This window comes from Aristolochia californica, unplaced genomic scaffold, assembly GCF_029961685.1.
Source record: "Aristolochia californica isolate CCGP_79_NKW_82.1479 unplaced genomic scaffold, dmAriCali1.0.hap1 SCAF_5, whole genome shotgun sequence".
Taxonomy (NCBI): domain Eukaryota; kingdom Viridiplantae; phylum Streptophyta; class Magnoliopsida; order Piperales; family Aristolochiaceae; genus Aristolochia; species Aristolochia californica.
Window position 1 is genome coordinate 8,613,157 of NW_027182214.1, and position 72,089 is coordinate 8,685,245.

General features: G+C 39.3%; 1 protein-coding gene across 4 annotated transcripts; it reads right to left on the bottom strand.

Annotated features, from left to right (window-relative positions):
• Window positions 1–32,262: 32,262 nt before the first annotated feature.
• LOC137966081 (U-box domain-containing protein 62-like) lies at window positions 32,263–59,546 on the bottom strand. Of its 4 annotated transcripts, XM_068812555.1 has the most exons (9): window positions 58,908–59,546; window positions 58,242–58,539; window positions 50,069–50,150; window positions 45,299–45,353; window positions 44,196–44,284; window positions 43,618–43,713; window positions 43,463–43,533; window positions 32,646–32,787; window positions 32,263–32,566 (listed from the first exon to the last, which is right to left on the bottom strand). In XM_068812555.1, exons 1-8 carry the CDS (start codon window positions 59,341–59,343, stop codon window positions 32,661–32,663), a joined length of 1,254 nt encoding a protein of 417 aa, XP_068668656.1. In that variant the 5' UTR covers window positions 59,344–59,546; the 3' UTR covers window positions 32,263–32,566; window positions 32,646–32,660. The 4 variants fall into 4 exon arrangements, with proteins under 4 accessions (XP_068668656.1, XP_068668654.1, XP_068668658.1 ...); XM_068812553.1 differs by having other exon boundaries at window positions 32,266–32,787; XM_068812557.1 differs by lacking the exon at window positions 32,263–32,566 and having other exon boundaries at window positions 32,700–32,787; window positions 43,668–43,713.
• Between the last annotated feature and the right edge of the window lie 12,543 nt (window positions 59,547–72,089).

Here is a 72,089-nt window from a genome sequence, read left to right on the forward strand (position 1 = left end):
ATTTCCTGAGCTTTCGACTGATGACTGAAGGCATTTTCCAATGCGAGCCATACCTCTTGTGCAGTGGAAAGGCCAACGGCATCAGCCATGGCCTCCTCAGTGAGAGAGCAAAGGAGGAGGCTGAGAAGGAGTTGATCCATTGTTCTCCATTTCAAATATTCAGCAGTAGGGGTGGTAGAATTTGTGGCAGCAAACTAAGGAGGTGGCATGAGGGTTCCGTCCACATAGTTGAGAAGATTATTACTTTCCAAAAGTGGAAGAAGTTGGCTTTTCCACAAGGGATATGTTGTGGAAGAGAGTTTAATGGTAATCATATGGATGAGGGTATGAAAAGGGAGAGTGAAAAAAGGATTCAGCGGCCATTTTTTTTAAAGATTTGTGAACCGAGTTGGGTTCAGCTTGGAACAATGAACCGACTAGGGTTCACGTGGGTTGGCTAACTCTCGTCTCCATTTGGAGTTTACAAAACCCAACAAAAAAATGTTGAATTTAAGGAAAAGAGAAATACTTCAATGACTTCCTTAACTTTTCATAATCAGAGTACATGAACCTCTATTTATAATAGAGGAAGGTAGTAGAGTCCAATTACAATAAAATTATATTTGTCCCAATTACACCCAAACTCTAACACTTAAATATAAGTCCTAGAATAATTAAATAACTCAATATAGATAAAAGACAAACATAACTCAAACTAGAACTCTTCTAGGATGTGACCATAAGATGAAGATGTCTTTGTGAGTCCTTCTTGATCATCCAACTTATGTGATAAGGATGCCATCTCGTGGTAATCATGGCGGGTCCTACTTCTTATGTGCTTGGGCCCATCTTGTGGTTCGTGTGGCCCATTTTATAGATATGTGGGCCTTCCTTGATCGAGTGGGTTTGAGCCCTATCTTCCAACACTCCCCCTCAAGTTGGGGGTGAGAGAACATCAAGAACTCCCAGCTTGCTGCAAATGATGTATAAAATATTTTTGTATAAAATGGCACATCTTCCAACACTTTCCCTCACGTTGTTGTGTCCTTCCATGAGGCCCTGCTGGCATAATATAAGTGAGAGTAAAAATCACTCCTAGCTGGTAAGACATTGCTCCATACTCCATTCCTAATGTTGGATTTAGGGCACACTTCGTCTTTTGTAGGTAGTGTGTTCATCAGCATTGCTCTGAAGTGTCCACCACTGTGTCCCTCCACAGGACAACAACTCTCAAGTGGTAGGAGTAATAAAAGCCATTACAAGGGAGGTGTCCACCACTGTGTCCCTCCACAGGACAACAACTCTTAAGTAGTAGGAGTAATAAAAGCCATTACAGGGGTGTGTGTGTGTGTGTGTGTGTGTGTGTGGGGGGGGGGGGGGGGGGGGGGGGGGGGGGGGGGGGGTGGATGTTTGTTGGTTTATTTATAATGGTGTCCCAATCCAGACACTGACTCTCATGGTATCCCAACCGTGATGTTTTTTAGAATTAAATTTATCATGGTGTCCCAATCTGGGCACTGACTCTCATGGTGTTCCAATCGTGATATTTTTTAGAGTCAAATAAATTATGGTATGAGAAAAAGGTACTGAGGCCACCTCTTCTTCAATAATAATGTTCCCAAAGAGACATAATAACTACAGCTAAATATAACACGATCATCTTCCAACTCATATAACACGAACCAAAATAATAAACCTTGTAGAAGGACCCATGAAATAATCATAATCCGATATAAATATTTCTTGAATATTTTGGTCACATAAATTTAGCCACAACATATGGAATAAAATACCTCTTTCTTGTACTTCTTTTACTTGTCCCCCTCAAGCTAGGATGTAACGATAGTGATCCCTGCTTAAACCAAATATCATAGATGTAGCAATAAGCCCAAAGAACAGAGATGTAGTAATAAGCCCTTAAACCAGGGAGAACTGAGATATTTTCCTGATATAGTAACTCAAACAGTGACGCAAAAAAATCGACTTAAATTCAGATTTTTTCAATACAATAGGATACCAGCATGACCTTTGATTCTTCCAATGCCAATATATCTTTAAATATAGATCAAATTGACATAAAATTTTCTTTTTCTAAAACTATAATTAAATAAATTTAATCTAAGTATAACTTCTCTTCATAAAATATAATTATCATAAGATAAATAATCTGACATATTTCGGTCTCTGTCATCAGGCCGAACTAAGTCTTGTTTCTTTTTTTTTTCCAGTATGACCATTGACTCTTCCAAGATCAATATTTCCTTATAAAAAAATCATACCGAGAATTGGTTGAATATTTAAGAACATATACTTACATATATTTCTTTTTATATATAATTTTCCATATAAATTCTCTTTCTTGATAGCATAAAATACCTTAGAGGTTAAAGCTTTTTGCTGCTGCTCGAACCTCTTTTGAAATCTAACCTTCCTGCTTCAAATATCAATTTCTCTTTGTAGATAACTCAGATAAAAAATTGGTTGAATAGGTAAAATAATAGACTTACAGACCTTTCTTTTGATATATATTTCTCCATATAAAGCCTAGTTCTTGAGAGCATAAAATACCTCAAAAACTAAAGCTTTCTGCTGTTGCTCGAACCTCTTTTGTAATATGACCTTTTCTCATTTAAATATCAATATCTCTCTGTAGATAACTCCGATTGGAAAAAATAATTTTTCCTTGGAAATTATACTCAAATAGCTTTCCGCCAGCATATAATTTACAATATTAAAATCTCAGTGTAGAGGTCAAAATGCAAAGGAAACTAGGGGTATTGAAGCTATATAACTCACAGAACCTGCTTTGATACCATGTTGAATTTATGGAAAAAAGAAATACTTCAATGACTTTCTTAACTTTTCATAATCAGAGTACATGAACCTCTATTTATAATAGAGGATGGTAGTAGAGTCCAATTATAATAAAACTACATTTGTCCCAATTACACCCAAACTCTAACACTTAAAGATAAGTCCTAGAATAATTAAATAACTTAATATAGATAAAAGACAAACATAACTCAAACTAGAACTCTTCTAGGAAGTGACCATAAGATAAAGATGTTTTTGCGAGTCTTTCTTGATCTTCCAACTTATGTGAAAAGGATGCCAGCTCGTGGTAATCATGGTGGGTCCTACTTCTTATGTGATTGGGCCCATCTTGTGGGCCTTCCTTGGTCGTGTGGCCCATCTTATAGTACTCTTAAATATGTAGGCCTTCCTTGATCGTGTGGGCTTGGGCCCTATCTTCCAAAAAAAAAAAATTAATCAAGAGACACCGATTCGGTTGGTCCCTCAAGAGAAAATACCAGGCAGCATCAGGTGAACCTTCGTGACGGGACAAAGAACTATTTGTTCGTGGCGTTTGGAAAATTCTTGGCACTGTTGATGCCAGGAGATAGTTAGAGTGGCGTTGTTCCCATTGGTGATCGAGGGGTTGGTGGTGCAAAGCTGCACCGGCCTGTCCCTAGAGGAGGAAGGTTTGTTGAGGCAGAAAGGATGTGCCAATGATAGGAAGCAGTGCTGCGGGGAAACGACAGAGTGCCAGGGGTCGTCGCGTTGGGATAGAATCAGAGTGGTGGCGACTATGCCAGTGTGTAGAGGTAGGTAGAAGCGAAACAGAGTTGTGATGAGCACAGAGGAGATCGACGAGAAGCTTCTTGCCGAAAAAAATGGCAATCAGAGATACAAGAGATCGACCTACTCTAATACCATGTAAAGTTTTAAGAAAAACTCTTTATTCACCATGACTATAACTAAGATTATATTGAGTATATATACATAAAATTGAAAACAGAAAATGGCTATTTCTGGTTCGGTGATCTATTGGTTCCGGATAGGTGATCTGTCTCCGACGGATGGAAGCCTAGTCTGCAAGCTTCCGTTGCACAGCTGTTCACACCCTTCTCTCATCTATCTTCTTTTTCTCTTTTATCTCTTCTTCCTTCTTCTTCCTTCTTCTTCCTTCATATTCTTCCTTCTACCCTTCATCAAGATCATAATGTTTGGAATCCTAAAAGCCAACATGGTATCAGAACAATGACTTTCAAGATTCTAGAAAACTATTCTTTTTTATTGCTCGGTTGATCAAAGGAGACCTTATGTGATGTAGAAGCTTGCATTGATGTTTGTTTCATATATGAACGATTAAACTGCAATACAATCTCTCATACGTATTGTTGAGTCTTTCCTCTTCCCGAATTGATTGATTGATATGCTGCATCAAGAAATTTGAAGGCGTTGTTTGTTTTGGTTAATATCTCCTATTTTCATTTCAGAAACATATTAAAGTTCTAGAAATCAGAATTAAGTCCAGTCGTCCATGCAAGCTTCAAAAGAAAGCTGACGGAGGAAGTAGTAATAGATCATTGCTCCTTTTTTTAATTCAGAATTATTGATTTAGACGCTACAGTAAGAGAAACTGTAAGAGAAGTTTTCTTTTCCTTTCGAATCTTTGAGTTCTGGTATGCAGAAATGTATTACATTTTGAGTTTGAATCGCTGAATCACTTTACTACTACTGCTCCGAATTTTTGAGACTCTGGTTGTCTCTCAGAGATCTTGTTGTTGAAAATATTACTGTTGCGTATGAGACTTCAACAGTAAAAATACGTATTAGATTGCTGCTACTGCGCTGTTAATTGTTATGCACGCAAAAATATTATTATTTTAGTTTTTTTATTTAATTTACTTTATTTTATTTCAGTTTTAGGTCATAGGGGTATTTTTGGAATTATTTATTAATAGGGATATTTTTGGAATATTTTATTCATAGGGATATTTTTGTAATATTTTATTAAACCCTATTTAAGGGATAAGAGTAATGAGAAAAGCAAGCATTGAAGTATTAAGAATTAGGTTAAATTTAGCGTAAAGAAGCTTAGAGTTCTCCTCAACGAGCTCTAGGGTTTTCAAGCTTCCCTTAGGCTTGATCTTTCATTTTCGTCTACCCCTACAGTAATGCTTCTCGAGTTATTACGGTCCCGGGTCATGGATCGAGTAACACGGCGTGGGAGTTATGAATCCAGCACTGGTACTGAGTTGCTGGATTCGGTAGGTCCCTTCTTTGGGTACTCTTCCACCAGTGATCAGACTCCCTTTTTATGATCTCATTCTAGTGCTAAAGTTATAGCTAGAATGGAAGTAATTCAGGTGGAGAAAGAATGGAGAAATACCTGTTTTATCACGTTAATCAGGGTTTCAACCCTGATTTGATGCAGCTCGTTCTAGGACTTGAAGACTTAGCTTGATGGGGCAGCCTTGGCTCACGTTGATGGCTGTCCTTGCTCTATTTTCGAGATGAATTCCCAGCAAGAAGAGTTGTTCTAACCCTTCACGTGAAAGAACCAGAATTACTCCTCCTTTGTTGCTCTTCAAGAGGGGATTGAACCCAACTTCTTGTTGACGCTGGTGATGAGAGAAGATCCTCTCTTTGGGCTCGGAAAAGGGGCAGGAAGCTCCTTTTCTTAGTATGGATGGTGAGGGATAAATTTGGGTGTAGATGGATGGCAATGGAGGGTGAAGGACAGGTTGGATTTTTGGAGTAAACCCTAAACTCGAGATCAAGAGGTGATCTCAACCTATTTAGACTAGGTTCTTCTAAAATCTCCAACTATTACGGTCCCGGGTCATGGATCGAGTAACACGGCGTGGGAGTTGTGAATCCAGCACTGGTACTGAGTTGCTGGATTCGGTAAGGAGGGTTAAAGGTCCCTTCTTTGGGTACTCTTCCACCAGTGATCAGTCTCCCTTTTTATGATCTCATTCTAGTGCTAAAGTTATAGCTAGAATGGAAGTAATTCAGGAGGAGAAAGAATGGAGAAATACCTATTTTGCTCACATTAATCAGGGTTTCAACCCTGATTTGATGCAGCTCATTCTAGGACTTGAAGACCTAGCTTGATGGGGCAGCCTTGGCTCACGTTGATGGCTGTCCTTGCTCTATTTTCGAGATGAATTCCCAGCAAGAAGAGTTGTTCTAACCCTTCAAGTGAAAGAACCAGAATTACTCCTCCTTTGTTGCTCGTCAAGAGGGGATTGAACCCAACTTCTTGTTGACACTGGTGATGAGAGAAGATCCTCTCTTTGGGCTCAGAAAAGGGGCAGGAAGCTCCTTTTCTTAGTATGGATGATGAGGGATGAATTTTGGTGAAGATGGATGGTAATGGAGGGTGAAGGATAGGTTGGATTTTTGGAGTAAACCCTAAACTCGAGATCAAGAGGTGATCTCAACCTATTTAGACTAGGTTATTCTAAAATCTCAAAGCTTACCTATTTCCTTCATACCTTTCCCTTAAATAGGTCACGTCAAGGAGTTTTAGGGTTTGGGTTACAATAATTCCCCATAATGCCCTTACATATAAAGTAATTAGAAATAACTCCTACTTAAAACAATATAAGAAATAACTCCTACTTAAAACAATATAAGAAATAAATCCTACTCAAAGAAATATAAGAATTAAATCCTATTGAGTGAGTTGTTGTTGTCTTCTTCGATGTGTGACTCGGTGTGCTATTGAGTCCACAACATCTGCCTCCCCATGGAGAAAGAACTTGTCCTCAAGCTCAAAAGCTGGGTAGACTTGTTTGAAGATGTCCACACGTTCCCATGTTGCAGCATCCGGGTCAGTGTTCGTCCTTTGGACAAGAATCTCCCAATGGTCATTGGTCAGCTGTGCGCGTAACACCGCAGCTGGGTTAAGAATAACTTCACCATGATCAACCGGTGGTAGGAATGGAGTGGATGTAGGCTGTGCTCCGGAATGCGGCTTCAAAAGAGAGACATGAAACACATCGTGAATTCTGGCTGTGTCCGGTAATTTGAGTTGACAAGCGACTTGTCACAAACGTCGAAGAATGGGAAATAGCCCAAAAAATCTGGGTGAGAGCTTATGACGTGGAGGTCCTGCAGGAGACTGCTGAGGGTAGGGCTGGAGCCGTAGCCAGACATACTTCCCAACCTCAAAAGAGACCTCACGGTGGCCTCTATCGTATACATCCTTCATCCAAGCTTGGGCGCGTCGTAGCCGTTCTGTGATATTCTATAGCAGTATATCCCTGTCTATGAGTGCCTGATCAATCATGTGCACACGGGTGGACCCTGGGTTGTACGAGAGGAGGCGAGGTGGATCCCTGCCATATATAACCCGAAAAGGAGTGGATTGCAATGCAGAGTGGAACGAAGTGTTGTAACAGTATTCGGCCCACGGAAGCCATTGAACCCATTGCCGCGGACGATCCCCCACCAAGCACCGTAGATACATCTCGATGGTGCAGTTCACCACCTCAGTATGCCCGTCTGTCTGTGGATGATAGGCAGAGGAGAACTTCAATTTCGTCCCACTCAAGCGAAAGAGTTCCCACCAAAAGGTGCTCGTGAAAACTGCATCTCTGTCACTCACAATGGATTCTGGAATGCCATGTAAGCGGACTATCTGCTCCAGGAAAGTCTGAGCAACCTGTGTTGCTGTATACGGATGAGCCATCGGTATAAAATGCCCGTACTTTTAGAATCTATCAACCACTACGAAAAGTACGGATTTGCCAGCTGACAGGGGTAGGCCTTCTACAAAATCCAATGAAATGTCGGCCCAAACTTGCGTAGGAAGGGCCAGAGGCTGGAGAAGACCGGCTGGACTCAAGTGCTCGGCATTGTTGCGCTGACATACCTGACAATCGCCCACATAAGTCGCAATAGAGGGTTTCATGGCTTGCCAGTAAAAAACAGCTCCAATTCTGTGCAAGGTCTTCTGGATCCCCTCGTTTGTACTGTCATGGTAGGCCGAGAGAATAGCTGGAATCAACTCGGACTCAGGTGGAAGGAAAATCCGCTGCTTGTAATAAATAAGTGAATCCTGGATGGACCACTTCACATTCATTGTCCCTTCTGAGATCTGCTGATGCAGTTCCTGCAGTGCAGAGTTAGTGGCATGTACTTCTCGCACCAAGTTCATAATGAAAAATCTCGACAAGCTGATAGAATAGACCGACTGCTGATCTTCAAAACATCGTGATAAGGCATCTATCGCCTTATTTAATCTCCCCGCACGATACTTCACCGAGAAGTCAAACCCCAACAACTTACTGATCCAGTACTGCTGTGGCGATGTCGTCAAACGCTATTCTAGTAGGAATTTAAGGCTGTAGTGATCCGTGCATATGAGAAAAACCCAGCCCCAGAGATAAGGCCTCCAATGTTGGACCGCTTTGGCCAACCCAATCAATTTGCGCTCATAGGCTGCCAGCTTGTGATGGCGGACTGCTAACTTTATGCTAAAATACGCTATAGGATGGCCCAGCTGCTGTAAAACGGCCCCCATGCCCACGCCCGAAGCGTCGCACTCTACCACGAACAATTCGTCGAAGTTGGGAAGTTGTAATACTGGCGCGGATGCGAGGGCAGCTTTGAGTGCCACAAATGACATGGTGACCCCCTCATTCCAAATAAAGGAATTTTTCTTGAGTAAACTCGTCAATGGTGCTGCCACTGGCCCATAGTTCTAAATAAATTTGTGGTAGTAGCCCGCAAGACCCAGAAAACCCCGTAATGCAGAACACGACTGTGGTTGCGGACACGACTGTGGTTGCGGCCACTCGTGAATAGCTCGGATCTTCTCAGGATCCACCGTAACCCCCTCATGTGAGATAATGTGTCCCAGATACCCCACATGTGAAGCCGCAAAAGAACACTTGGAATGTTTCAAATAAAGCTGATGTGCTCTTAACAAGTCGAAAACAATCCTCAAGTGTGCCAAGTGCTCCTCAACCGACTTGCTATATATCAAAATATCATAGAAAAATACAAGAACAAATTTTCGAAGATAGGGCCTAAATACCTCATTCATCAAAGCTTGAAAAGTGGAGGGTGCATTGGATAACCCGAACGACATGACGACGAACTCAAAGTGGCCATGGTGCGTGCGGAATGCGGTCTTCTCGATATCGGAGGGGTGCATCCGGACCTGATGGTATCCCGAACGGAGGTCGAGTTTACTAAATAACCACGACCCATGTAACTCATCCAGAAGCTCATCCACTACCGGAATCGGGAACTTGTCTTTTACTGTCTGCACATTCAACTCCCGATAATCCACGCAGAACCTCCATGTCCCATCATGTTTCTTCACAAGTAAGATGGGTGAAGAGAATGTGGAGCGGCTGGGACGAATAAGACCCTGTTTCAACATCTCATGGCATTGACGCTCTATCTCGTCCTTCTAAAGGTGTGGGTAACGGTATGGTCGCACGACCACTACCTCAGAACCTGGTTTCAGACAGATCCTGTGGTCACAGTGCCTCATGGGAGGAAACCCTGAAGGCTCCTGGAAGAGGTCAGAGAACTCCTCAACCAAACCATCACTAGTACTGTCAGGTTGATCCTGTGTCTGCAAAGTGTGTATGCGGTGGGCCCTATCCACCTGACAGCCCTGTAAGAGCACCCGACTTCCGGCCAAATTAAAGCTCATGGTTAAAGCCGAAAAGTCCCACAGAATGGGCCCCAACTTTTGTAACCATTTAATGCCTAAAACCATATCAAATCCCGCCAGGGGAATAACAAAAAATTCTGCATTAAATGAAGTAAATCCAATGGAAAAAGTTACCGCCTTACTAATCCCATAGCTAGGGACCATCTCGCCATTGGCCACTGAGATGGTGGCTGTCGGATGAGTGTGTATCTGGAGCTAGAGATGTTGTACGACTGTCAAACTCAGAAAATTGTGTGTACTCCCCGAGTCGACTAGTCCCACCAGTTCGCGGTCGATGACATGAGCTCGGACTTGCATTGTAGTAGGCGATTTCTGCACAATAATAGCATGCAAGGATATCTCTGGTGGTTCCTCCTCGATAGTATCCTCTGGTTCCTCTGGATCCTTTGAATCCTCCACCTCAAGCCAAAACAATCGTTTACATTGGTGACCGACCCGATACTGCTCATCGCAGTTATAACAGAGATTTTTGGACCGCCTTTCTGCCATCTCCGCACTCGTCAATTTTTTTATAAAGCTCGGTAGGGAATTACCAGGGCGGGGATCGGCTACCCAAGTCGTAGTCGGAGTGTGTCTGGATGGTGCTGCAGTAGATGCCCCCTGAGATGAATTATAGTGGCGCCCTTGCCACGTGGAGGAAGTGTTCCTCTCACTCGACCAACCCGGCTTACATTGCTGCAGCTGTTGTCGTTGTTCCATTGCTCGGGCCATATTCATGGCATGAGCTAGATCCGTGGGCATAAGGAGTTCTACCTCTAGCCGTAAATACTCATTGAGACCTGTTGTGAATAAGGAGACCTGCTGGTCAACCAATACCCTCTCCCCAGCATGAGCCAACTTTTCCTGGAATAGTTTTTGATATTGTTCCACCGAACCCGTTTGTCTCAATAGGACTAACTCTCCCAGGGGGTTGCTGTTGGCAGGAGGCCCAAATCTAACTATGCATAGATTTTTAAATTCTCCCCAAGGCCCAAACCCATAAGATATGGACCCACAAAAGAGATTCAGTTTAGAGGTGTTTTAGTCATGAAAATATTCTATTATATTGGGTTATTTTATTATTCTAGGATTTATCTTTAAGTTTTAGAGTTTGGGTGTAATTGGGACAAGGGTAGTTTAATTGCCTAAGTCAAGGTTCGTATTTTTTTCAGTCCACACACCCGTAGTTTGCTTTGCGTTTTTCACATCAATGTTGAGCTTTTGATATTGAAAATTATATATTTACGGAAAGATATTTGAGTATAATTTTGAAGGAAAATTGATTTTTTCCAATCGGAGTTATCTACAAAGAGAAATCGATATTTGAATGAGTAAAGGTCAGATTGCAAAAAAGGTTCCAAATGCAGCAGAAAGGTTTACCTTCCGAAGTATTTTATGCTATCAAGAATGAGACTATATGGATAAATATATATATATCAAAATAAATATATGTAAGTCTATTCTTTTACCTATTCAACCAATTTTCAATCGGAGTTATCTACAAATAGAAATCAATATTTGAACCAACGAAGATCAGATTGAAAAAAAGGTTCGAGCAACAGCAGAAAGCTTCAATTTCTGAGGTATTTTATGCTATCAAGAACGAGACTTTATATGGAGAATTATATATCAAAAGAAATATATATAAGTCTATTTTCTTACTTATTCAACTAATATCTGAGTTTTTTATAAGAATATATTGATCTTGAAAGAGTTAATAGTTATTCTGAAAAAAAAGGAGAAACAGTACGTAGTTCAGCCACATGACAGAGACCGAAATCTATCAAATTATTTATCTTCTGATAATTATATTTTATGAAGAGATGTTATACTTGGATGAAATTTATTTAAGTCTAGTTTTAGAAGGAGAAAACGTCATGTCAATTTGATCTACATTTAAAGATATATTTGCATTGGAAGAATCAAAGGTCATATTGGTATTCTGTTGCATTGAAAAATCCGAATTTAAGCCCATTGTTTTGTGTCACTTTTTGAGTTGATATATCAAGAAAATATCTCACCTCTCCCTGGTTTGAGGGCTTATTTATAAAACTCTATTATTTGGGCTTATTGCTACATCTATGATATTTCGTTGAAGCTAGGATCACTACCATTACCTCCCATCTTGAGGGGGAGAAGTACAAGAAGTACAAGAAAGAGGTATTTTATTCCATATGTTGTGAATATGTTTTATGTGACCAAAATATTCAAGAAAGGGGGAACACAATTGAAATTTGTGCATCTAAAATAAATTTTTATATCGTATTATTTCATGGGTTCTTTTAGAAAGTTTATTATATGCGTTGGAAGATTGTTGTGTTATATTCAGCTGCAGCTATTATGCCTCTTTGGTTGAGATATTATTATTGAAGAAGAGTTGACCTCAGTATTTATGGACCCACTACCTCCTGAATTGGCATTTATTACTCCTACCACTTGAGAGTCGTTGTCCTATGGAGGGACACAGCGATGGAGGAGGTTTTTATTACACTTCGAAGCATTGCATCTAGACTCACTGCTTATAGAAGATAGGAGTGGCACAACCTAAGAATGATAGAAGTGTGCCCTACATCCAGCATGGATTAAGACTGGAGTATGGTGCAATATCATACGGCTTGGAGTGATTGTACTTTTACTTATCTTATGCCAGTTGGAAGTGACCACAAGGATGAGAGAGACTGTTTGAAAATGGGAGGATTGCTATTTTATACAAAAAAGATTTTATAGACAATTTGCAGCAAGATGGGAGTTCATGATGTTCTCTCACCCCTTGCTTGAGGGGGAGTGTTGGAAGATGAGCCCAAACCCACATGACCAAGGAAAGCCCACATATCTAAGAGTGTTGAAAGATGGGCCTAAACCCATAAGATATGGATCCACTGAAGATGGGCTCAAGCCCACACAACCAAGGAAGGTCCACATACCTAAGAATGTTGGAAGATGCACCCAAGCCCATAAGATATGGACCAATAGAAGAGTTTTAGTTTAGAGGTGTTTTAGTTATGAAAGTTTCCTATTATATTGGCTTATTTTATTATTCTAGGACTTATCTTTAAGTGTTAGAGTTTGGGTGTAATTGGGACAAGGGTAGTTTAGTTGTAGTTGGACTCCTCTACTACTTTCCTCTATTATAAATAAAGGTTCATGTACTCTGATTATAATAAGTCAATGAAGTATTTATCTTTTCCATAAATTCAACAAGCTTGCATTCAGAACTTTATTAAGATGTCTGGAAATTTTCCTTTACTGTTGATCGATATGAGGAAAGTATCTAACGGGCTTCCCTTGCCTTTTGCATCATGCCTTAATATTGGTTTATTACTACTTTATTTACTCTCCTCTATTTTTAAGAAGTCCTTGCAACTACTCTTGGATCCTGCAACACTCCGTTCAAGTTATTACTAGCAGCTTATACTTGATTCAAGCTTCCTTAATTTTAGTTGGATTTACTGTAAACTATTTTATGTGTACTTTTCATTATCTACATGTTATCTGCTGTTATACAACAGCATATATGTTATGTGCTATTTGGCCATTGGCTTACTACCACACCTGCTATTGTATCTCTCTTATTGAGATATTATTATTGAAGAAGAAATCCTCATTTGATTACCCCAGGTTCATTATTTTCTGAGTATTGTCGGATTGAATTAACTTAAAGGATTTGGTTGGTTCAAAGAGTTCAATTCTACGATAGCTCTTAAGAACACCAAAGGCAAGAGGATCATCTTTGTAGAGGATTTTGAATTACTCTAGAAGATAAAGCATAACAAGACGTCTACCATCATGAAGAATCTAAATTATTTCAATAAATAAAACACATGATGGATCCAGCTTCTTCACCTGATCTTCCTTTAATTCCCCATTTATCTTTACGTGGCAACATTTCTCCTATGATCCTTTATTTGACTCCCTTTTATCTCCTTTGGCATATTTTTTTTTGGTTGGTCCTTTTTAAATATATGGGTGTTTCTAAGTCCAGTGTGACTTTTTTATTAGTAACCTTGGATTTTTATTGCCATCTTTTTAGTGATATGCATTACCCACTCTAGTGATTATTATCACTATTTTTTTTCGAAATCCTTTGAAGTTGCTTTCAACTTGTGTTTAATCACCCATTTTTTACATGTTGAGAGTTTGTGTCTGGTTTCTTACTTATCCTTGGGACACCATGATGGAGGAGATCATTACTCCATCTATTTTATTTATTTCTTGTTGGTACCACTACCATTACTTCCCGGCTTGAGGGGAGTATTGGAAAATATCAATAAGTTGGGGTGTCATTGGTGTAATTATCGTATGATTTTTGTCTCTTATTCACTCTTTCTAGAGTGTAGGGTATACTTGTAATATTTATACTTTTGGCATCTATAAATAAAGCTTAAGGAGGAGGGTAAGGACAAGTCCATAACCCTATTTTTCCTTTTTTTCTTCCTCACATGTTCTCTCATCTTTCTCTCTCTTGAACGTCCTCTTCTCTCCTCTCTTTTCTTCTTCTCTTTTCTCTCTTCTTCCTTCTTCTTCCTTCCCTCCTTCATTAAGATTGTAACGTAGGGAATCCTGAAAGCCAACATCATAAATAGAAGATTAAAATAACTAAAATACCTCTTAACTAAGACACTTTTTGAACTTCCTTCCATGAGACTCCTATAAGACTCCGCCATATGAATTTTTTCTCTATGAGACTTCTTGCTATGAGAATCTTGCTCCTTTAAGACTTCTTCCATACATGTTCTTCAACACTCTCCCTTAAGCTAAAGTTTATTACATCAGCTTGCAAGGAAATTGATTCTTGGTCTTCAAGAAAAATCTTCATATTATACTTCCCCTAACGTAGATATTTCGGTTACACAAAGTTCGATTACCGAAACACATAGAATTCTTCATGGTAGATTTTATCACCTACCTCATCCTTCATACTTCTCCATCTATTCTCCCCCTCAAGTTGGAAGGTAATGGCAGTGATCTCAACTTGAAACAAAAAATAATTGTAGTAATTTTCTTCTCCATCAAGGTGTCCCAAGGATAAATACTCAAGTAGATACAGACTCTCAAAAAATAAAAAATGTGGGTGATAAAAAGAAGTCAAAACCAACATCGAATGATTTTGAATATAGGGTCATTTTTGTCACTCAAGGACGACGATAAAGAATTCATGTAAGAGAACTACTAAAAATGTCTTGAAGGACTTCTATAATAAAAAATAACCAACATGAGCAATATAAGGGGTTGGCTTAAAAGGGTAAATGAGAGTCCAAAAAATATGGTAAGAGAAAGGTAGATAGGGTAAAAAGTTGATGAGGATTGAAAGAAGAGAAAGTAAATAGTCAAGGTGAGAAAATTAGAAGGAAAATGTTGAATTTTTGGAAAAGAGATACTTCACTAGCTTGTTGTAATTTGAGTACAATGAGTCTCTATTTATAATAGAGGAAACAAGTAGAATTCAATTACAATTAAATAGCCCTTGTCCCAGTTACACCCATAGCGACTCATCTATGATACCACCATATTAATTCCAGCTATAGAGACTTCTTGCTTTGAGGGTCATATAAGACTTTTCTATACTTGCTATTCAACACTCCCCCACAAGTTGGAGTTTATAACTTTAACTTGCAAGGAAAACAAAATTGGTCTTCAATTATCTTTTTCTTCAAAAAAAATCATGGAGGAAAAATCCTCATCTAACCTTTCTTGAATATTTTGGTCACATAAAATTTACCGCAACACGTGGAATAAAATGCCTCTTTCTTGTACTTCTTTTTCAATCTCCCCCTCAAGTTGGGGATAAAAAAGGACATAGAGAACTAGCTTGGATAAAAAAATATGGGAGAATAAAATCACTCCTAGTCGTATGACAAAGCTCCATACACCAATCAAAATGGCCATAGTCTTAAATACACTCCATTTAATTTCAAAGATGAAAAAATTGGGCCCAACTTTAGGATGTAACAAAGAGATTACTCACTTTTTTAGGGTAGCATAAACATAAATCACCTCTTGGGTGAAGAACAAAAAGATTTCACTCAACTTGGATGTTATGCAAACTCCTGTACATTTAGGTAATAGGTTTTGGCATTGCTCTGAATTGATGAAAATACAAAACTGCAAAAATGTTGATTTTTAGGACTCCTTTGATTTAGCTCATGGAGAAAAAGAGAGAGAAAATCATTGGGAGAAATAGGAGGAAGAATGAGGTTATGGACTTGTGTCCTAACCCTTTCCCTAAGGCTCAATTTATAGAGTAATACAATTATAATATTACAATAATACCCCTACAATTTTACAATAATACCCCTAAAACTTAAACTAATTACATCAATTTCATCTTTACGAGATGACTTTATTTACTATCATGCCATCACTTGTGGACTTGTGGGCCTTCTCCTTGGACTATGGGCTTGAATCCATCTTCCACCTCTCTTGGATGTATGGGTCATTCTCGGTCTTATGGGATTGAGCCCATCTTCTAAAACACTTGGATGTGTGGACCTTCCTTGGTTGTGTGGGCTTGGGCCCATGTTCCAACACTCCCCCTCAAGTTGGGGGTGAGAAAACTTCATGAATGCCCAGTTTGTTGCAAATAGTGTATAGGATTTTCTCGTATAAAATGGTAGTCAACTGATCTTCCAACACTCCCCCTCAAGTTGGTGGTCTCTTTATTGTTTTCCAAAAAAACCCAACTAGCATAATATAAGAGAGAGTAAAATCACTCGTAGTCGTAAGATATCACTCTATACTCCAGTCAAAGGGTCATAGTCAAAAATACTTTCTGCTCAATTTCTCATGGTGAAAAGTAGCCCTATTGTGCACCAAAAAATATGTTGGAACCAAGTAATAAGCTACCAATACTTAAATATAATAATCCACCTAGAGACAAGGACTGAGTCAAGCCGAGTCAAGTATCTGACCAATATAGTTGAGTCACGAAAGAAATAGGTATAGAACTTGGGACCCATATGCATACGACAGAGGCAATAAGCAAGTGGGCCAAGTCGGATTGACCCGAACCGAGTTGACCTAACTCGTTGGGTTAACTCGTTGAATCAATCAGCCACCTAACTTGGTGGGATTTTAATTCAGAACCAGCGTCTTCTCATGGCGCTGGCCTCCAAACAGCGTGGGACAAGAGAAAAGTAGGGAGACTATTGGAAGATAGGCACAAGCCCACACAACCAAAGAAGGCCCACAAGATGGGCCCAAGCACATAAGAAGTAGGACCCACCATGATTACCACGAGCTGGCATCCTTATCACATAAGTTGGAAGATCAAGAAGGACTCACAAAGGCATCTTTATCTTATGGTCACATCCTAGAAGAGTTCTAGTTTGAGTTATGTTTGTCTTTTATCTATATTGAGTTATTTAATTATGGACTTATCTTTAAGTGTTAGAGTTTGGTTGTAATTAGGACAAAGGTAGTTTTATTGTAATTGGATTCTACTACCTTCCTCCATTATATATAGAGGTTTATGTACTTTGATTATAAGAAGTCAATGAAGTATTTCTCTTTTCCATAAATTCAACATAGTATCAAAATAGGTTTTGTGAGCTGACTTGGTCAACCCATAGAGATAATGACATCCTTTTCTCTAAAAACTAAACCCTAAGTCTAAGTTTGTAGTTATTTTTTTTCAGTCTCTACACGTAGTTTTCTTTGCATTTTTCACCCTATACTGAGATTTTCATATTGTAAATTATATATTTAATAAAATATATTTGAGTCTAATTTCCTAGGGAAAACGATTTTTTCCAATCGAAGTTATTTAAAAAGAGATATCGATATTTGAATGAGCAAAGGTCAGATTGCAAAACAGGTTTGAACAATAGCTGAAAGCTTCAAATTCTGAGGTATTTTATGCTATCAAGAACGATCCTTTATATGGAAAAATATATATCAAAAGAAATATCTATAAGTCTATTCTCTTACATATTCAACCAATTTTTGATCTGAGTTATCTACAAAGAGAAATCGATATTTGAAGTAGCGAATATCAGATTTTAAAAAACGTTCTAGCAACAGCGGAAAGCTTCAATTTCTGAGGTATTTTATGCTATCAAGAATGAGACTTTATATAGAGAATTATATATAAAAAAATATATTTAAGTCTATTTTCTTACCTATTCAACCAATTCTATATCTGAGTTTTTTTTATGAAGATATTGATCTTGGAAGAGTCAATGGTCATGATAAAAAAAAGGAGAAACAGTACTTAGTTTGGCCAGATGAAAGAGACTGAAATCTATCAGATTATTTATCATCTGATAATTATATTTTATGAAGGGAAGCTATGCTTGGATAAAATTTATTTAATTTTAGTTTCATAAGGAGAAAATTTCATGTCAATTTGATCTATATTTAAAGATATATATGCATTGGAAGAATCAAAGGTCATATTGGTATTCTGTTACATTGAAAAATCTGAATTTATGCCGATTGTTTTGCATCACTTTTTGAGTTGCCGATTGTTTTGCATCACTTTTTGAGTTGCCGATTGTTTTGCATCACTTTTTGAGTTGCCGATTGTTTTGCATCACTTTTTGAGTTGATATATCAGAAAAATATCTCACTTTTCCCTGGTTTGAGGGCTTATTCATTTCGGTTATTTAGGCTTATTGCAACATCTATGATATTTGGTTCAAGCTGGGATCACTGCCATTACCTCCCAGCTTGAGGGGGAGAAATAGAAGAAGTGCAAGATAGAGGTATTTTAATCCATATGTTGTAGATAAGTTTATGTGACCAAAATATTCAAGAAAGGGGGAGCACAAAAGATGAAGCTTATGCATCTAACAAAAAATATTTATATCGGATTATGATTATTTCATGGGTCCTTCTACAAGGTATATTATTTTGGTTCGTGTTATATGTGTTGGAAGATGGTCGTGTTACATTATAGTTGTTGCTATTATGTCTCTTTGGATGAGACACTATTATTGAAGAAGAGGTGGCCTCAATACCTTTTCTCATACCATAATTTATTTGACTTTCAAAAATATCACGGTTGGGACACCATGAGAGTCTGTGCCCAGATTGGGACACCATGACAAATTTAACTCTCAAAATATCACGGTTGGGATACCACCCCCCGCCCCCTCTTGTAATAGCTTTATTACTCCTACCTTGAGAGTAGTGGTCCAGTGGAGGGACACAGTGGTGGATACTTTAGAGCAATGCCAATAGACACAATACCTACAGAAGACGGAGTGTGCACTACATCCAACATTAGGACTAGAGTATGGAGCAATGTCTTCACGGCTAGGAGTGATTTTTACTCTCACCTATATTATGCCAGCAGGGCCTCATGGAAGGACGCAATAGCATGAGGGGGAGTGTTGGAAGATGAAGGCATATTTGAAGATGTGCCATTTTATACAAAAAGATTCTACACATCATTTACAGTAAGCTAGGAGTTCATGTTGTTCTCTCACCCCTAGCTTGAGGGGGAATATTGGAAGATAGGCTCACATATCTAAGAGTATTATAAGATGGGCCACACGACCAACAAAGGCCCACAAGATGGGCCCAAGTATATAAGAAGTAGGACCCACCATGATTACCATGAGCTAGCATCCTTATCACATAAGATGGAATATCAAGAAGAACTCAAAAAGGCATCTTTATCTTATGGTCACGTCCTAGAAGAGTTCTAGTTTAAGTTATGTTTGTTTTTTATCTATATTGAGTTATTTAATTATGTTAGCACTTATCTTTAAGTGTTAGAGTTTGGGTGTAATTGGGGCAAAGGTAGTTTTATTGTAATTGGACTCTATTACCTTCCTCTACTATAAATAGAGGTTCATGTACTCTGATTATAATAAGTCAATAAAGTATTTCTCTTTTCCATAAATTCAATAGAGACAACATCTTTAGATAGCAATCACGGCAAGATCAATCAGCTGATGTCTTTAACCTCCCAAAGCGGCAACCAAGCTGACGGACTGAGCTCTCGGAATCAATCAAAGTAGAAATAGGAACAAAGCATCCAAAGCTCACAAAAAAACTCAGAGAAGCAAAAAATCTTGGAGAAGAATAGCATCTCTATCTTCCTCGTGATGATAGTGCCACACCAATTAAGATGATAATTGAAACAAAATCATTGAATAGGATAACAGCAATCGAGATGATAATTTCGGCGAACGCAGTTGCGAATATCGCATGCTAGCGAAGGAGACGGCCACCATGGTCTTGACATCCTCCATTGCTCAAGCTCAGAAGATAGCTGCTCGGAGTGACAATCAATCAGGTAATGTTAGCTCTATAAGGAATTAGTTGCCCTAATTCCAAACTAATGAGGGCAATAATAATTATCTCGGAAGAAGGAAAAAAGTAAGTACAAGAACAAAACACAAGATTTATAAAGGTTTGCCTCAAGGTGAGACAACGTCCTGTCTTTCACTGTTGTAGCAATCCATTATAAAGTTGAAATAGTTTACAAGAGAAATCACATACACTAACAGGTGTTTTCTCTTACCTCTCTCGAGCTGCAACTCCAACTCCTTCTCGATGATGATTAAAATCGTAATAACGGTGCCCTCAATTATAAAGAGAAAATTAGGGCAACCGCGATTCAAGAGTTAAATTCCTAACCTGCCCTTAATGACAATCATACATGGTCACTAGTTCTTCTTCCAACAGATAAAAAACCCGTTGGTTGCAAGTGGGTTTATTCTATCAAACATAATCTGGATGGGTCAATTTCACGACTGAAGGCTCGAACGGTTGCCAAAGGTTATACTCAGTGTTATGGAATTGATTATGAAGAAACCTTCTCTCTAGTGGTAAAAATGAACTCAGTATGTATATTATTATCTCTGGCGGCCAATTCAACATGGCCGATATATCAACTTGATGTGAAAAGCAAGAAGCAAAATGCAGTAGCACGGTCTAGTGCAGAAGCAGAATACAGAGCCATGGCACATACTGTTAGTGAACTCATATGGATAAGATCTCTTCTCACTAAATTGAGATTCTTCAAAGAAGCTCTAATAGATCTATATTGTGATAATCAAGCAACAATACACATTACATCGAATCCAATCTTCCATGAAAGAACAAAACATATTGAAGTGGACTACCATTTTATACGAGAAAAGTTTCAAGCAAGTTTCTTATCTCTGAAGCATATATCATCACAAAGACAAGTTGTAGATATTCTCACCAAGCCAGTCACTCACAAGATTATGTCTACCATATGCAGCAAGTTGGGCATTTATGATGTCTTCTCACCCCCAGCTTGAGGGGGGAGTACTACAATGTGGGAGCCACCATGATGCTCGAGCTGGTGGGACCCACCATGAGGACATGGGATACCAAGAAGAGTCCTCACCCAAGCAAGCACAAGTTAAGGAATTAAGAAGCACAAACTGAAATGAGTTAGAAGACTTGAAGACCAAGTGGGACCCACAAATATCTCATGAGCTGGCAACCTTATCAAGATGTGCTGGAAGATCATGAGGGACCCACAAGGATTAGGCCACGAGTTGGCCTCCCTTGTATTCACGTGAATGGAGAAAGAGTTCTAGTTCAACTCATATTAGTCTTCTAGTAAATTGGTTTGAATAGATTTATCTTAGAGAGTTAGAGTTGGAATGTAATTAGGATTAAAAGGTTAATTGTATAAGGACTCTACCTTTTCCTCTACTATAAATAGAGGTGTTATAATTCAACATTAATCAAGTTACACATCTCCTTCTTGAGTTAATCTCTCTCTCTCTCTCTCTGCTTGGTGCCACCTCTCTTTTCTCTTTTATTTTTTCTTCTCTCTACCCGAGAGTTCTTCTTCCCTTTTCTTCTATTTTCTTTCTTCTTTCTCTTGCTCAGAATTATAGAAAAGGGATCCTAAATTCAACAATCTTTATTTAGATTTTCTAAACATTTGTTTTAGTTCTGTTAATTCTTTAAAGAAAACAGGACTATTCCCATGGTCAATTTTTCTAGAATGTTTTCTAGGATAGTTTGACATTTTATTATTTCTCTATGTTTATGTTCATCATAGAGAAAATTTAATTTTTGTTGTAGACTATCAACAACATTTTCTAACCAAGGGTCTTTCCATAAGACTCTAAGGTTTGGTTGGAATAGGTGATTATGTCACTATTTCCTATTGATGGGACTAAGGCTTTGTAGGGGCTATGTGTCATCAACGATGTGAAGTGGTACATAGGCATTGGACCTTGGGTTTCCTATTCCTTCAAAATGGGAACTGGTTGAGGCTCTAGTGGAAGAGGTAGAAGGTCTATCATGTTCGAGGGAAAAGCTTGATCTAGCACTGGTGATTACTAGTTTTCCTTCTATCTCCTTTATGATTTTTTGGGAGAGGGGAAGGTGTCTAGGTGCCATAGGTTGGACTACCCATTCTATTGTCCATGTTAACTATATCAAAAATAGTTCCAAGAAAATTTGGCATGAGACAGTTAGATGGTTCACGTAGACCAACGGGTCAATTTATTTACGCAGGCCTTAATGAGTCATTAAGGTTAGAGGTGGAGCTCCACGCACCTGCTGACTTAGCTAGAGCAATGAATCTAGCCCGTGCACTGGAAACTTAACAAAAAGTTCAAAACAAGAGGACTGCTTGGCAAGGGAACCAGAACACTTCCAATAGTTGGCAAGGGAGGCGCAACACTAACCCTCAAATAACTTTTCCAGCAGGGCAACAGGTCAGAAATAATCCCATTACTACTCTTGCAGCATATACACGGCCAAACAACCAACGCGCCTAGTATATTCAAAAATTAACTAGTTTGGAGAAGGCTGACCATAGGGCAAAGAACTTATGTTACAACTGTGATGAACCATACAGGGCAAGCCATCAGTGTAAAAGGTTGTTCTGGTTAGAAGTCGATGAAATCACAGAATCACAACAGATTGATGATCCTACTAAGGAAGATGCACCAGAAATTTATCTGCATTACCGGCTAGAAATCCGCCAAAACTATTAAAGTCCGAACTCGGGTGATGGACCAAGACCTTGTCAACCTTGTGGATTCTGGAAGTACACATAATTTTCTCACTTTCACAATTGCTCAACACCTTCAACTACAAATACTTCCACACTCAACAGCAACAATTTCGGTTGCCAATGGAGAAAAAGTTCTTAGCTACGGTATGAGCAAAAAAGTAAAATTCTCAATCTATAGGACTTTCTTTCATTCAAAATTTTTTGTCATACCTCTAGTTGGGTTCGATATGGTATTGGGTATTAAATGGTTGCAAACCTTAAGCCCTATTTTATGGGATTTTACTGCTTTAACTATGAGTTTTGAAACAGCCAGACAACAAGTACTATTACAGGGTAGTCACATGGACAAGCCACATCACATTCATACGCTTCAGACACAAGACAATTCGGATAGCACTATAGAACATCTTCTAGATGAATTCTCAGACTTGTTCCAAGAGCCATCTAGGTTGCCTCCCTTGAGGCACTATGACCATCGGATATGTTTAAAATAGGGCTCAAAAGTGGTGGTAGTTTGACCTTATCGGTACCCACACCTCCAGAAAGATGAAATCAGAAGATAGTGCCAAGCCATGCTACAACAAGGTCTTATTCGTAGCAGTTGTTCACCATTTTCTTCACTAGTCCTCCTCGTTTAAGAAACATGATGGTACATGGCGATTTTGTGTCGATTATCGGGATTTGAATGCACAAACTATGAAAGACAAGTTCTCTACTCCTGTGGTGGAGGAGTTACTAGATGAATTACATGGGTCATATATATTCACCAAATTGGACTTGCGCTCCGGGTATCATCAGGTTCATATGCATCCAAACTGCCTTCCGCACTCATCACGGCCATTTTGAATTTGTGGCCATGCCATTTGGGTTATCCAACACACCCTCCACATTTCATGCGTTAAAGAACGAGGTATTCCGCAACTATCTTTGTAAAGTTGTACTTGTTTTCTTTGATGACATACTCATTTACAGCCAGTCTGGAACTCAACATTTAGAGCATTTAGGATTGGTATTTCAACTGTTACATGCACATCAATTATATTTAAAGAAATCTAAATGCTCATTTGCAATATCACATGTGGCCTATCTCGGCCATATTATTTCCCATGATGGGGTCACGGTTGATTCTGAGAAAATTCAAGCCATTGTCGATTGGCCGCAACCTATGAATACCTCTGCTTTGAGAGGGTTTTTGGGATTGGTAGGATATTATAGAAAATTTATCAGGAATTATGGCCTGTTAGCAGCACCATTGACAAATCTCCTTGAGAAAAATTCCTTCTCAGATCTCAAATTAGCGCTTGCATCCGCACCAGTTCTTCAACTTCTATAGCAACACTTTCACCCTATTGCATATTTCAATAGATAGTTGGTAGTATGACATCACAAATTGCCAGCATATGAACGCGAGTTATTCGGTTTGGCCAAAGTTGTCCAACATTGGAGACCATACTTATGGGGTCGTGCATTTCTCATTCGTACTGATCATTACCGTCTTAAATATTTGCTAGAGCAACACCTCATGACTTCTCCTCAACAACTCTAGATTAGTAAATTGATGGGATTCAACTTTACATTGGAATACCGCGCTGGACAGTTAAACAAGGTGGCCGATGCCTTGTCACGACATTTGCAGCCTCCGCCGCTTCTCTATGCTATCAGACAGCCACGTTATTAGACTTGGTTAAGGAGGAAAATGCCAGTAATCCAGTTCTTCTCAATATGCACAAGAAAATTACAGAGGGGGCACTGAACTCTAGACGGGCCATTCAGGATTCTCTTATTTACTACAAATTGTAATTATATGTACCACACACTTCAGAGTTAGTTTCAGCCATCATCTCTGCATACCATGACAGCACTCATGAAGGCATACAAAAACATTGCATCGCATTTGAGTGGATTTCTATTGGCAGGCTATGAAGACCTCCATTGCAGCATATGTAACATCATGTCCGGTGTGTCAACGCAACAAGGCCGAACACTTAAGTCCAATGGGTCTTCTACACTCTCTGGCACTTCCTACACATGTGTGGGCCGATATTTCTATGGACGTCATCGACGGTCTTTCACAATCTTTTGGAAAATCGGTATTAATTGTGGTGGTGGATCGGTTCTACGAGTACGCTCACTTTATTCCCATGGCAAACCCATATACAACATCCAGAGTTGCACAGATATTTCTCGAGCATATTGTTCGTTAAATGGCATTCCCGAATCGATTGTCAATGATCGTGATGCGGTCTTTACCAGCACTTTTTGGCATGAACTTTTTCATCTATACAGCACTAAGCTGAAATTCTCCTCATCCTATCATCCCCAAACAGAGGTAGTTAACCGCACTGTGTAAATGTATCTCCGATGTCTAGTGGGCGATCATCCTAAAAACTGAGTTCAATGGCTACCGTGGGCTGAATATTGTTACAACACTTCCTTCCACACCGCATTATAGTCTACTCCCTTCAGCGTTCTATATGGAAGAGATCCTCCTCGGCTTCTCTCATATACTCCGGGCTCCACCCGAGTGGACTCTATTGATCAAGCACTCATTGAACGGGACCAAGTGCTACAGAATATTTTGGTTCGCCTCCTCAAAGCACAAGTTCGTATGAAGGACTTCTACAACAAGGGACACCAGGATATTGTGTAAAATGAAGGAGACTATGTATGGTTACGACTCCAACCTTACCACCAAAACTCAATAGCTGGCCAACACTGTCATAAAATTTCTCCAAAGTACTTTGGACCTTTCTCTATTATTCGACACGTCGAGCTAGTCGCCTATCAACTGCAACTTCCCGCAACGGCCAAACTTCATGATGTGTCCCATGTCTCCTTACTTAAACCCTTTCAAGGTCCAGCTCCTCCTTCAATCCCGTCACTTCCTCCGGTGGACAATGGACGGGTTATTCTTACTCCAGCTACTGTATTGCATGCCCACCATATTAATAACCAATGGGAGATTCTAGTCCAATGGAAGGACACTGAACCAACGGCTACTACATGGGAACACCTGGCCAACTTCAAACAAGTCTACCCAACTTACAAGGTTGAGGGCGAGCTCTTTCTCCATGGGTGGGGGGGAGGCAGATGTTGAGACTCAATAGCTCACCGAGTCACCCAAAGGTGGCGTCAATGACTCATTGACTTAATTTCTTTTACTTTCATATTTTATATTACTTTTAAGTATATTTTTTCATTAATTATGTAAGGATACATGTTGTAGGGTCATAATTATCATTTTTATGCCCTAAACTCTAATGACGTCAAACCCTATTTAGAGGGTAAAGGAATAGAAGAAAGACAAGCATTGAATTATGTTAAACAGGGTTTGGAGTTCTCCTTGATGAGCTCTAGGGTTTGGGAGGTCTCCTTGACGAGCTCTAGGTATAGGTTCTCTCTTGACTTTGAGTTTATTCTTTCCTTCTTGAATTCTGTTTTGTGCTGTTCTTACCGAGGCAAAGGGGGAAGGTTTGTTCCATTTTTTCAAGCTCAATCAGAGGCTATAGCCTCTCCTCCGTCTACAGCAGAAAGAGGGGGCTTCTCTCCCTCTTTCCGAGCAAGGGTATGGGCTTTCCAGCCCTATACCGAGAGCAAACCATAAGAGAGGTGCTTCAGCCTCTAATCCAACGAGGAGCAGGTTTAGGGATACCTAATCTCTCTCAGCCATCAGCAGCAGCAATAAGCCAAGAGGATCCTAACCCCTCTCAACAGTGAGCAACCAGGGTCCACCCCTTCCTGTCCGAGAGCAGCAAGGGTTTCTCAACCCTTACCAAGAACAGCAATCTAGCTGTACAAAGGAGACTCTTTTACTCCTTACTAAGAGCAGCAGCTCTCCTACAGTGCTGGATTCATCAATCCTATGCTGAGTTACTCGATCCATGGCCAGGGAACATAACATAGTGTCCTAGATGAAGATGATGTTTTACCTGTAATATCCTCTTCAATGTAGATTCCTTCGAGCAACCCTCTGGAATTTCCTCTGAATGAGCAGCTCTGAGTTCGTTTTTCAGAAACACGGTCAACCGCAGGTAAGTCCTAGTAGAAACAGTATTCTATTGAGACTCCACCCATATGTCTTTTCTTGCAGGTGAGAAACACCAAACTCAGCGTCCAATCCTAGTTGCCATGAACGAAAATAGGGTGATCATGCTTGTAGAACCTTTTGTTGGGTCGTCGTCGTTACTGCCACTTGATGGAAGCCGAGTCTAAGACCTAGAGCAATCAGAGAAATATGTATAGACATGATATTGATAGCGATAACAAATAACAATTATCTGTTATCTCAATGATAACGCTTGTCAAGTAGATAACCCTTACCATGTAGATAACCCTTATCATGTAATCTACCAATACTATTTATCTTGTAAATCTTATCCATTTGTAACCTATAAATACCTATGATTCATTAATGTAAAGCATGACAAATTTTTCTTCTTCCTTTCAATTTTTCTATATGGTATTAGAGCGATCGATCTCTCTAAATCCTCCTTCCCGTCATTGAAGAACTAGAGTCGCAGTTCTCTGTCCCTCCCTCTTTGTAAATCTCTACTCTTTCACCTCTCAGGTGTCATTGAAGGACCAAAGCCGCAGCTCTCTGTCCCTCCCTCTCAATCGTAGTCATGAAAGTCTCTACAAAAAAACAATCTTTGGCACTCATCTGAATCACCGCCACCAGGTGACCCAACTCCGAAAAAACCTTTGAAAGTTGCCGAAGACAAAAGTTGAGCCACAGCTCAACCTTCTGACGCCCCGCACTATCCCATCAAATTTCTGATTCTAACTCCACCAAAGTTCAAAATCAAACGACATGCAAGGTTGAAGACGAAGTGCCCACCATCCGTGTGAATCTCACATGCGAAAAAAAATGCACTACACTCCCTTAGGGGTAGCATCGAATCGAGTTGAGCCTAAACCTGCCTATGTTTGAGTTGGACTTGATTTAAATATTTGGAAATGAGCTCGAGCCTAAAATTATAATCGAGCTCGAGCCCAATAATTTTAATCAAGTTCGAGCTCCAACCTACATTTAAAATCTTATATAAAATACTTGTCAAATAAACTGTATATAAAATTACGCATACATTTTACATAAAGTTAGGTATGACCTCTACCTAAAATTGGGTATAACCTCTGTATATTAACCCTACATAAAATTAGATATTCACTCTGCATAAAGTTATTCATAAAGCTACATAATTATGCGTAAAACTTATTATTGTCTCATAGCATTATCTCCTCAATACATTGCCCAAGCTTCACAAGACATCAAACCAACCTTTCACAACTCAAGATTAGAAACTGAAAAAAAAAAAAAAAAAGGAAATTCATAACTAATACCTCACTATGATCAAAGGACCTTTTGTTCGGTAATGAAAATATGTTTTGTTGAAGAGAAAAATAATTCAATCCTTCAAAAAAAACATAGCAGTACAGCTATAGTAAAAACAAACTCAAACCATAAGGCGTAAAAAAAAAAAAAATTGAATACATGAGAACGACTGAGAAAAATAAAATTTTAGATTGCAAGAAGAAAAAAAAGAATACAACTTCAATAAAGCCAGCAAACGAAAGTTTTCACTTACCTGATTGAAGCAAGATGCAGTGGTTAGAAAAAGAATGAAGCAGGTACAAAAATTGAAAAAATAATAATGGCATTCATAGGAAAAATCTCATTATGAACAAAGGAGCTTTTTTTGTAATGAAAATGTGTTATGGTGAAACAAAACAATAATTCAATGCCTCGGAAGAAGCTTCAAATGTCATCAACAAAAGAACTGAAAATGAAATTGAGTTTTATACCTTGTTTGAGAAAGAAAAATTCTCTGCCCAGTTCACCCTTATTTCCTTCTCTTGATTCTCTTTTACCTACTACTTGATAGAATCCACTTCCAGATTTGTCAACAATATGGTGAGAGCCATTACCTCCGAGAGTAGGTAGAAGCTCTAGAAACAACATGAGGCGTGAGCAGATAAAATGAAAAAAAAATCATTGTTCCATCGACAACAAAAAAAACATAAGAAAAAGAATCAAAGAACTTACCTCTATTTCGTCACTTCCGTCGAGGAGGAAGAAGATCAAAGGAAGAAATCAAAGTGGAAGAAGATGGGAGAGAAAGAACAAAAAATAAGAAGATGAAATCGAATAAAAGACCAAAACTTACCTTAAGGAGTAGATTGCACTCCCATTTTCCTCACTAGTAAACAATTTCCTTCCAATCTTCCCAAGCCCCAAATCCCATTTTCACTCGCTCGCGAACTATTACTGAATCCCGACTATCCCGATTCCCCAGTTCCGAAGAATGAAACAGATGAAGTATTAGGCCCTTGTTAAGTTAATGAGCCAAACCATGGTTAGGTCAAGCTCAACTTGTTAAATTAAATGAGCCCAATCTGGATCTCGAACTCGAGTGTTATGGTCATGGGTTATGTACCTATGTCTTCCGCTCCTAATAGACCGGTCTTTTGGGTATTATTGGCTAGGTGTATAACATTTGGTATCAGAGTTATCGCTACGTCGCGAGTTCGAATCCCGGAGGGGGCGACTGCTGAGGGGGTGACCTAGCGGAAGGGGCGGCCAGAGTGTGCTTCCCGCACCAATGGGCCACCGCTATGAGCGGAAGGGGTGACCTGAGTGTGTTTCCCCACCATGGACCGTCACTAAAGTAGGCCATCGTAAGTGGGCCGCAGTGGACGTCGGCTCTCACGAGCGTGGGTGTGATGTTATGGTCCTGGGTTATGTACCTATGTCTTTAGCTCCTAACAGGCCGGTCTTTTGGATAGTATTGGCTAGGTACACTGTTATGGTCTTGGGTTAAGTACCTATATCTTCCGCTCCTAACAAGGTCGGTCTTTTGGGTAGTATTGGCTAGGTGCTTAACATTTGGTATCAGAGCAGGCGCTACGTCCCGACTTTGAGTCCCCGTGGATGCTGGTGGACCGCACACCCCTGGTGGGACGTCAGAAAGGGATTATGGGATCTCCTGTCCCGGGGTCGTGTTACTGTGTTATTGCCACCGTGGTCGTCGGCTCGGGACGGCAGGGTGTATTGTTATGGTCCTGGGTTAAGTACCTATGTCTTCCGCTCCTAACAGGCCGGTCTTTTGGGTAGTATTGGCTAGGTGCTTAACATCGATATCCAAATCAACCGAATTTAACCGAGTCATAATCGAGCCAAGCTCGAGCCACTTGTGAACCAGCTCGGTTCAATGCCACCCATACATTCCCCTATACATCGATGACTCAACAAGGTCCAACTCAATTTCTGAGGTACATCATATTTATTTCAATAATCATCCAACTATTCAACAAGAACTTATTATTTCCTTGTCATCCGAGTCTGCACACATGGCTCTTAAAGTGACTCAAACCACCATTCCTAATGCCCATGACCCAACCACACCTCTTACAGTGATCAACATCCACAATTTAGTCAAACTCACATCTACCAATTATCTTTGCTAGGAACATCAGATGATAGCCATTCTTATCGGTTATGATCTATACGAGTTTGTTGATGGTTCTCATCTTGCGTCTTCAGCGACAAAGACTATCAATAATCTCACTTATCCCAATCCCGAATATCATACATGGCTTCGTCAGGACAGGTTGAGTTTTGGTGCTCTTGTTGGCTCTCTCATGTTGTCTCTTATTATGCTTATCACTCAATCAATGACCTCTCATGAAGCTTGGAATACTCTGGCCCGAACTTATGCCCAGCATTTGCATGCTCACATCATGCAAAATCAAGGAACAACCCAAACATGCCACTAAGGGATCTCAATCTATCACCGATTATATGCATTTTATTCAAACACGTGTTGATGAACTTGCGGCCCTAAAAAACCTATGGATGTAGAGAATCTCATTGAGAAAATTTTGGATGGACTCAACGATGATTACAAACCACTTGTTGATATTATCAATGGTCGTGACACGCCAATTTCTTTTGAAGAATTGCATAAAAAATCATTAACAAGGAACTATTACTACGTGTCCACCAAACTCACTCCTCTCCAATTCCAGCTTCAGCAAATCCAGCCAATTCTCGCTCCAATTCTAGCAAGTCAGGTAATCATCATCAATGACAACCTAGGGTGTCCTCCTACAGCCCATCTATAGCTCCAGCCTCATGTCTCACCAACACTGTCACACTGAATGGTTGATCTCAACCTCTACCTTACCTTGGTCGTTGCCAATGGTGTCGTGAAAAAGGACACACCATTCCAAAATGCCTTGTCTTTCGTCAGATGCAACCGTTCTTGCCACTAACGCTCCTCACCAACCTCCTCAATAGCAACCTCACTCTTCGGCACCATGGCAACCACAAACCCATCTTGCAACCGCCAACTCTTCTACAGGTTCTACTTGGCTTCTGGATAGTGGTGCATTGAACCATCTTACCATTGACTTGAGTAATCTCTCTATTCACACTCCATATGACGGCACTAACGACATTGAGGTTGGTGATGGCACAGGTCTTCCTATCACTCATACTAGTTACAAATCTCTCTCTACACCTTCATGCCATTTTTTCTTAAATAATGTTCTTTGTGTTCATACCATGCCAAAAAATCTTATTTCTGTTTCTCGGCTCTGTAAATCTAACAATTCTTCCATTGAATTTTTACCTACTTTTTGTGTGAAGGATCTTTGCATAGGAGTAACACTTTTGCAGTGTCGAACTAAGATGGTGCGTATGAATGGCCGTCGTCCTCAGTCTAGTCGTCACCAATAATTGCCTTTTCCAGTGTCAAGACCACTTTATCTGTATGGCATCATCGTTTAGATCATCCGTCACCTACAATTCTCATATACATAGTGTCCATTTTTTAGTTAGATTTATCACATCCTCTAAATTTTAATTTCAATTGCAATTTTTGTCAATGCAATAGAGTCACAAATTATCATTCTCTCTCTTTTCTCTCGTCTCTTCTTCCCCTCTTGATATTAATTTCTCATATGTCACTTAGACCATCCTTCATCTGACACAGACTCCCATTGGTGTTCCTCTGTATCCTTACTTCCGGCTACAGGCACATCAACAACATCTTTGATCCATATGCCATCTACAAACTCCATTCAAGACCTCGCACCTAACCCTACTGCATTCTTTTCTCTTGTTTGGAAACAAGTGAAAAATGAAAAAAATAATAATAATTTTAAATTTTGATGATTAAAATTTTATTTCAAATTTCTATTTCTTTTCTTTTCTCTTCAAATTTTATCATTTTATAAAAAAAAAAATAGTCCCTAAGAGGGAAAGTTATCATCTTTTTTTTATTTTCTTATCTCAGTGATTCTCTACCACCAAACAGAAAATACTTCTCTCCTTTTATTTTTTTATTTTTTTAATATTTCGTTGGTTCCAAACAGGCCCTTAAGGAATTTAAAGTCAATTATTAGTGCCTAAAATATGGCTTTTAGAATTAACTCAAAATTTTACTTTTAAGGGAAAGGGGGGAAAGGGGGGAAAGGGGTAGGAAATCCACGTAAACCACTTTCCATTGACAAGGGCAAGGAGCAAGGGAGCAATGGAGGTCTCCCCACCACCCTCTATTGTAAAAAAATGGACTACAAGTCCAAAAATAGAGGCAGAAACAGGGTGAAGACCTTCCCTCCCCCTTCGTGGGTGAAGGCTTGGATATTTAAGATTCAACCTAAGGAGGTTGAACTTTTGGTTTTTTTTGCTTTTTTGTCCAATTCCACTAAACTTCTTAAGCTTTTTGGCTAACCAACTTTCCCACTCGTTCTTACAGCTAACTTTACAATATTACAGGAGAGGGTAGAGGACTGATGCCGAATTCTCCAATAAAAAAGCCCGTAAGTAGGCGATTTTTATGGATCAAACATTGCAATTACAAGTGGCATGCAAAAGAGCATCGGAAATGCTGCAGAATGGCCTTCATTGTTTCCCAAGATACCATGCTCTTCTCCTGGCATGGTTATCTTCCAACGTTATAATTCGGAAAGAAAAATATGTTCGGACTACTGTGTACACAAAGGTGCCGCTTGTGTTAGATAGGCTCTTTCAAATATTTTCCTACATAAAAATCTCTCTTGTAGCTTACCAAAAATTAACAATTACTAAAACCATACATAAGGCCTGTTTGTTACATCTTCCTCCTCCAAATGCTGATCGAGATTCCCTTTTAAGATCACTGCCAGGGAAAACATAAGAATAAGCAGACGATGTGCACAAGCTCTCGCACCCAGCATTTCAGTTCAGTATCATCGTACCAGATGAAACAACTTTCACAGCCAGTGTGGAGAGATAGCTTTACTGGGTATTACACTGGATGAATGGTTATCTGGAACCTTTGCTAGAGAGCGATATTGCAATTTAACACTCTCTGCATTATCCAATGTCTTCACCACATACCTGTCATATGATACAACAGAAATCAGTTACAGAGATGGTAAACTGACACTGCAGAAAAAACGGACTCTGAAAAATCAATATTTAGAGGCATAGTTCACTATTCTTACATTTGTGTCTTCTTGATTTATTTTCTTGTTGCATCCTATTAGAGCTCAAGTTTAACGAGTAATAGGAAATTCATTTTCCTAACCCCTTTTAACTTTGGGTGATAAGAGGATGAATTAAACTTTTCCCATTTTCCAAGAGTTACACAAATGCTAGAAAATTTTGGCTTTTGACAAATTTTCTGCTTGCACTTTCCCCTATGTTTTTCTATGGGAACAAACACACCGTGTTAATTCAAAACTGAAACAGTCAAATAATGTTGGACAGACGGAATTATGCCCACAATATTTGTTAGGTCTGAACCAGAATAAGCAGGCAACCGTCCCCTTGTCAAGAAACTTTTGCACATACCCAAGTTAGCTTGTCTACACATCCCTCTCCAAAAAATAGCACTTAAGAAACCCTCCACCCCCTATCAAATCTCATTCACATCCACACTTGTTTCTCTGCCTAAAATGGGTTACCATGCTGTTATAACTACTATAAGCAATGACTAAATCTTATTACAGCCAGCTGAAAAAAATTCAAAACCTAATCAAGGGCTCTAAAGTTCATAGATACATTTGAATATAATGTTCACGGGCAGTACGAAATATGGTGCAAGAGACGATAAAATCCACTTCATTAATTCAGCCAGCAAAAGTTGAATGTAGACAATGGCAGCATCCACCCCTATTGCTCAACTAAAAGTTTATCTTGGTTTTCTTAGCACACATACACCTTCCTCATAAACAAAGTTCTCGGTCTCAAAGGAACCTTGTTTCAACCACATGGCAAATGCACACAATGATCTACACTTCCACTCTTACGAGTTTGTGAACTTTCACAAAACAGGACCAAAAATTATAATAGCGATCTCAACCTAAACAAGAATTACTAGTGTTTATTCTGTTTATGAACTTTCAATCAAATGAATCCTGTTTCAACCACATAGCAAGTGTGCAAAATGATCTACAATTCCACCCTTGCGAGTTCGTGAACTTTCACAAAACAGGACCAATGATTATAGTAGTGATCTCAATCTAAACAAAAATTACTCTTGTTTATTCTGTTTATAAACTTTCAAAAGAGTCTTCTGCCACAATGCGGTCGCAACGAAGAACACAACCTTGTGGAGGACCAGAGCTGCAGCACATCCAGCTCTCCAAGTTCTCATCAAATGTGGCTTCAATTCTTGAGCTGCCGTTCTCTACTAAAGAAACTGAAGCTGTTGTTTGGGTATGCCTAATGACTGTGCCCCTGGATCTGATGGTTACAATGGAAAAATCTACAAGAGGAGTTGGTCGATCATAAAAGAAGATGTTCTATCTATGATCCATAACTGCCACCACAATGGCATAACATACCGGAGCATGGGAGCTTCCTTTATTGCCCTTGTCCCTAAAAAGAATGTTGTGGAGCACCCACGTGACTTGTTCCATCAGCCTTGTTTCCAGCCCTTAGAAAGTTATTGCCCATCTACTTGGTCATAGACTCAAAATATCTCTCCCAACGGTGATCCACCATAGCCAAAGTGCTTTTGTGAAAGGGTAAAGTGTTAGGAATTAGACACCCTAATTCAATACTATCAAGAGCAATAATAATCGCAGAAGAAAAAATAATCAAGCACGAACACACAATATTTACGTCCTGTCTTCCACCGCTGTAAATAATTCACAATGATGGAAAATAAGTTTACAAGAGAAATCACACACACTCCAACTCTCTGTGTTTTTCTCTAGCCTCTATCTCCTACAACTCATGATCATCAATCACCCTTATGATGGCGCCCCCAAATGCTAGGAGAAAACTAGGGCAACCGAAATGCAAGTGTAAAATTTCCAAACTATCCTTAATGAAACAACAATCAATATATCGTGGACCTTTCGGGGGCTCCAACCCCCACGACGACCTTACCGCGAAGGTTAATCCGCGTGCTGACTCTACATAAGGCGTTAATTAGACTCCACAACTTAACACAAAGCGTTCTGAATTCTTCATGGCTGCTCTTATGAGATTCTTGACTATTTTAAGAAATCTGGAAATCCTAGATTTGCCCTCAAACTTGACCTTGAGATTGAGTAAATGGGCTGCTATTTGATGACATACTTAGGTGCATGGCTTTCGGAAATCATTGGCGATTTTGGATCAAAAGTTGCATTTCATCAGCCTCTCCTCAATGGCAATGTTTGTGGATACTTCAACAGTACTCGGGCATCCAACAGGGACAACCTCTCTCCCCATTACTCTTCATCCTTATTGTCTAATACCTAACCTCCATGGTCTACTTGGCAAAAGTCATGGGATGGCTCAAACTTGTTGCCGCTCAGGTCATATCCCTCTCCTTCAGTTTGTTGATGATACTATATATCTTGGCGAAGACACCTTTGAGCAAATCAAGAAGATTAAGACTCTTCTTGGCCTATTTGAACTTACATCCAGTAGAAGATCAACTGGCATAAGACTACTTTAATGGGATATCATATTGGCAACGAGGACTTTGCTCTATGGCTACCTACCTGGGATACTTTTTTGTCTCTCCTCCCACCACCTACCTTAGGCTCCCTTTGTTCGATAGTTGGCCTCACAAGAATTTGTGGATCCTAATGATTGAAAAGTTTGAGAATCATCTTGCAACTTGGAGGGGACAACTTCTTTCTAAAGGGCTTGTGCTCCTAAACTCCTGCATTGCAGGACTATCGAACTACTTATCATTCATCCCTTGTCCGGCATCTATTTGTCACCCATTGAAGTCATAAGAAAGTGTTTCCTCTGGAGGGGTCTTGGTAGTGAGTTCAAGTATCACCTTGTGGTTGGAATGATGTTTGTAAACCAAAATTCCTTGGAGGGTTGGGTATCCCGCTTCACAAGAGATATGACTTGTGCAATTCTTCTCAAGTATCTCTAGAAATTTAACACATCCTGTTGAATTTAGGATCCCATGATAATACTACAAAGAATCAGCACAAGAGAGAGGAAACCGGAGGTAAGGTGAAAGGGAGAAGAGGAACGAGAGGAAGAAGAGATAAAGAAGGAAAGAGAGACGGAAATTTAGGGAGAGTTCGAGAGAGAGGGAAGGAGGATTAGGTTAAGTGACGTGCCTAATCCTCCCCCTCAATGTGTATTTATAATAATGAGAAAGTCAATAATTACATCAATACCCTTTCCCCTAAGAAGGGATGACAAAAAGAAAGATAATTTACATCATGGCACTATACTTCGAGTTTTTCTTCCAATGATCCCCCTCAAGCTGGGGGAGAGAAAACATCGTATATACCCAACTTGCTGCATATAGTGGTCTGAATCTTGGATGTGACTGGTTTTGTAAGTTTGTCTGTCACCTCCTTGAGATGAAACATATCTGAGAGATCAAATACAGGTTTGAAATTTTTCCTGTATAAAATGGCAATCTATCTCAATATATTTTGTTCTTTCGTGGAAGACCGGATTTGAAGCGATACAAATAACTGCCTGGTTGTCACAATATAGTTCCATAGGGGCTTCTTTGTGGAACCCTAATTCAGTAAGGAGGGATTTGATCAATAGAAGCTCACTTACTGCATGGGTCATAGCTCTATATTCTACTTCTACACTGGATCTCGCAACAACATTCTGCTTTTTACTTCTCCATGTAACCAAGTTTCCTCCAACTGAAGTACAATACCCAGTAGTGGACTTCTTGTCATCAGGTGATCCAATCCAATCTACATCTGCAAATCCTTCAATGTTGAAGTGACCATGATTTTTATATAGAAGTCCTTTCCCTGGACCTCCTTTTAAATATCGGAGGATCCTCTCCAAAGCTTGCCAATGAATAACTTGTGGTTTATACATATACAGACTAATCACACTTACTGCATATGATATATCTAGTCTAGTCACTGTGAGGTAATTAGTTTTCCCACAAGTCTCTAATATTTACCTATATTAACATTTTCACCAGAGTTATAACTTTGTATTAGCATCCATAGGAATATCTGTTGGTCGACACCCCATCATCCATATGTCCTCAAAGTAGATCAAGAACATACTTCCTCTGAGATAAGACGATCCCATGCTTTGACTGAAAGACCTCGATAACCAAGAAATATTTCAGAAGTCCAAATCTTTCGTTTTGAATTCCTTGCATTTCTTCTCTTTGACTTCTTTTATATGGTCTGCATCACTGCCAATCAAGACCATATCATCCACATAAACGGCCAGTAATAGCCGTCCCTTTAAGGTATTCTTGACTAAGACGGAATGATCTATTGAGCATCCGTTGAATCCAAACCACAACATTGTTTGGCCAAATTTGTCAAACCAAGCCGAGGAGACTGTTTTAAGCCATATAAGGATTTCCTCAATCTGCATACCAACTCCCCCTCAACCACAAAGCCAGGTGGTTCATGAATATAGATTTCTTCCTTAATATCACCATTTAAAAAGACATACTTCGCATCTAATTGATTTACTGGCCAAGAGGAATTTGCAGCAAGTGATAATAAGATTCTTACCAAATTTAACTTGGTTACCAGGGAGAAAGTTTTCTCATAATCAACTCCATAGCACTGAGTATACCCCTTTGCAACTAGATAGGCCTTGAGGCGAGCCACATAACCATCTGGATTGTTCTTAATAGTAAAAATCTGTTTATAGCCTACAGGTTTCTTTCCGAGAGGAAGTGGAACCAAGGCCCAAGTTTGATTCTCATATAAGATATTCATTTCGTCTTTCATCGCCGGCTTCCATCCTGGATGTCTCAGAGCCTCCTGATACGACTGTGGGACAAATATAGAAGAGATAGATGCAAGAAATTGATAGTAAAAAGAAGACAAACAATGATGAGAAACAAAATTTGATATAGGATGAGAAGTAAAGGGCCTAGTACAAGTCATAGGCTCCTTTCAAAGAGCTATGGCCAAGTATCAAATGGTGGACCAAATATCAGACAAGAAAATGGACTTACCTCGGAACGACCTATAAACTCCACAAGTGTGGTATCGGCCGATGCTTCAAGGGGCTGAATAAAGAGATCTGCATCAAGGAGCACAACAGGCTTTGAAGCCGTCAGAACAAATAAAAGACTCGAAGGAACATCCTTTGAGGAATAAAAAGATGTATCTTCAAAAAATGTTATATCCCTGGAGACAATCAACTTCTAAAAAGAAGGATTATAGCAAACATATCTTTTTTGGGTATGAGAATAACCCAAAAAAATACACTTAATAGCCTTCAAGTTCAGCTTACTTTTCTATGGGGATGTAACATGAACGAAACATACGCAACCCTTTACCTTCAAAGGAAGTCATCTGAAAATAATAAGGAATATGGAGACATATGAACAAGGACTGAAGATGGTAGCCCATTACTAAGGAAACGGGTTGTAAGAATCAAATTAGGCCAATAAAAGTAATGGTACATTCATGGAGTAGAGAAGGCCACAAGCTACCTCAAGGAGATGTCGATTTTTTCTTTCAGCTACACCATATTGTTGAGGGGTGTAAGCACATGAAATTTGATGGATAATGCCATTATCCTTACAGAAGGATTGAAACTCTCCTCATAGGTGTCCTCTGGCATTATCGGAACAGAGTACTTTTATCTTTTTACTGAAATGAGTGCAGATTATGGCATGAAATGATTTAAAAATAGAAAGGATTTCAAACCTATCGTTGAATAAAAACAGCCACGTAACTCGAGTAAAATCATCAACAAATGTCACGAAATACTTAACTTGAAAGATAGTCAAGACTCAATGGTCCCCACACATCCGAATGAATCAATGAAAATAGAACAACACCTTTAAGTTCAGCTCGAGGAGAATATGCAGTCCTCTAGTGTTTGCTCAGCTAACATACTTCACAATTCAGACCAGACAAAAATTTAAGAAAAGGAAACAAGTGAAAAAGTGATGCTAACAGATGCCCAAATCTGTTGTGCCATAATTTTGCCTCTATTTAAGAAGTGGAAACTGCTATCACTGGAGGCAAGTCCAAGTAATAGAGGCCCCCTTGTTCATGGCCTCCACTAATCACCCATTTTGTTGTTAGATCCTAGAAAACACAAGAAGAATATGAGAAGGTGATAGAACAATTAAACTTTTTTGTTAACTGACTGGCAAACAGCAAATTTAACAGGAATTGAGAAACAAATATGACATCAGTAAGCAGAATTGTGGGAGTAGCAAAGGAGGATCTCTTCCCAAGAACTTTGGTTTAAGATCCATTTGCTATAGTAACAAACTTGTCTAGTAAGCATGGGGACATGGAATGTAAAAGACTTTTATTACCTGTAAGATGCTCGGAGGCCCCTGAGTCAATGATCCAAGATGAAGAGGAAAAAGTGGCAGAGATCATACTTGATGCTATGGTGGTAGCTGCAGTAGTAGAAGATGTAGAAGTAGATACCATCAAGGACTTCACTCTCTGTAATAATTCAAAATCATCATCTGATGCAGTCTTTTTGCCTTTCTGTAACTCAATTTTTTCTTCATTTTTTTTCATTGTTATTAACCGAGACTTGATTGGCAGTAACCCAGTTTGGCATGCCATGAAGGTTCCTACAAGTGTCCACTAGATGATTCAATCCACCACAGAGTACACATCCGGTTATCAGTTCTCGAAGGATCAAAACCAATTCTACCACCTCTTCCTCTGCCTCCTCTATAATTTCTATTGCAGCTTCTGTTGGTAGTATTTGAATCCCTGTTACCTGAGTTCATAATAGATGATACCTCGGTCTAAGAGGTGGAAGAGGGGTCTATGTCATCAAAGGATGAAAGTCATGAGGAGCTGAGAAGTTGAGATTTGGCCACCTCTAAATATTGCTTGATATTGGCCAAACAAATAGCCACTGCTAAGGCCTCCTGCTTCTTTTCTTGAACCGAGATGCAGGTTCTCCCCTTGTTTTTTATTAAACATATTCTGAAACACATCACATAATTTATGTAACTTCTCGGTACTAGAATACAACTTGGCACAAGTGTCCCATATCTGCTTCGCAGTCTCAAGGTGGACAACATTACTTGCCACCTGCTCCTCCCTGCTATTTATCAACCAACTAATGACCAGAGTGTCATTCTTGAGCCACTTAAGATAGGAGATATCTTCTTCATCAACAAATGAAGCTAGTTTGAGGTCTCAAGTGATAAGAAACCTTTTAACCGATTGAGACCATCTCAAATATTTAGACAACCCTCTCATGGGTATAGTGGTAATCTTAAGAAGATCACTTTTACTTGCCATGTAATCTTCAGCCATCAGTTACAAGTAAATAACTCACTTATATGCAATATATCAACCAAACCAACCCAAGTTACAAACAAGCCGAAGCAACAAAATATTATCCAACCAAGAGAGGATAGACCAACCCGAGCTTAACAAGCATTCATCATCAACCATGTATCAAACAAAAATCACACGTGTTGGCCTATATTATGTAAGGTAGATCTCATACCTTTCTCAAATACGAACCAGTCTTAAAGACATTAAATCTCAAAGTGTCTTTAAAAATAGAACCTTAAACTGAGGAAGGAATAAATATGAGAATGGAACCAGAGTGCAGTAAATATTCTGGCTTGGTCATGCTTTTAAGCAAGTAGATAATCATCCCACGTATTAATCATACCAACTAGAAAAGATTTCTAACCATCCTCAATCAGGAAACAATCTTTGAACAAATCAAATCTCTTTCAAGAAGGAAACTTTCCTTCTAAGTACGATGCGCCAACTTGTATATCAACTCACCACTTTGACTTTCCTTTCCTTTTGAATAATTTTAGGTAAGAAAGTCCAGGAAATAACCCAACATAGAAGGTTGGATTTGTTGCTAGATCCAACACCTTCCAATAAAAAATTCACTGCTCTCGGCTGTCTCTTTAAAAAAAAATTCCAAGCCCCTTAGAAGGCAAAAGGAGCATCAGGTTACTGCTTTCAATGTCTCAAACAAACTAATAGAGCAACAAGCTTTAGATCATGATAATAACGGGTACTTCAGCAAAAATGATAGAGCTTGATCCAGATGTAATTTTCAAGCACAAAAAATCAACTGTATATGCAAGGGAACGACAGCTTAATCGATCTTGCATGAGATGAGGCAAACCAAATATGAAAGAGCCACTCCAAAGCATAAGAGATGTAATATTTATACTTCTATCCAGATTGGATGAAAATTTTCATCCATTAATCATCTTTCAGAGATCAAAACATCAGCAACTATCTTATTAAAAAGAAGAGTAAAGGAAAAAAGAACTTATCTTGGCGCAGCTTGAGCCTTTGCTTCACCAACAAAAAGATTCCACGTGAAGCTTGATAAACAAAGTCTCTTAGTCACCATTTTAACGTTGGGATCCTAAATCCACTACTCTGATACCATGTTGAATTTAAGATCCAATGATAATACAGTAAATAATCAGCACAAGAGAAAGAGGAAACCAAAGGAAAGGTGAAAGGGAGAAGAGGAATGAGAGGAAGAAAAGAGAAAGAAGGGAAGAGAGAGATGGAAGTTTAGAGAGAGGTAGAGAGGGGAGGGAAGGAGGATTATGTTAAGCGACATGCCTAATCCTCCCCCTCAATGTGTATTTATAATAATAAGAAAGTTAATAATTACATCAATACCCTTTGCCCTAAGGAGGACAAAAACAAAGATAATTTTACATCATGCCACCATACTTCGAGTTTTTCTTCTAACACATCCCCAAAGACAATTTACAGACCTATGGTTGCTACAAAGCTAAGCTGAGAGGACACTTGGTGGACTACTGGAGGTTGCGCCAAAAGTTTATCTGCACTTTGGCAATCCCTCTTCTTCTTCCAACAATTTGAAACGGTGGTTCCATATTATATTGGTGATGGAACAAAAAAAATTCTGGAGTGATTGGTGGAGAGGACCTAGGACTCTAAAAGATTCCTATAGCTCCTTGATCAACATCACCACCCACCACATGAACACAATTGCTGAAGCCTGGGGTCCACTTGCTAGCTGGAACTTCCACTTTCAGCATGGTTTGGATGAAGGATAAACCCAAGATATCTGTAGCTTTATTGATGACCTTGGATCAGTTAGAATCCGAAGTTACGCCAAGAATAAAATGATCTGGATGCATACCGACGTGGCAAATTTTTGGTCTCCTCAGCATATGGGCACATAAAAGGGTGGATGCTGGCCTTGAAGCCTACGGGGCTGTTATTGTTTAGTGCCTATCTGCTCCTCTTAAAATCATATTCTTTCTTTGGAGCACCTGCCTGAACAAGTTCTTAACAATGAACTTCAAAGATGTGGCTCCAACCACTCTTTGCCCTCTATCCAACGCTGAGGAGGAAAATGTCACTTATCTTCTCCTTCAAAGCCTTTTGGCATGGAGGGTTTGGTCACATTTTCTTAGTCAAATTGGCCTCCATTTGCCTTCCTAGAGACCTCATTAGCACTAGTCAGATGGTGCTTCGAACTAATATTCCAAAGTTGAACAAAATCCTCCTCTCTTCCTGCTTCACACGTATCCCTTGGAGTCTGTGGAAGGAAAGGACGAACCGACAGTTTAACTGCAAATTTGGTAGGTTGGAGGAAGTTTCTAACAACATTAATGGCCAAGTCTCTTCTTGGCTTCACACTAGAAAGGAGTTTGATTGCTTAAAAGATGTTCCACTTTGCACCAACTGGCGTGCCGTGGCTAAAATGTGTCCCCCCCCCCCCCCCCCCCCCCCCCCCGGAACCTGCTGTGGAAGATCAAAAACCACCTCATCCCATCATCCTCAAACTCAATTTTGATGGAAGTGCCCCGAAAACCCTAGCAAAGCTGGCTTTGGCAGAGTCATAGGGGATTCTGATGGCAACCCGCTCATTACCTACACTTCTTCAAGGAGTCTTTATCTTTCATGACCATCTTAGTGGTCTACTTATTGAAGGTAAATCAAAAGTGGTGATCTGTTAGTGCTTTCTGAACCCCCTGGAACCTGCTTTGGAAGATCGAAAGCCACCTCATCCCATCATTCTCAAACTCAACTTTGATGGAAGTGCCCCGAAAACCCTAGCAAAGCTGGCTTTGGCAGAGTCAGAGGGGATTCTGATGGCAACCCCGCTCATTACCTACACTTCTTCAGGGACTCATTATCTTTCATGACCATCTTAGTGGTCTACTTATTGAAGTCGAATCAAAAGTGGTGATCTGTTGGTGCTTTCTGAACCCTGATGGCATCACTAGGCAGTTTTTCATTAAATCATTGATATTGTTTCAATGTTTTTGTGAGGCTGGTCTCATGTCCCTAAATCAATGAATTCCTTTGTTGACTCTTGCTAAGCAAAGAGCCTCCCTCCAATCACTTGTTGTAAAAAGGGTGCTCCTTTGCTTCTTTGTCGTAATAAAATTCCATCCTTTTCAAATAAAATAAAAAAAAAGAACACAACCTTATAGTGCTATAACAATTACGTTATTTAGACATGGCTTTCAGAATACAATTTATTTTTGGAATATATATAAATTGGAATACTGGAATACATAAGCTCACTGAATTTCATTCACGGCCCTAAATAGAACAAGTGCATTTTAGTAATGATTTCAGTAATGGCAAATAGCCAAGAAATCTAGGAGAAATATGATATGATATGCAGTTACCATCCATTTAAGCACTGGGTTGTTACAACGGCCTCACGTCCGACAAAGCGCTGTGGAGTCCTCTTGTTTCCCTGAGTTAAATTTACTCAATAGTTCAAAGGTTTGAAGATAACATGGAGAGAAGATGAAAAGAAATTACTAATCTTGTTTAATACCTTGATAATTACCCTGTCAGTTACAACAAATGGAAACTGAACACCTTTACCTCTTGAAGGATCCAGCAGAAATGGATCACCATAGCTACAATTTTCCTACACAACAATGACGCAGATCACTATTTAGAGAATGGAAGACAAACTTCTACTAGCTTTTTACTACAAGGCATGAATTAGAAAGTGGAATAATATGAAATTCAGATCAAGTTTCCTCTTCTTCACATTGCTAGCCAAATCCTACCTCCAACATTGTAGATTTACAGGATTCTTGAGAGAAGAAGAGAGATTACAGTTGTGAAGCAAAAGAGAGAAGATATGGGAAATATGTGACTGCCACAGAACAGAACAGTCACTAGCTAGGGGTCTCCTCGACCGCTTTCTCACCTTTATATTGCTCTAAAGTGTCCCTCTCCACAATTACAGAAAAACAGTATTAGAACTGACAAAACTAGAATATATTAAAGACAAAATCATACAATTCACAACCTAAGAGACAGGATTTTTAACTACAACCGCCCTAGACTAAAATGACCAAAATGCGCTTTCAGGCTACATTTCTAAAATATCATAATACAGACCTGTTCGTATCTGTCTCTTCTTCTTTTACATGCTCTTGAAGTTTGTAATTCTTCTTCCCTGCAAAATGCATGTACTGCAGAACGCAGAGCTACACAAGAGTACATAATTAGTGAGATCAACAGTCTACAAAAAGAAAAAGAAGAGAATGCCCCACGACAATAATAGTTAACGCATCAAGTGAAGATGACATAGATCAAAAGCACAACAAGAGCTGGATGCATGAACTAAAAACCACAAGGTCATTGTCCAGCAACCTTACTTAGTACATTCAAACAACTGTGTCACATTAAGCTATATAAAATCCAAGGATTTATGTGATGGCTCTATGGAAGATGAAGACCAGAAGCAATTATAGATTTATGTAACTAAAAGCCAGTCCTAGAGCCTCCTACAAGTTTCAGAAGTTGACTTTAAAAAAGCAGCATTTGTGTGAACCTAGCCTCAACCAAGTTTTAAAGATCAAAAAGAAGACAACACAAGAAATATTACTTGGATAGGATATTTGAAAATACCTTAACTTACAAAACTGAGGCTGCTGAAATGGAATTAGTTCAACCATTATTGAGTGCAGCTGTGGAAGGAATTTGACATAAATTTGTTGGTGGAACAAAACCCAAATCAGTTGTAGGTTAGGAAGATCCTGGGCTTAGAAAGTGGGAGGTCATCTAACATGTTTTTTAGTTATAGGTCTTCTCACATTGTTTTAAGTTATAGGTTTCCTAACATTAACTACTCATTTTGGCATAAACAGGCCCAACTTAGAAGAATGGAAGTGTGGTAGGTTTTCACGGTATGTATGTCTGCATCTAAAGTGCCTCAGATTGGGAAAATAGTTTTGAATTAACGCCGATTTTCTTAAGAACATTATTTGAAAATTGATATGCCTTCTTCATAAAAAAAAAAAATTGATACGCCTTCAGAATGTTAAAGGAGCAATAATATTTACCATGATCAGAACTTTAAATTAAGTGACATATCAAGTAGCAATGAAGTTGTTTAGGATCAGCACAATGAGCTGAACAATCAACATATGCACTTAAAAAAGCAAAAGATGATTGACCCAGCAGCAAAAAACATAAAAGAGCAGAAGTATGTAATGTACCAAGATTTGGTGCCACTGAGTCCTCTGAAATGGCATGACCACAAGTGCATGACTTCTGTACATATATTCACAAAAGACGATGGGATTAGAACAATCACACGAGAGTAAACAAAGACATCCATGCAGATAAACCCAACAGCAAGCACCGGAAGTACCAGATAAAACAAGATTAATTAATAATATGCTATAATTTATGATTCCTCATCAGAAGCACCAGCTAATACAAGATCAATTAATAATATGATATCATTTATGATTTCCTTACGATGCGAATCTCCTGACTGTAATCTTCGGAGTTTGCATAGCCTATTGTTTATGATTGTCTTCATAACTAGTTTTCAGTTGCAGGCATAGCGATCCTTGTCCATCTCGAAATTTTCAATTCTGAAATTGGGCAAACCACGCTACTCTGAACCTCAATGAGACCCCACCCACCAGGGCCTAGTTCAATTTAGCTTATTTAATGGAATCTAATAACTAATAAGTAAAATTTTAATACGTCGGGGATCCATCAGCTTCTTCAGTTTTTTTTACATTTTAAAAAAAAAAAATCTGCCTAAACTCAACCATCAAAATATATTACAATGGCTAAAAGTGTTGTCCTTTGTAAGGTCTGTCCCTTCCTACTGATGCACTCCTTTCTACACTCTCAATAATGTGACTTACTATCATTTAAACAATGCTTCAAGCAAGTACTATGGTGATGGATGAAAAAGACCACCAGTATATATTTGAACATAAGATCCATGTCCCAAGCTAGTTGTCTCAAAGTGAAAATTGTTGTGTGTGAGAGAATATTCTCACATTGGTTCAATTTATAAAGATCCAGTACTTATAACTTGGGAAGGTGCCCCTATAATTTCAGCTATCATTTAGGAAGGAACCAGCTAAACCTTAACAAAGTATCAGACCTAACCCAAGCTCATGTTTATGCTCTGCGTAGCCTGTGTTTGTTCTCCATGACCCTTGTGTGTATGTCCTCCATGTCTTGAGCCACATTGTTAATTTAAAGCATGGAGATGAGAGAGAGAGAGGGTGTTATGGTTAAAAAAGTCCACCAGTCCATTTGTGTAAATGTGTTCCACGTCTCAGCTAACTGTGTGAGAATGAGAGTTGTTTGAGTGGAAAAAAAGTCCCACATTTGCTAGAGCTTGAAAACATCCTACGCTTATTAGTTGACAGAGTTGTTTAACTCCTGTATGGAACTTGCAAAAGCTAGAAGTTCAACATGCACATGCAGAGAAGGATATATGCAATAGATGAAAACTTTTCTCATTTTAGCCACTTTTATGTCTCAAGGCTCAAAGTTTTGACAATAAGCTCCAACTAGAGAATGGTCTTTATCGTAGGCCTTCACAAACTTTTATATAATATGAGCAGACTGTGCCAGTGCACCATGAGCACCATACATGACCCAAAAGACATGGGACCATCAGCATTTAAAACTAGCAAGTTCAAGCAATGAGACCTACCTTAGCACAGATGTGCTATTTCAAGACTGTCTTACCAATCTGCTAGGTGTCATACATTTAATCCATTTGCAGCTCAGATTTTATCTACTAAATGATGTGCAGAACCTAACTCAAACTCAACTTTGATGGGTCAATAATAGCCCAGCTAGCAGTGGCATTGTACTACATGATGATTTGGTAAAGATCATCCTTGTTAATTCTGCTCCATTTGGGGTCACCACTGACTCAATGAAGTGAGCCTTGTTCCCTTCTTCAAGGTTTGAGACTCAATCATGATGAATTCAACTTGTGCCTCACTGTTTAGGGTGACTCCACTATTGTTATTAGATGGGTCTCTTGCAACTCAGCCCTCATGGCACCTTCACAAACACTTCAAATGGATTATGGACATCAGCTTGCCTTTCGACATCAATTGGACATGTGTCCAGCACGAGGCCGATCACCTTGACAACCCACTTGCCAGACCCAGGGTTCCAATCACAACTTGCGGTTGCGGATGCCATTATGATGCATATGGATTAAAGCAATCTTCCTACTACCCAATTTTTGCATAGTAGTCATTTTCTTGTTTTCATTTTATTTTTATTTTCTTATATTTCCCTTTCTCGGCTTTCTTGTTTTTTCTCCCATTACTGCAAAAACCTACTCACTTTTCTCAGAAGAAAAAAACAACGATTCACAAAGTCACAAGTTCAAGCTTTTGTCTCTAGGGTCATCATCCGTAACTTCTCTCCAACTTTGGAGCTGCAACCTGAACACAAGCAAATCTCATTAATAGCTGATCCCATAGCCCCTCTATGGATGGTCTACCTTTTACAAACCTTTTAGACATTAGGATTGTAAAAGAACAACGTATTACCACAAGTTTGTGCTCCAATTAATCACATTACTGATAAAGGAACTTCCTCAACCATTTTTAATGGCTCACTTAACCATCTTTTCACCAAGCAGAAGACCTAATTGGTCATATCTGCTCCTTTCACAAACACAACCTTATCAAGGCTAAAACCTGCAAAAAGAATTCTTTTTTAGAGAATAGTAAAACCTGCAAATTTGGAAAATCAGACAACCCATTTCAGTGGCACTAATAGAACTTTGACCATCATGATCATCTTATTCTCACACTTTCCAGCTTCTAATTATTAAAAAAAACTCAGGCAGAAATATCCCTTTTTTTATCTCTTTATTTTTTATTTTTGAAAGTGTATGAAATATCTCCTCTATGTGGCAAGATATCCATTCCAAACATGTCCATACTAACAAGACTGGTTAAGAGAAGGAGACTTATCCTCCACAAGAGAAGCTTCACCGCTTCTGACCGCACCTGTCCTCACTGTGGTGTGTGTGAGGAGTCAGTTCAGCATGTTCTTCGTCACTGTAGGTTCTCTTGGCAAGTTTGGATGGTAATTTTTCAGAAGATTGGCATTCAAGTGGGGCTTCACCAGGACCTCTTTGACACTTGTCAGATGGTGATGGGGACTCGCCTGCCTAGATTGGGCAAGTAACTCCTCTCGGAATGCCTTGCTCACATCCCGTGGTGCCTATGGCTAGAGCGCAATAACCGGAGATTCAACTCCAAATCCAGTACCCCAAATAGCACGACTTTTTATGTTATGGGCTTGATCTCTAGCTGGTTGCATATCAGAAAGGAATTTGCCACTCTGTCGGGTATTTCCCTTCGTGGAAATTGGACTCTGGTAGTTCATATGGCGGGTTAGCACAAGATGCCGGTCATGGCTGTTTGGGATCCTCCCCCTAGTGACTGCATCAAGCTCAACTTCGATGGCAGCGCATTGGGCTATCTCGGTCTAGCGGGTGCGGGTAGTGTCTTCAGAGACAGTTGTGGGGAACTTATTCTCTCTTGTGCAGGGCCGGTTGGCATTGCCAACTCCAACACTACTGAAGTGAGTGCCCTCCTTTATGGTCTTCAAATTTTCAAGGACCATCTTCACGGAAAACTGATTATTGAGAGAGATTCCAAAGTAGTCATTAGTTGGTGCTCCAGATCAAACCTCTCCCCCCCCCTGTAATTTTGCTCTTATGAGCTTTTGATTTAATAAAATTCAGCATCATTTAAAAAAAAAACAAAAAAGACAAGGAGACTTATGAAGCCTAGTCATAACCATGAGATTCACCAAAGTAATCTTTCTTTTCCTCAATTCTTAAGTGATACCAGATGCAGAGAAGTTATTCTACAATAAGCCACGCAATGAAGGAAGCAACAACCAAGCCCTCACTGTTGACAATTGTTAAGGAATAGTCCAACATGGATTAGTGAGGTATGAATGCATTTGAATATGTCTCATTCCCCCTCTTGGATTATTGATTCAGGAGCCTCTACACACATGTCAGGTATGCCCTCCCTATTTCAGTTCACATTTTTTTTGTTAAGGAATAATCCCACGTGGATTAGTTAGTACAAAGATCTTGAGTTTATTAGTTGGAAAAGAGGTTTCCTAAGTTAACTAGTTATTTTGGGACAGGCCTTGGACCCAACTTCACATGGTATCAGAGCAGGTACTCATATGTGGGCCTACACCTAAACTATCCACTTGTAGAGCCATAAAAGAGGACCTACACCTAAGTTATCCACTTGTAGAGCCACAAAAGAGGACCTATACCTAAACTATCCAACTTGTAAAGCTACAAAAGAGGGCCTGCATCTAAAATTATCCACATGTAGAGCCACAAAAAGAGAGCCTACACCTAAATTATCCACTTGTAGACCCACAAAAGAAGGCTTACACGTGAGGGGGAGTGTTAAGGAATAGTCCCACATGGATTAAAGAGTACAAAGATCTTGAGTTTATTAGTTGGAAAAGCCGTTTCCTAAGTTGGCTAGTCATTTTGGGATGAGCCTTGGACCCAACTTAACAACAATATTGTTCCCATCCTTGTATTTTGTCATTTGAAGGCCCATAATACATGTTTTCTTTTACCAATAATTGTTTTCATTTGCTACTCAATATACCCTGAATGCACAAGATTGGGCCACTGTAGAGAAGATGAGTTTTAACCTGCTCTATCTTCTTTAAATATTTTTCAGTCAAGCTAGATCTTGGAACTCAAACTTCAAACAAGCTCAAACAAACTCAAATGCTACGCCAGCTTCCATATGCACAAGTTGATCCTCAGAAGAGGGCAGTTTGATCATAGGCAACCACAATTAATCAGCAAGTAAAAAAGAAGTATTTTCAGAAATATGTTAAGTGAAACCAAATCTGTTCCCAATTCAGATTCTTCATGCAATTCTTGAAATAGTCATATGAAAAACCAAAAGATCACCCTAGAACCTCACCAATCTCAGGACATGTTGTAGACCACCACTTCCAAAAGAATGACCACAAGGTAATATTATTGCATCATCCATGAGAGCCCCTCTACATAAAAAGGAAAAAAAGGACAGAAAGGTCAAGCTCCGAGGTTGGCAATTAAACTAACAAGAAGCAATGCTAAATTTCAAGCAAACCCGCTATGTAATTCAGGTAAAAAAATCATTAGCTATAAACCAGACTACTGTCAATCATGTACCACGAGTAAGCCATCACAGAAGAAATTCCTCATTCTCTTAATGATGTAAAATAATATTGAAACACTAACTCAGTTGTTGACAAGGTATGAAACATCACTGATACTAATAACATACTAGAGTTGCAAAGAGTGTCCTTTCAATCTCTCGTAGTAAGGGACCTCCTCCTTAATGGTTTATTTCGGCCTTTTTGCTCTGAAATGAAATATCACGTTTTTCAAAATATATACATATACATATAAGTGTGTGTGTGTGTGTGTATATATGTATTTGTATATATATATCTGTATATATATATATATATATCTGTATATATATATATATATATATTTATGTGTGTGTGTATATATATGTATGTATATATACACAAGCGCGCACACACACTAGAGTTGCAAGACACTAATGATCATGAAAGCCTCTACTAGCAAGTAACTTAATCAAGATAATTAGCGCAGTATTCCATATTGCTACTGGAATGAATTGAATAGAACGACATCTACTATGTAAAGAATAAACAGTCTCCAAATGTGAAGATCCTTTCAACCTTAATCAGGTATGGTATTGTTCCGTATTCTCTTTTTTATTGTCACCTTTCTTCATATAATCTAACTCAAAGCACTTGAATGTTCTAAAAACCCAATATAATGACAATGTTGAACTGTGAAATATTACTAATTCATTACATAGTTACTTTAGAAATTTTAGATCAGGAGACCAGATAAAATAATTAGCCTTTTGCAATTAATCCAGTGAATTAGGCACGTATATGAACTTCTCACCATTTCTACTAGCTTCTGCTTCTATTCTTCTTAAAACCATTCTTTTTGGTGGAAAGTGCAGCCATAAGGGTAGTTTACTCTTTACATATTTTATGAGTTTAGATTCTCCTTTATGATGATAGAGTATAGAATATAATTTTTTATTACTTTTTTCATTGTTTTTCTGGTGTTTTCTGTCCCCTTTATGATGTGTAAGGAGAAGCATTTTGGTCATTAGTGTAATTTTGCCTTGAGAGAATAATAAGAATTAGGGCCTACTTCTGACTCCTAACAACACAGAGAAACAGCAGGTGTTTCCCTCTTCTTATCTGGACATAAGTGGAGATTGACGAACCCCTGTAACTAATGTCCCCTCCAATGGCTGAAGAACCAACTTTTGCCCTCATAATAATGTTGATACTGCGATAAAATCTAGGTGAACAGAAATGAACAAGAATGAAGAGAGAAAGTCAAAGTGAAGAGAAAGAATAACGAGAGAGGAAAAGAAAAGAAAGAAGAAGAGAGAAATAAGGATATCGAGTGTTACCTCGTCACAAATTCATTAATTTATAGATTGGATTACATTGAACTTCACACTAATTCGCTTCTACTATAACACAAGATTCTAATTACATCAAAGCTCTATCTATCCTAATATAACTAGACTTCTTTATATACTCAAACACACCCAAAATGTTTGCAATAAAAGAAGTTCAGATGTTCACTTACAATTTTATGCAAGCAGGAAGTGTCTCCACAGAAAACAAAATGCCAAGGTGGCTAGAGGAGGCCACCACCACTAATTGTAGTGCACAAAAGATATATGATTATAACAACTTTTTGAAAAGAGGCTTTTTGTATTTTTTGGTGGGAGGTGGAGGCAGGGGGGAGGCATCCTAGACGGATCTGTAGGTTTGATTTATCAATCATTGTATTTAAATAGTGCATATAAGAGAGAACAATCTCCCCTGTGGTTCAGTTGTAAACTACACATGAATTCTCCGAAAGTCAAGTCAAGCAATAAGAGCCTTAGTTCAGCAACAGCTTTCAGCAGACATGGAGGTCGACAGAAGCACCTTCTCTCTGCAAACACTGAGGTAGGTGGACACACCAGTGTCAGAAACTGAGGTTGTCAGAAGGAACTTCTCTCTGCAAATTTTCATTGGCATTGATTGATGTGAAGTTTGAACCAAATGTAGATTACATATGCAAGAGAATATTGAATATATCAATCTGTCCAAATGTCAGATCTTGGAAATTGTGAAATCAAAATGCAAGCATGAGGAATTATTAAGGTCGTATGGTGCATTTACATTGTTTGGAATTCTCTCAAGGGTAACAACCCCATGAAAGACCATCTGAAGCAAAAAAAAAAAAAGCTTTTATGATTTTGAAGCAGCACGATGGTTTAGATTCAAGTAATAACAAAGTTGACTGCTTCCTCTAGAGTGAGGATAACCTAGATTTCAGCAACAACTAAAAACACCACAATCTGAATTCAAGTTTGACGGGTAAAACTTAAAAGACAAAAAGTAAGGTTTCTTCAGCTATTAAGAAATATATCAAACAGAGAAAAAAAATACAAAGGATAAATTCATCCAAAAGATAAGAAAACATAAGTTTATTCAAAAGCAACAAGAGTTACTTTTGTGTTACATACAAAGGTCTCTTTTAGGCGTATATATCAATAAAATAAGAAACTCTTGTGCTGTCCATTTTCGGAAATAGGCTCTAATTAGGACTTACTAAATCTAGTACTGCTTGATTGAAAAGAAACCCAAAAAAAAAAAAGCAACTTCTAATCTTCAGAGTTGCTAATTTTAGACTTCCCTAATTTAGAAAAAAACAAACTAAAAATAGGAAACTACTAGATGAAAAGACTCTAGATGGAGCTTTTAACCAAAATAGCAAGTTTCTATTCAAGTAATGATTCCCATAAAATCAGCAAGTTGCTATCCAATAAATCTCCTAATATCAGCAAGCTCAAAATACAAAAATGAAATTTAGAGAGACATTCTATTCTTGGAACTCAAATCCAAAATGGCAACTCAGGCCTTTCTTAATTGAATTTTTTTTTTTTTTCCTTCTTCTTCCATAAACATGAAAGACTTTGGGGTGATCTCTTGTCCTAAGTTATTCTTCAACTAGATCTTCCACATTGTGGTATACTGTATCAATCTCCCCTTCCTAAAACTCATCTTCAAGTTCTCACCCACATGTTCCTTTGGTAACATGTGATAATGTGGTTTGTTTGGCAAAGTAGAATTTAGTATAACTCAATTGCAGATTGAACATCTAGCATAGGGGTTAAACCAGGTGGTAGATCTGAGAAAAACACATTTTGGAACTCATCAAGAACTCCTTGGACATGTTCGGAAATAGCTGAAATCTCCTTTGTTGTAAAGTGATGCTTAGTAGGGCTGAGAGAAAAAACTTCTTTTTTGGTCGTCAAGTTTTGCTCAAAATCTGCCAAAGAAGTAAATGCCACGGATTTGGACTTGGTCTGAAGTCTAGCTTTTTTGTTGGCTAAAGAGTAAGCTTTGCACCATCAACAAGAAAAGTCTATGTTCTTCACCCCATCATGTATAGCTTTTCAATCAAATTTCCAAAGTCTTCCAAGTAGGAGGTAACATGCATCTAATGAGACAACTTCACACCAAATAGTGTCGATGTACTTGTTTTCAATTGTAAAAGTAATTAAGCATCTTTGAGACACTTGCACTTCATTAGTATTATTAAGTCGTGCTAGTTTGTAAGGATGTGGGTGAACTTTGGTCGGAGACTGCATCTTGTGAGATTACATTCTCACAACTACCTAAATCAATTATACCTTTTGCAGTATGGCCTCCAAGTGAACATGTAATTGTGAAGGTACTATGCCTCAATAGACCCTCTTCTTGTGTAGGAGTGTAAAAGACTCTTCTATTCACCAAACTAGGAGTATAATCCCAAGCATCAACTATTTTAGCTTCTTCTTATAGATTTTCATCATATTTTTCTTCTTCCTCCCTATCATCAACATTAAACAATGTTACCTTTTCTGAGCTTTCATCTTCACGAACTAATAATTGTTTTCCCTTTTAAGAACATTTTTTTAAATGATGCTGAATTTTATTAAGAGAGCTCAAACGAGCAAATTACAAGAGAGGAAGCCTTCCCAAACAATGAGAGATCGCTGAGGTTCCGAAATTTGCCAATTTATCAGCCAAAGAATTGGTTGATCTAGGAACGAGGTTCCAATTACAATGAATGGATGACACAATGTCAGTAATACAATCAGTGATTGGCCAGTGGCACCAAGGGGGGAGCTATCTTTTGAACACCAGTTGATGATAGTCTTTGAGTCTCCTTCAATAAGCAGCTTGCCATGAAGCTGCTCTTTAAAGATTTGGAGGTCGAATAGAAGAGCACTCACTTCAGCCGTATTTGAATCAGCAATACCCACCAGCCCAGCATAGGATAGGATAGGGTCTCCATTGTTGTCTCTGAAAACACCACCAGCTCCAGCCGGCCCAGGACAGCCTAAAGCAGTGCCATCAAAATTGAGTTTGATGCAGTCGTAAGGGGGAAGATCCCAGGTGGCCATAACCGGATTCTTGTAGGGGCCAGCCATATACGCAATCAAACCGCAATTTTCCCAAACGGAAATGCCCGATAGAGAGGCAAACTCCTTCCTAGTATGTAACCAACTCGAGATAAGGCCCACTGCCTGAGAAGTTGTATTATCTGGGGTACTAACCTTGTAGTTGAATCTGCGGTTATTTCGCTCAAGCCATAGGCACCATGGGACATGCAAAAGGCATGCCAGAGAATTATCTTGCCCAACCTAGGAAGGCGGATCCCCATAACCATCTCATAGGTGCCGAAAAGGTCCTGATGTAGCCCCATTTGGAGTCCAATCTTCTGAAATATCTTCATCCAGACTTGCCAAGAAAAATTACAATGTAAGAGAACATGCTGGACTGTCTCGTCGCACACACCACAAAGGGGACAAGTACGATCGGGGATTGTGTAACTTCTTTTACATTGAGACACCACATTTGTCACATAAGTGGCAGGTAGTATTTGAGTTAAGTTGGGTAGGTTTTAAGGTAGAATTTTGGATGGTTGGTCCATTGTAAAATGAGAGATTATTTGTTGGCTTTTGTGGTTTGGATGATGTTAGAAATCAGGGGTATTTCAGTAACTTCATGTGTGGTAAGTTCATAATATTGGAGTTAGAAGGACTTAGATTAGAAGTATGAAGTTAGTATTGGTCATTGTGTAATTTATGATGTTTTTAAAGTACATTTATTCACACGTATGTACAAGACCTCGTATGGGGACTTTTTAGTCTTTCTTAAGCAACTTAAGTGGTTTAATAAAAGGGAGATGAGGGGTCAACTTTTCCCCGATCATGCAAGTTCTCAACGAGCCTTATTTCTCTCCTCCTTCTTCCCTTCTTTCCTCTTTAATCTCTCTTCTCCTCTTATTTTATAGATGAGATAGTGGGTACATTAAAAGTTCAAGTATAATTTTTGGGTGATCGAAGATTTGTGTTGGCTATACCACTTCTCAAGAAATTTGGCCTTTTGAATAACATCAAAAACATGCATAATAGTCTGGACACGCAATTCTTTGCATATGTGAGGTTTTAGGTCATCAATATATCTTGACACTAAGTTTTCTTGACTTCTTCAAACTCTAAGTCTAGCAATTAACTTATGAAATCCTTCAATATATTCAAAAATAGAACGATTACCTTGAGTGAGCTTGTCAAACCTCTCGACAAAGGCTTGTCTATAAGTAAAAGGCATAACCATCCATTCATAAGTTGTTTCACATGTACCCATTTCAAAGCTTCTTCTAGGAAAGTTTCTTTTCGGTGCATGGTAAGGGTATGCCGTCAAGCAATAGCTCGTCCCCTTAATCGACTTGCAATCATGAGAATTTTGACTTCAGACAGAAATTGCTTGATTTTGAACACATCGTCAATGACAAAGTATGACAAAAGTCAAATTTAGATAGTCATAGGCTTCTTGTCCACCATGAATCAGAGATCTCCACTTTAAAACTAAATCCCATTTGGTATTTGGAGTATCTTGGGACTCCACTTGAGCAAAACAATTGTCATGGTATTGCTCAGAAAACAACTTACTTGGCCGTGAGCCTTCATTTCTAATGAGTGGCTTGGATCAAGTGCCTAAGGGGTTACTAACTCAACAGAATTTCTCCAACTTGAGAACTTCCAGCTCCATAAAGTTTTGAAAATTGTTGTGAAATTAAACCAAACTTGCAGACCATCTCTGCTAGTAACTTCTCTTGGACTTTTAGGAACTCCTCACGGGTAATTATGCTTTGACTTGCCTCCATATTTTCACTACAAGAATAAAGTCAGCAATTTCCTTGACTTATACGAAAGATTCCTTGAATCTGACCCAAAACACAAAGCACAGCACTGACACCAATTGACGCAACCTAGTGGTTTTGATCCAAGGAATAACAAAGTTGAATGTTTCCTCTAGAGTGGGTAATCCAAATTTCAGTAACAACTAAAAAACCTACAATCTGAATTCAAGTTTGATGGGTAAAACTTAAAGGAAAAATAGTCAGAATTCTACAGCTATTAAGAAAATTACCAACCAGATAAGAAAAACAAAGGATAAATATATCCAAAAGAGAACAAAAACCAAAACTTATTCAATAGAAAAAGATTTATTTTTGTATTACATATGAAGGTCTTTTATAGACATAAAAATTAATAAAAAGGAAACACCAACCTGTTCAATGTTAGGAAATAGACTCTATTTAGGACTTACTAAATTTAGTTCTACTTGCAAGAAAATAAGCTAAAAAATAGGGAAAAAAACTTCTAATATATAGAATTGCTAACTTTAGACTTCTCAAATTTAGAAACAAAAACCCAAACTAAAAATAGGAAACTAATAATTGAAAAGACTTTCTAATTGGAGCTTTTAACCAAAATACTAAGTTGTTGTGTGAGTGATGCTTCTCATAAAATCAGCAAGTTGCTTGTCCAATAAATCTTCTAATTCAACAAATTAGAAATAGGAAAATACAGAGAGACTTTCTATTCTCGAAACTTGAGCCAAAATGGAAAATTTCAGACCTCTTTGAAGAGAATTTTTTCCTTCATTTTCCAAAAACATGACTTTAGGGTATTTTTTGTTCTTAGATTCCTCAACTAGATCTTCCACATTGTCGTATACTGCATCAGCTTCATTCACTGGCAGATAAATTATTTTTTTACCAAAAAATGAAAAACACACAAATGAAGCAGGGTAAACCATGGAACACCCCCTGAGAAAACAAAGACCTATGCTTCATTAGAAGACAAAAATTTCTATAGAAAAAAATAAAAAGAAAACTCAGATAAATTATGCAAATCATACAGTGGAGAAGTTGTAAAAGATGGTGTTTGTAAAATCTTTGGAGAACCAATGAAGGTTCAATCGATCAATTATGGTACATTCCATATGCAGCCTGATCCTTCATAATCAGGCAAAAGTAATGAAGCTGCAGGAGAGGTAGACCCTTGATCAGAGTATTCAGCTCCGAGAAACAAAACCAGTAAGGGTATTGAATTTCTCAACATATTTATCCTTAAAATTCAGCAGATACATCTCTAATGAGAGCCCTGGCCTTGTGTTGCAATGGAGTTGCATCAGACAAGTGTAAGCTGATATACAACCCAAACCTTTGGCATCAAGTGTTCTTGTTGTTACTCTGAAAAATATTAGAACTTAAAAGAAGACCATGGGGAGAACTCTGTTAATATGTCACATGTGCAGGTTCACGTAATTGGGTAGAACAACAATGCATTGGTCAGATATCTCTGCTTAATAACAAAACCGATTTAGGGACCGATTTATAAATCATATTCGTTGCAGTTCATCTCCAGCGCCATAAATCCTGAATTAGAACTTGACACGACAATTGATCTCATGCCATTGAGAGCACATCCTTGAACAGGACTGGGCTTCTTTTTTTTATGATACCAGTTAAGGTTTCAGAAATATCACTTGTGAACAGATAAAACAAAAGAAAAGGAACTCAACATGTAGCATTTTCTAATGTATTCCCAAGACAACATCATGCTTTCATGGCCAATTGCACATGCTGTTTACAATTTTAGAATAGAGAGCAAATAAAAAATTGATAAATCAACTTTCTGGAAGACTTACGTGAGTGGATCTGAGAGGATACCCCTCAGAGATTCTCCTGATTCATATGAAATAGAGGCATCTTTCCTCCCACTAAATCCACAGCCATTATCAGCTCCTATCTCTTTCTGAGCAACACTTGTCCCATCAGGCCCCTGTAATATCTGCTGGTAATAAATATCAGGATCTCCAATTGCAATTGCATTGTCATAGTGACCCATACGTCTTATTCGGTGCTGTGGCTCACTTAGATTCCCTCTAATGCCATTACCAGAATGAACGATGCCACTATCCTTCACCAAAACGCCTCTACATGACCCTGGAACCATAGATATAATTAAACACGTCAAGCAGAGGAAAAACAAAAAGAGGAAATGTGTAAGCATCACAACTTCATGTATTTTCGCATCACAATGAGCTGCAAGCGAGCAATGCCACAGAAAAAGCTAAAGCTCCGTATAGCTACACAACTGGGTAATCCTATCTACGGTTCATAAAGAAGAATTCCCATTTCCAATTTTATAAAGGTTAGGATCACATATCCACCATCTATTATCTATCCATTGATCCCACTGTATAGCCCATAGCTCAAAAAGAGTATCTCAGGCACCTGACTGCACCTTGTTCGCTGCATAAAAGAAGCACAAACATGGACAAAATAAAACTGTTTCAAAAGTGTTCACGTACCGAACGAATGTTGTTTCTGTAAGATCATATTCTCGTTGCGAATTTTCTCCGAGCTACTCTGTACACTGCTGCTACTATTATTAGTGGTATTCTTATTTCTTTCTACAGTAACAAGACCTTCGACTTCACCGTCGCCCTCAGCATCGCCATCGTCCTCATCTTCATCATCGTCGTCGTCATCATCATCTTCCCCGGTTGGCGTCCCGGTGCTGCCATCAGCGTTCCAGTCTTGCCGCTCCGGCGGGTCGTCTCTTGGCCCCCTAGAATCGTAAATATTTCTCCGAAAATCCTCGCGAAAGAACTCCCGATCCACGGAAAACAGTTTGCGATCCGGGGCGCGAGAAAACTGCAAATTGCTGTCCTCAAAGACCATTTGCGAATTTAACCCATTATCTAGTCTCTGCGGGGGAACCAAATCAATGTCTTGCGAACCCATGAAAGAGAAGCAAGCTACTAATTGGAGTGAGGAATTTTCATGGACACTGGAGAAAGAGAGCTCGACACACAGCTCGGAGGCTTGGAGACTAGGAATTTCGATGAGAAATCGCGCGTTTGAGCGAGGATACCGAAGACAAGGAGGATCAATCGTACTCAACTCGGTTAAAAAAATTTGCCATTTTTAGTTTGTGACGGTGTTTTGAGGCTTCACACAGGGTTTCACAGATAATAGGGTAACAAGGCGGGTATTATCTAATCTTTTCTATTTTTCATCTGAATTTAAATATCGATAATCGCACAATAGTTTGGAGGTTATGGGGGGGGGGAGTCTCTCGTGTGAGTCTCCTCTTCTTCAGTCTTCCGGTAATATCGATACTGATATCCATGTTCCTCCTCTTCTTCTTATTTTTCAGTGATATGAGGTTGAAGGTGATAATGTATTATTCCTCTTCTTCAGAGTTTTTTTCTCATCATCTGCCTCCTTATCCATCTTTTCTCTCTCAGGTAAGGTTCATATATGTTTTCTTCATTTATATCTAGAAAAGATCATGTTGGATATTTTCTTAGGAGAAAGATCAGCCAACGAGGCTATGTAATCCCGAATTTAAAATTGAATTGCAGCTGATCAAGAAAAGACAAAAAGTTAAGAGGAAAAATACCCCCAAAACAGTGTGTTTTTTGTGTTGTGTTCTTATATGTTAAAACATATATATGCAAGCACCATGTATCTGCAGTTGTGGCAATGACATCTCTAATGGTTGTATTATTTTAATCTGAGTCACACTTGATGTGGCAATGACATCTTTAATGGTTGTATTATTTTAATGTGATTACTCATAGGTCTTGTTAGTCCGTAGGAAATGTTGAGGGTAAAAGGAACTTGAAACCCGTTAATATACAAGAAAAGTTGAAGGTGAAAGTGAATTGCTTTTCAATTGCAATGTTGTAAAGATGAAATGTGTCAAATAGTACAAGTAATGTTCTTACCAAAGTGAAATCAAGTTGATACAAGATAGAATCTAATGGGGACTCTTCATATTGATAAAGTGAAATTAAGTTGATACAAGATAGAATCTAATGGGGATTCTTCATATTGATAAAGTGAAACATAAAGACATGTTTGTTTCTCTATTTAAGATTTTTATTTAAGTAGTACGAAGACAAGTTAAGGAACTTACCATAAATTGTCTATTTAGCAAGTGTTTGAACTTGGATTAGTTTATTATTGTAGAAAGTTCTAATGGAATTGGTTTTTATCCTTTTTTGTCTCAACACATAAAAGAATGTTCACAATGCATAGAAAATAATAGAGAAATAAGTAGTTGAACAAAATTGTGGAAAGAACATATATACTAAATACACTAACTCGAACACACTTTTTATGAGCTTGGCAGTTCATGCATGTGCTTTTTCTCTATTATGGTATGAAACTAGATTTCATACATCAACACAAAAGTAGCCCCATCAATTTCAATGGGTTTGATCTTTGTCCTTTTTGTAAATTTTCGAGAATCTAGTAGACAATATGATATTTGAGTCACATTTGACATGACACCGACATCTCCAGTGGTTGCATTATCTTAATGTGATTACTCATAATAATAAGTTGAGGTTCGTATGTGATTCTTATGAACTTATATTTTTGTATCTCTCTATATTGTGTTTTCCTTATTTTCTACCAAGATCAACTTTTCAATTGCAATGTTGTAGAGAGGATTTGTACAGAATAGTACAAATTGGGTATTCTAACCAAAGTAAAATCAAGTAGAATTTGAATGGGAACTCTTCATATTGATAAAGTGAAACATAAAGACATGTTTTTCTCTCTTTAAGATTTTTCTATTTAAACTGTATGAATACAAGATAGGGAACTTACGATAAATTATCCATTTAATAAGTGTTTAAACTTTAATTTGTTTGTTGCTATAACAAGCGGGCGGGGGGAGGGAATGAAAAATTAAAATTAAGTGTTTATTATACAGTTTGAGGGTTCTTCTTTCAGCTATACTTTTTTAGCTTTCTAGTAATTTGTTTTCCTATTGAAGTTCTAAAACCTTAAAGCAAATTTTTTTATTTTCATTTCTCAACTCAAGAATACTTGAAGAACAGACTTCAAGTTTCTAACATTCTGAGATGAATCTTATGTTTTCTTCTTAAGCTCTTATAGCTTTGAGGAAAAGTCAGCATTCAATAAATTAATTTCCTTTTCTAGTTTGGAAAGTTGCCTCCTTAGCTTCTTGTTTTCTTTCTCTATTCTTCTAAAGGAGGGCATGGAGTCAGCAAGTTTTTCCATCTATTCTTCTTTGTTCAATTCCTTACAACTACCACTCTCTAAAATTTCATCTTGAACTGAGATGGTGTTTCCACATAAACATGTTAGATTTAGGATCCCATGAAAAGTACTCGACCAAGAGGGTGAGAGGGGAGAGAAAGAAGAAGAAGAAAATATGGACAACTAGGGAGATAGAGAGAGAGAGAGAGAGAGAGAGGGTTTAAGAGAAAAGTGCAAGAACAAATTTGAAAGAGAAGAGGGGAGACTTAATGATCTACCTCTTGCCTTAAGCCTCTATTTATAGTTTACGAAGGAAGGTTACAATGACTACATTGCCCTTAGGGATACAAGCTCTCACAAAAAAAAGACATAAGTAGACATATATCATCTTCTCTATTTACACCCTTGTGTCATCCTTATGTGAAGGACACTAATTTAAACCATTTCCTATCTCTTTGACGTAGGGAAGGTATTTATCTTAATGCCCCTTTGGGATGTCTTCCAACACTCCCCCTCAAGGTGTGGGAGAGAAAATGTCGTAGATACCCAACTTGTTGCATATAGTGGTCTATATCTTGGATGTGACCTGCTTCATGAGTATATTTGTGTTGGAAGATAGGGCCCAAACCCACACGACCAAGGACAGCCCACATATCCAAGTGTGTTGGAAGATGGTCCCAAGCCCATAAGACCAAGGAAAACCCTTGCATCCAAGAGATATAGAAGACGGGCTCAAGGCCCATAGATCAAGGAGAAGGCCCATAAGTCCACATACAATGATGGCAGGATGGTAAAAAGGGTCATCTCATAGATATGACATTGATGTAATTAGATTAAAGTTCTAGGGTTAAAACCCTAAACCCTAAGTTCAAGGGTATTATTATAATACAATAGTTTCATTAATCTATAAATAGAGCTTCAGGGGGAGGGTTAGGAGATCAAGTCCATAACCTCTTCTTAAGCTCTTATAGCTTTGAGGAAAAGTCAGCATTCAATAAATTAATTTCCTTTTCTAGTTTGGAAAGTTGCCTCCTTAGCTTCTTGTTTTCTTTCTCTATTCTTCTAAAGGAGGACATGGAGTCAACAAGTTTTTCCATCTATTCTTCTTTGTTCAATTCCTTACAACTACCACTCTCTAAAATTTCATCTTGATCTGAGATGGTGTTTCCACATAAACATGTTAGATGTAGGATCCCATGAAAGGTACTTGACCAAGAGGGTGAGAGGGGAGAGAAAGAAGAAGAAGAAAAGAGGGACAACTAGGGAGATGGAGAGAGAGAGAGAGAGAGAGAGAGAGAGAGAGAAAGAGAGAGAGAGAGGGTTTAAGAGAAAAGTGCAAGAACAAATTTGAAAGAGAAGAGAGGAGACTTAATGATCTACCTCTTGCCATGAGCCTCTATTTATAGTTTATGAAGGAAGGTTACAATGACTACATTGCCCTTAGGGATACAAGCTCTCAAAAGGAAAAGACATAAGTAGACATATATCATCTTCTCTATTTACACCCTTGTGTCATCCTTATGAGAAGGACACTAATTTAAACCATTTCCTATCTCTTTGAGGTAGGGAAGGTATTTACCTTAATGCCCCTTTGGGATGTCTTCCAACACTCCCCCTCAAGGTGGGGGAGAGAAAATGTCGTAGATACCCAACTTTTTGCATATAGTGGTCTATATCTTGGATGTGACCTGCTTCATGAGTATATTTGTGTTGGAAGATAGGGTTCAAGCCCACATGACCAAGGAATGCCCACATATCCAAGTGTGTTGGAAGATGGTCCCAAGCCTATAAGACCAAGGAAAATCCTTGCATCCAAGAGATATAGAAGACGGGCTCAAGGCCCATAGATCAAGGAGAAGGCCCATAAGCCCACATACAATGATAGCAGAATAGTAAAAAAAGGGTCATCTCATAGAGATGCCATTGATGTAATTAGATTAAAGTTCTAGGGTTAAAACCCTAAACCCTAAGTTCAGGGGTATTATTGTAATACAGTAGTTTCATTAATCTATAAATAGAGCTTCAGGGGGAAGGTTAAGAGATCAAGTCCATAACCTCTTCTTCCTTTGTTTTCTCCCAATGGGTCTCTTTCCCTTTTTCTCCATGAGTTAAATCCATGGAATCCTGAAAATCAACAATTTGTTGTTTGTCCTTGAGTTGAAACATGTTTGAGAGTGTAGAATTTAGGATCCCATGATATGAACCTCGATCAAGGTAGTGTGAGAAGGAAGAAGGAGAAGAGAAGAAGAAAATAAGAGAAGAAGAGAGAGGAGAGAAAGAGCAAGAGCTCGGTTAGAGAAGAGAGAAAGGGGAGATAGAGACAAGAGAGAATGCTTGGACAAATTGAGAGAAGAGGAGAGAGTTTGATGCTCTACCCCAAGCCAAGGGCCTTTTTTAGAGGATGTTACAATGTCTATATTGCCCTTAGGACTACAAGCTTTACATGAGAAAAAACATAAGTAAACATGTTTCTCCTTGACTAATTACATCCATAGAAGCTCCTTTATAGAATCCCAATTCAATAAGAAGGGATCTGACCCATAGAAGCTCGGTAACCGTGTGTGCCATACCTTTATATTTTGCTTCTACACTGGACCTTGCAATGACATTCTGCTTTTTTCTTCTTCATGTAACCAAGTTTCCTCCAACCATTGTATAGTACCCAGAAGTAGACTTTCTATCATCCAGGGATCTGGCCTAATCTGCAACCGAGAACCCTTCTATGTTGAAGTGACCGTGGTTTTTATAAAGAAGCCTTCTTCCTAGAGTTCCTTTCAAATATCGTAATATTCTTTCTAAAGCTTGCCAATGAGTAAGTTATGGTTTATGCATGTATTGACTTACCACACTTACTACATATGATATATTTGGTCTTGTTATAGTGAGGTAAATAAGTTTCTGACAAGTCTTTGATATTTCCTGATATCCACATCTTCTCCAAAACCTACAGATAGCTTGGTATTTGAATCCATAGGGGTTTTTGCTGGTCTACACCCCATCATTCATGTCTCCTCAAGTAGATCAATGACATATTTTCTTTGAAATAGTGTGATCTCATGCTTCGACTATAACGCCTCAATACCTAGAAAACTTTGAAGTAGTCCAAGGTCTTTTGTTTTGAACTCTCCACATATCTTCTTTTTGGCCTCCTGAATGCTATCTGAATCACTGCTAGTTAAGACAATATCATTGTTATGCATGCAATAACATTATTATTTTAATTTTTTTCTTTAATTTACTTTATTTTATTTCAGTTTTAAGCCACATGGATATTTTTGGAATATTTCATTTATAGGGTTATTTTTATAATATTTTATCTTAAACCTTGTAAGGGTGAACCCTATTTAAGGGGTAAGAGTAATGAGAAAGACAATCATTGATTTAAGTTAAACAGGGTTTTGAGTTCTCCTCAACGAGCTTAGGGGTGCGTTCTCCTTAACAAACCTAGGGTTTTCAAGCTTCTCTTTGGTTTGATTTTCATCTTTCTCTTCTCCCTCCCTACAAATCCATGTGTGAGATCTGGGACCATAACAACTTGGTATCAGAGCTGCGTAACATGGGAAATTCCAGCAATGGGGAGGTAAGAGAGTTACTGATCAGAGAGCTGATTGCGTACGCAGAAAATGAGAGAAGGTTTGCTCAAATCATTGCTACGATAGAGAAACTCACTGTTGTAGTCGCTCGAGATGCTATCTCGGAAGGGCAAGAGACACAAGAAATCCTAGAGCCCTCTATCTCTCCAGTGGCGGGGACATCCAAAATTGGGGACTTAGAAATTTTGAAATCGGAAGGGTATTTAGCACACCCTTCGTCGAAAAATCCTGAATGGGATTCGACATCAAACCCTTTCTCACTGGACGCCATACGTCTCTCTGAACAGAAGACACATGAAATCCGAGAGCTCTTTGTCTCGGAAAAGCTCCCCAAACTTCCAAAATCAGATGGCGGGGACCCCGATTTTGGGAAATTGGAGGGGTATTCCACAACCCCCTTCTCACGAGAAGCCATACATCTTCCACAGGCAACGCAAAAAATGACACTAGACGATTTGGGTGTGACCTCAAATACGAAATCGGGAACCATGAGAATCTCCGAGAAGGAGCCTGGAAATCCAAGGGTTGAAGCTTATGGGGCACAAAACACTTCGGAATAGTCCGACGAGCACCAACCCTTTTTGAAACTTCTGCCTTGATTTGTTGTTGTTCGGCACTAGCAATGGGCTGACTGCAGCATAAATCAAAAATGGGAGAAATGGAAAGGGCGACAACAGGAGGAGAAATCCGGACCAGTGTGAGTGTCGACAAGAAGACATTTGGGGATAAGTCTCTAAAACGTCCTCAAATCTTTTGTCAAAACAACAGTCTTCCATGGCATTGATGGGGATCCAAGGGATTGAGCAACAACAACGTTGCTCAAAAATTGGGGAAGGAGCGTCTCTGTTCCGTGAAGCAGAGAACTAGTGCCCAATTGCTGGAATTCCGACTTGGGTGTATGAATTTTGAGATGAAATTTTTTTGGGTATGTCGGGATTGATAGAAATATTTTTAAGGGGACTACTACAAAAAAATTTTGGGGGGCTATGTTTTGCTATTGATGAGTAAAGTCCTTGTGTGTGGGTTCATTGTCAAATTGAAAATGTGGGGCTTCATATTTTGGGTCCCATGTCTGTAGTAATGATCCAAGGAGATGAGAAATCCAAATGTTTTGGATTTGTTCATTTTGAGAAGGCAGAAGATGTTGCTCTAGATGTTGAGGAGCTTAAGGGGAAAAAAATTGATGACAAGGAGTGGTATGTGGGGAAGGCCCAGAAGAAATCAGAAAGGGAGATGGAATTGAAGGGACAGTTTGCTGATATGCCCGATCGAAATGTGGATGTTTGGCACGCCATGTGTTACAGTCCCGGGTCATGGATCGAGTAACACGATGTGGGAATTGTGAATCCAACATTGGTACTGAGTTGCTGGACTCGGTAAAAAGGGTTAAAGATTCCTTCTTTGGGTACTCTTCCACCAGTGATCAGTCTCCCTTTTTATGAACTCATTCTAGTGCTAAAGTTATAGCTAGAATGAAATTAATTCAGGTGGAGAGATAAGGGAGGAATACCTGTTCTTGCTCACGTAAATCAGGGTTTCAACCCTGATTTGATACAGCTCGTTCTAGGACTTGAAGGCCTAGCTTAGGGGGACAGCCTTGGCTCACCTTGATGGCTTCCCTTGCTCTGTTTTCGTGATGAATTCCCAACAAGAAGAGTGGTTCTAATCCTTCACGTGAAAGAACCAGAATTCTTCTTTCTTTGCTGCTTGTCAAGAGGGAATTGCACCAAGCTTGTTGTTAACACTAATGATGAGGGAAGACCCTCTCTTTGGGCTTGAAAAAGGGGCAGGAAGCTCCTCTTCTTAGTATAGATGATGAGGGATGAATTTGGGTGAAGATGGATGACAATGGAGGGTGAAGGATAGGTTGGGTTTTTGAAGTAAACCCTAAACTCGAGATCAAGAGGTGATCTCAACCTGTTTAGACTAGGTTATTCTAAAATCTCAAAGCTTACCTATTTCATTCATACCTTTCCCTTAAATAGGTCACGTCATGGAGTTTTAGGGTTAGGGTTACAATAATTCTTCATAATGCCCTTACATATAAAGTAATTAGAAATAACTCCTACTTAAAACAATATAAGAAATAAATCCTACTCAAAGAAATAAAAGAAATAAATCCTATTGAGTGAGTTGTTGTTGTCTCCTTCGTTGTGTGACTCGGTGTGCTATTGAGTCCACAACAACAGCGCCCCCCCCCCCCCCCCCCCCTCCATGGAGAAAGAGCTTGTCCTCAAGCTCAGAAGCTAGGTGGACTTGTTGGAAGATGTCCACATGTTCTAATGTTGCAGCGTCGGGGTCAGTGTCCATCTACTGAACGAGAATCTCCCAATGGTCATTGGTCAGCCGCACCCATAGCACCACAGCTGGGTGAAGAATAACCTCGCCATTATCAACCGGTGGTAGGAATGGAGTGGATGTAGGTTGTGCTCCGAAATGCAGTTTCAAAAGAGAGACATGAATTTTGGCCGTGTCCGGTAATTTGAGCTGATAGGCGACTGGTCCCACGCGTCAAAGAATGGGAAACGGCCCAAAAAATCTGGGTGAGAGCTTATGATGTAGAGGTCCCGCAAGAGACTGCTGACGGTAGGGCTGGAGCCGTAGCCATACTCCACAACCTCAAAAGAGACCTCACAGTGGCCTTTGTCATAGACATCCTTCATCCGAGCTTGGGCGCGTCGTAGCTGTTCTATGATATTATGTAGCAGTAGATCCCGGTCTATGAGTGCCTGATCAATCGTGTCCACGCGGGTGGACCCTAGGTTGTACGGAAGCCATTGAACCCATTGCCGTGGATGATCCCCCACCAAGCACTGTAGATACATCTCGATGGTGCGGTTCACCACCTCAGTCTGCCCGTCTGTCTGTGGATGATAGGCGGAGGAGAACTTCAATTTTGTCCCACTCAAGCAAAATAGTTCCGCCAAAAGGTGCTCGTGAAAACTGCATCTCTATCACTCACAATGGATTCTGGAATGCCATGTAAGCGGACTATCTGCTCCAGGAAAGTCTGAGCAACCCGTATTGCTGTATATAGATGAGCCAGCGGTATAAAATGTCTGTACTTGGAGAATCTATCAACCACCACGAAAAGTATGGATTTACCAGAGGACAGGGGTAGGCCTTCCACAAAATCCTTTGAAATGTCTGCCCAAAACTGCGTAGGAAGGGCCAGAAGCTGGAGAAGACCGGCTAGACTCAAGTGCTTGGCTTTGTTGTGCTGGCATACCTGACAGTCACCCACAGAAGTCATAATAGAGGGCTTCATGGCTTGCCAGTAAAAATCATCTCGAATTCTGTGCAAGGTCTTCTAGATCCCCTCGTGTGTACTGTCATGGTAGGCCGAGAGAATAGCTGGAATCAACTCGGACTCAGGTGGAAGGAAAATCCGTTGCCTATAATAAATAAGTGAATCCTGGATGGACCACTTCGAATTCATTATCCCTTATGAAATCTTCTGATGCAGTTCCTGCAGTGCAGGGTTAGTGGCATGTGCGTCTCTTACCAAGTCCAGAATGAGAAATCTCAGCTGGCTGATCGAATAGACTGACTGCTGATCTTCAAAACACTATGACAAGGCATCTGTCGCTTTATTTAATCTCCCCGCACAATACTCCACTGAGAAGTCAAACCCCAACAACTTACCGATCCAGTGTTGCTGTGGTGACATCGTCAAACACTGTTCTAGTAGGAATTTAAGGCTGTAGTGATCCGTGCGTATGAGAAAAGCCCGGCCCCAGAGATAAGGCCTCCAATGTTGGACCGCTTTGGCTAACCCAATCAATTCGCGCTCATAGGCTGCTAGCTTGTGATGACGGACTGCCAACTGTCTGCTAAAATACGCAATTGGATGACCCAATTGCTATAAAATGGACCCAATTGCTGTAAAACGGCCCTAATGCCCATGCCCGAAGCATCACACTCTACCACGAACAATTCGTCAAAGTTGGGAAGTTGTAATATTGGCGCGGATGCGAGGGCAGCTTTGAGTGCAACAAACGACGTGGTGGCCCCCTCATTCCAAATAAAGGAATTTTTCTTGAGTAGACTTGTCAATGGTGTCGCCACTGGTCCATATTTTTGAATAAATTTGCGGGAGTATCCCGCAAGACCCAAAAAACCCCGTAATGCAAAACATGACTGTGGATGCGGCCACTCGTGAATAGCTTGGATCTTCTCGAGATCCACCGTAACCTCCTCATGTGAGATAATGTATCCCAGATACCCCACTTGTGAAGCCGCAAAAGAACACTTGGAATGTTTCAAATAGAGCTGATGTGCTTGTAACAAGTCAAAAATAATCCTCAAGTGTGCCAAGTGCTCCTCAAATGACTTGCTATATATCAAAATATCATCGAAAAATACAAGAACAAATTTTCGAAGATAGGGGTTAAATACCTTGTTCATCAAAGCTTGAAAAGTGGAGGGTGCATTGGATAACCCGAACGACATGTCAACGAACTCAAAGTGGCCATGGTGCGTGTAGAACGTCGTCTTCTCGATATCAGAGGGGTGCATCCGGACCTGATGGTATCCCGAATAGAGGTCGAGTTTAGTGAATAACCACGACACATGTAACTCATACAGGAACTCATCCACTACTAGAATTGGGAACTTGTCTTTTACTGTCTGCACGTTCAACTCCTGATAATCCACGCAGAACCTCCATGTCCCATCATGTTTCTTCACAAGTAAGATGGGTGAAGAGAACGGGGAGTGGTTGGGATGAATAAGACTCTGTTTCAACATCTCATGGCACTGGCGCTCTATCTTGTCCTTTTGAAGGTGTGGGTAATGGTATGGTCGCACAACCACTACCTCAGATCCTGGTTTCAGACAAATCCTGTGGTCACAGTGCCTCAGAAAATTGTGTGTACTCCCCAAGTCGACTAGTCCCACCAGTTCTCGGTCGATGACATGAGTTTGGACTTGCATTGTAGTAGGCAATTTCTGCCCAGTAATAGCATGCAAGGATATCTCTGGTGGTTCCTCCTCGATAATATTCTCTGGATCCTTTGGATCCTCTAAATCCTCCACCTCGAGCCAAAACAATCGTTTACATTGGTGTCTGACCCGATACTGCTCATCGCAGTTATAACATAAATTTTTGAATCACCTTTCTGCCATCTCCTCAGTCGTCCATTTTTTTATAAAGCTCGGTAGGGAATTACCAGGGCGGACATCGGCTACCCGAGTCATAGTCGAAGTGTGTCTGGATGGTGCTGCTGTAGATGCTCCCTGAGATGAATTATAGTGGTGCCCTTGCCACGTGGAGGAAGTGTTCCTCTCACTCGACCAACCCGGCTTACATTGCTGCAGCTGTTGTCATTATTCCATTGCTCGAGCCATATTCATGGCATGAGCTAAATCCGTGGGCATAAGGAGTTCTACCTCTAGCAGTAAATACTCATTGAGACCTGCTGTGAATAAGGAGACCTGCTAGTCAACCAATACCCTCTCACCAGCACGAGCCAACTTTTCCTAGAACAGTTTTTGATATTGTTCCACTGAACCCGTTTGTCTCAATGGGACTAACTCTCCCAGGGGGTTTCTGTTGGCGGGAAGCCCAAATCTAACTGTGCATAGATTTTTAAATTCTCCCCAAGCCATTCCCGGTTTCTCTTCCTCTACTTGAGTAACCCATAACATGACTTCATATGTCATATGGAAAGAGGCTAGTTGCACCTTATCCCATGCAGTAGTCCTTGGTTCAATTTTTTTTCCACATCTATGCAACCAAATTAAGGGATCCACATAACCATTGAAAGAGGGAAACTCTAACTTGGTGTACCTTGGGACTGTGCCTCCATGCTGAGGTCCTTGGACAATAGTGCGCCCTGGCCACTGGTCCCCTCTTCTGTGATATGGTTGAACAACCTCTCTCACCTCTGGACTCTGATGTCTCTATGTCCTCAACTCCTGTAGCATGTTGATGACTCGGCTCATCTCTTCTTCCAAACCAAAAACCTTCCCCAACACTGGTTGTGCTGTTTCAAAGCTATCTTCTATATTTTGTATTCTGATTTGGATTTCTTCATTGCTGATATTATCCCCCACGTTACCCTGCTCTGATACCAAGTTGTTACGGTCCCGGGTTATGGATCGAGTAACACGACATGGGAATTGTGAATCCAGCACTAGTACTGAGTTTTTGGACTCGGTAAGGAGGTTAAAGATCCCTTCTTTGGGTACTCTTCCACCAGTGATCGGTCTCCCTTTTTATGAACTCATTCTAGTGCTAAAGTTATAGCTAGAATGGAATTAATTCAGGTGGAGAGATAAGGGAGGAATACCTGTTATTGCTCTCGTAAATCAGGGTTTCAACCCTGATTTGATGCAGCTCATTCTAGGACTTGAAGGCCTAGCTTAGGGGGACAGCCTTGGCTCACCTTGATGACTTCCCTTGCTTTGTTTCCGTGATGAATTCCCAACAAGAAGAGTGGTTCTAATTCTTCACGTGAAAGAACCAGAATTCTTCTTTCTTTGCTGCTGGTCAAGAGGGAATTGCACCAAGCTTGTTGTTGACGCTGATGATGAGGGAAGACCCTGTCTTTGGGCTCAGAAAAGGGGCAGGAAGCTCCTCTTCTTAGTATAGATGATGAGGGATGAATTTGGGTGAAGATGGATAGCAATGGAGGCTGAAGGATAGGTTGGATTTTTGGAGTAAACCCTAAACTCGAGATCAAGAGGTGATCTCAACCTGTTTAGACTAGGTTATTCTAAAATCTCAAAGCTTACCTATTTCATTCATACATTTCCCTTAAATAGGTCACGTCATGGAGTTTTAGGGTTAGGGTTACAATAATTCTCCATAATGCCCTTACATATAAAGTAATTAGAAATAACTCCTACTTAAAAACAATATAAGAAATAAATCCT

Bases quoted from the DNA above. Each gene is read 5' to 3' on its own strand.
- LOC137966081 (XM_068812555.1), bottom strand. From the start codon at position 59,343: ATGGGTTCGCAAGACATTGATTTGGTTCCCCCGCAGAGACTAGATAAT. The intron at 58,540-58,907 runs GTACGTGAACAC...CTATGGTTCCAG, and splicing joins ACAGAAACAACATTCGTTCG to GGTCATGTAGAGGCGTTTTG. The intron at 45,354-50,068 runs GTGAGGTTCTAG...ATATATGTACAG, and splicing joins TACAACATGTCCTGAGATTG to AAGTCATGCACTTGTGGTCA.